The sequence below is a fragment of the Gossypium hirsutum genome, chromosome D05 (assembly GCF_007990345.1).
Source record: "Gossypium hirsutum isolate 1008001.06 chromosome D05, Gossypium_hirsutum_v2.1, whole genome shotgun sequence".
NCBI classification, from domain to species: Eukaryota; Viridiplantae; Streptophyta; class Magnoliopsida; order Malvales; family Malvaceae; genus Gossypium; species Gossypium hirsutum.
The window spans coordinates 16,158,635-16,230,723 of NC_053441.1; the positions used below are offsets into that span (position 1 = coordinate 16,158,635).

Below are 72,089 nucleotides of genomic sequence, written 5' to 3' on the forward strand. Positions count from 1 at the left end.
GGTTCAATTTTGGGGATTTGGAACTCGAATTTGGGTTTAGAAGGTCGAAAGGACCAGATTAGGGATTTTCTCTCTTTTTCGGCCACCGCAGACAGTGGTGCCGGCGCTAGAGATCGGCGGTCGACGCGGTGGCCGATGGTCGGATGACTGGGGAAGGGAGATTGGTTGGAGAGGTTTTTCTTTGTTTTTTTAAAAAGGGGAATGAAAATGAGATTTTTGAATAGATTTTTGGCTTAAATAGCCTAGTGAAACGACGTCGTTTCACCAGGCCTCCCCAAATGCCAAAACGACGTCGTTTTGTGGATGCCGACCCGAATCCAACCCGACCAGGCCTAGGATCCACGTGTTTTTGAGCGGAGGGGTAAATTACGCTTTTAGCCCCTCCGTACTTTTAATATTTTTACAATTAGGTTTCTCTTATTTTTAAAATTTATCCCTTCAATTTTTCTTTGATTTTAATTTAACCCTATTTGAAACGATGCCGTTTTGGAGGAGAAGGGATAATTTCCTTTCCAGCCCCTCTGAATTATTAGCGTGTTCAATAGGATCCCTCAGTCTTCAATTATTTACGAATTTACCCCGAAATTTTTATTTGTAGTTCAATTTAGTCTTTTTTTTATTTTTTTCTTAAAATTAATTAATTTTAATAATTTAATTATTATTATTTTATTTTTATATTTTTCATATGTAATTATTTTTTTAAGTCTATATATATATGTATATTTATTTTTTTATATGTACATATTTTTTTCAACTAATATTTTTCTCATATTTATATATATACATATATTTATTTTTTAATGTAGATATTATTTAATTATTTTTTAATATATTTTACATGTATACATATTTTTTTATTTACATATATATACGTACATATTTTTTTATATATTTTCGAAAATGTTTAAATACATATTTATATTTTTAACACATATATTTTAAAAATTTATATGTATATTTATATATTTTTCTTTATTTTCATGAATGCATTATATATTTATATAAATTTTACAATTCAAAATTTTTTATGTAAATCATGTATTTTATTCCTCATAATTTCAATGAATATATTATGTACCTTGTATTCTTTACGTGTTTTGTTTATTTCCTTCTTTTGTTTATCGTTTTATGTTTTCATTTATGTTTTAAAAGCATGCTTTTTTTTTTATTTTGCTCATTTATTTGATGCTTCGCATTAGGGGTGTGCATAATTCGGGTAAAACCGAAAAAATTCGGTTAACCGACCGAATTCGGTTAATCGGTCGGTTAACCGATTTTTTTCGGTCGGGGGTCGGTTAATTTTTTTATGATTTTTCGGTTAACGGTTAATTCGGTTCGAAACCGGTCGGTTAACCAAAAATTTTCGGTTAACCGAAAAAATTAATAAATAAAATTATCCAACCCAACCCAAACTCAATTACCCAACCCAATAAAACTAAAACTAAAGTTTACCCAATTACCCAATCCAATAAAACTAAAACTAAAAGACAACCCAATTTACTAAAGTCTAAAACCCAATTTACTTTAATAATTTATAAATTTTTTAAATTTTAAAAATAAAAATAAAAAAATTCGGGTATTTTTCAGTAATTCGGTTAATTCGGTTAATTCGGGTAATTCGGGTAATTCGGGTAATTCGAGTAATTTTTAACCAAAAATAAAAAATACATAATTTTCGGTTAATTCGGTTAACCGACCTTATTAACCGAAAAAATTTTGGTTCGGTTAAATTTTTTTAAAAAAAATCGGTTCGGTTAACGGTTAAAATTTTTGGAAGGTCGGTTAATTCGGTTATAGTAATTTCGGGTCGGTTAACCGGTCGGTTAACCGAATGAACACCCCTACTTCGCATGTCATTGATTTATTTTTATTTATTTTTTATTTTTTTATTTATGATATTTCTATACAATTGTCGTATTTATTATTGTTATTTATTGCGACATTTATACATGCATTCAATATAATATTACATCATTTTTTACTCAAGTTTAAAAATAGAAAATTTTCAAAATTGAGATAATACTCGTATTTAGGATTTTTAAGGAAATTGAGCCCTAACGTATTGGGTTCCGATTTTCTTCGTTAAATTTAACAATCGAGAATTGCTCATTAATCAAAAAAGAAAATGAAAAGCTTGTTGTTGGGAATTTAATAGGTTGTATCCTAACGTATTGGATGTGACGTATGGATTTCTCGAGACAAAGATTTTTAAAAAATAATAACAAAGGAAATATTCCAAGTTTAGGATTTTGAGAAATTGTACCCTAACGTATTTGGCCGCGATTTCTTTACAAATCTTGAACAAATGAATATATTTTTTAAATTTTTTCACACGAGTATTTTGGACTAATTCATTTTTTGAGGAATTATAATGTCGTGCCTTAACGCATTGGGTGTGACATTTTCTTTTTCTGAAATGATAAGAGTCTTAATAAGTAATGTTTTTTTTAAGTTTTTATTAAAGATCATATTTTTAAATTTTCGACATTAAGACACTAATTAATTAACTAGGTACCAATTTTGGGCGTTACGAGGATGCTAATCCTTCCTTGTACATAACCGACTCCCGGATCCAGTTTTCTAAAACTCGTAGACCAAAGCTATTTTTTAGGTGATCCAATCACACCTCAATAAAAGATTGGTGGCGACTCTCAATTTTTGTTTTTCTTAAAGTCGACAACTAATTTTTGTTTTTTTTCAAAATAAAAGTTGGTTTCGACACATACTATTTCATAACCTAATACAACATCAACATGTCACTTATAACTATATATAAAACCAACGAAACATACCTAAAACATAGTCATTAGTCACCATTTAGAGTCATACCTAAATAACCAATACACAATCAATATATATATTCATCATATAACGTATAGGAACATACACAATAAGTCAAAAAATATATACATCCATCATTTACCCCATTACTCAAACCAAATTATATGACCATCCACCACACAAGATATATCATATAACATACTTTCAAAATGAGCTAATTACATGGCCTAATATACACGAACATTAGCATCATTATCAAGCTATTTTAGCATGGCTATTGTAACACCCCTTACCCGTATTCGATACCGGAATAGGGTACGAGGTATTACCAGAACACATACACTTTTAACCATATTAAACCGAGTTGTAAAATTTCCTCTAAACTAAAACTTGCAAATTGTTATTCTTGATTCGCTAATTAGGGTTTACGTGGCCCAATATACTCACAATCTTTCACTTCCTCGTCGTATGAATTTATAAATTTCCACTTACTTGTTGAATTCATCACGAGTACCTGAATTGATCCGTATCATTACATATTCTCATGTCGTCACATTTTCCTATTTAACTATTGTAATATATCAATTACTTAATATCTCATAAGCTAAGTGTCACATATACATTATCCATTCATCTTCCATACAATTATCAATATTAGCCACAAAGATAGTACAATTTTTCTCTATTCGATGTTAAACCAAAACATGTTACTTCATTACCAACTAACCTTACCAAATATACACCTTATACTAGCCCAAGCGTTTAACCATTCACCCATGACATAAATATATTTTATATATTATTGCAGAATTTAGATGTGCTGCCCAAATCATAATTTACCTCACATAGTAACCGAGTTAATTTTTATCATTTGTCAAATAAATTACAAAACAAGTTATATAACAAAATACAGATACATTTTAAACCTCACCAATAAACAAATTCTCATGGCATTAAATAATCATCACGCATCAAAGACAAACGTACTTGACATTTCCATCACATAAACCGAATTAATCAGTGCAGCCTCAATGATGTAATCATCCTTTTAACTTACTTAACCAAGCCAAATTATACCATCATCTCACACATAGAATGACCCACCTATCAAACTTCTCAATTATGGCACTTAATAGACCAATTATACCCAACCTTTATCATCATTATCAATCCACAACCAAAATACATCCATATATCAAAATTACCACACACACACACACACACATATATACCATGACTAAATTTCTTAAACATTTGATCAATTCATTTTCAATACCACAATAATTCTTTCAATACCAATACGTACTTACCATTCAATTTAACATTGACCGATTATAACCGGGCATATAACCATTTATACACAATTCATTCATATATTTTATTGTCCTCCTCCTCCTCTCCATTTCACATCCCTAATGTATATAACACGCTTAATAACAATATACATAATTTCATTACTCACTTATATGTAAATTAAAGCTGCCCATTTGAGTCAGAGTCACTAAATTATTTTATTCCGGAGCTACGGAGCTCCAAATTAAAATCTGTTAATTTTCCCTGAAACTATATTCATATATTTTTTTACCATAAAAATTTCAGAATTTTTTACTTATCCAATAAGTACAGTTTATTCTTTAAAGTTTCCCCTGTTGCACTGCTCGACAGTTCTGACCTCTCTTCACTAAAAATTGATTAACTCATTGTATAGAATTCGGATGGTATTCCCGTTTACTTCTCATAAAAATAGACTTGTTCACGATTCTAAAAATATAAAGTTTAACCCATAATTAATTTTGTATAATTTTTAATGATTTTTTCAAAGTTAGAACAGGGGATTCCGAAATTATTCTAACTCTGTCTCACAAAATTTATTATATCTCATGATTTACAATTCCATTGCTTACACTGTTTCTTTTATGAGAAACTAGACTCAATAAGCTTTAATTTCATATTTTACTCATCTTCTAATTCGACCCTCATGATTTTTGGTGATGTTTCAAAGTTGGCACACTGCTGTTGCCCAAAACTGTTTTAGTGCAATATATTGATTACCATTTTCACCCGAAACTTTTAACACATGACAATTTCGTCCCTAGGCTCGGAAAATGAAATTCTTGAAATTTAATCCTTGATCCAAGCCTAATAATTCTCATACATATCAATAAAAGCCCAGGGATTCCATGAAATTTCAAAATTTTTCCACAATTTCAATACTTTTCAACTTAATCCCTAAAACATGTTTTCATCCAAAATTCTTTAATAAAACACCTTTAAACATCCATTAACATATCAATTTCATCATAAAATTACAAAAATCATACGAACTTATCAATGGTATCTTCCTAAACTTTCAACAAAATGAGAAACTAGTAGAATACTAAGTTGGACCTAATTGTAAAAGTCTAAAAATATAAAAATTTTAAGGAAAAAGTAAGAATTACACTTACTTGATGCTAAAATATGGAAAACCAGCTCTAAACCCTCTTCTTTGGCTGTTTCCCACCGAAATTTCAAGAAGAAATGATCTTGAAATCCTTAAAATAAATTTTGGCCACATAAACTTTATTATAATTCCAATTTTGCCTTTAAATACATAAAAATCTTTGGTTTTTTTAACGGCATGCCGTCTCTGCCACTTAAGTTGGTCCATTTACTCTTTTAGTCCTTTCTTATTTAATTGTTAAGCTATTTAATCACTTTAGAAAGTTCTGCTTCTTTTCAATTTAGTTCTTTTTAATTAATTGACTGCCGAAACGTTAAAATTTTTTGACGAAACTTTAACACTACCATATTGACACTTCGTAAACATTTATAAAAATATTTATGACTCAATTTATAACACTGAGGTCTCGATACCTCTTTTTCTCAATTTCTTGACTTAATAAATTTTTATAAAACACAAATTACTAATTCAAAAATCTCTTAAAAATCATATTTGACTCGTAATTATTAAATAATAAAATTTACGAGCTTATTTTATAAATTTGGTAGTCTCGTTCCACTGTTTTCAACATTTCTAAAAATTAGGCTATTACACCTATATATATATATACAGATCTAAATGAACCATATCGAAATTAGCCTATACATGCCATACGTCAAAGGTACAAACTCTTAAAGTACCGAAATAGCGATCGATAGTGTGACGATGTTCCTTGACGATCCCCGAACTCGAGCTAGCTTTATATATCTATAAAATAGAAATAAAAATGCACAAAGTAAGCTTTGAAAGCTTAGTAACTCATAAGCAAATAATTCATCACAAGAACATATATAATTCAATTTAGAATAGGCCAAATTTAACTAATCTCATACACATATACAGTCATTTTTTTCTCATATAATCCAAATTACCACATTAAGTAACTTCACTTACCTTGTTTTTTTTCAACGAACATATAAACCTTATACGTACCTGAATCATTTAGCTCAATTTCATATTCGGACTTGTTTTAACATTGCCCGTTGAACCACTCAAATCGTTAAGGATACTCGAAAACACATATATCACATACAATGCCATATCCCAAATATGGTCTTACATGTTATCACATATCGATGCCTGTATCCCAAACAGGGTCTTACACGAATCATATACGGTGCCAATGTCTCAGACATGGTCTTACACGTAATCTCATATCGATGCCAATGTCCTAGACATGGTCTTACACGAAATCACACCTCAAAAGTCCTAACGTCATTACATATGTATCCTATACTATTCCTATGGTTTATGCGGGGCTTTCAGACGTTGTAATTCAATCAATTCAAGCTTGAAATAGGTCATCACATGTAACACCCCTTACCCGTGTTCCTTGCAGGAACAGAGTATGAGGTATTACTAGAACTTAAACACTTATAATTTTTTTATAAAAATTTCAGCAGCATTTCTGCTTATTTTTACATAAAACCCCCTGCAAATTTTCGAAGACAATTTCAAACAACTTCAATATTTTCAACCAATTACAGTTATATGTTCAGACATAATTTATCCATTAATAAATACCAACATATTAAACCGAACAATACTGAATATATACATATTTATACCATATTACATAAAGTCATCTATACATGCCATGTTTCCAAAGTATTAATTGCAAAATACCCAAAAAGTTGAAGATAGTGTGGATGATTATCTGACGTCGTCCAAGTTCCGAGCTGATTGATGTCACTATAATCAAGGGAAAATAAAAACGAGTAAGCATATAGCTTAGTAAGTAAACATATGACCAATAAATCAATTCCTCACATGATTAGATAGTAACATAATTTTAATCACACATAAATTTCATTGTTTGTTCAATTTCCAGCAAGCTATTTTTCTGCATCACAGTCACTAATTTATTTTCATCTGGAGCTACAGGGCTCCAAATTAAGTTCCGTAAATTTTCTCCGAAACTAGATTCATATACCTTTCCACAATAAAATTTTCAGAATTTTTGGTTTGTCCAATTAGTACAGTTTATTCTATAAAGATTCCCCTGTTTCACTGCTCGACAGTTCTGACCTCTCCTTACTAAAATTTACTTAACTCCATGTACAGAATTCAAACAATGTTCTAGTTTGTTTATATTAAAAATATACTCATTAAGAAATCCAAAAATATAAATTTCAGGGCATAATTATTTTTTTACAATTTATGGTGATTTTTCAAATTTGGAACAGGGGATTTCGAAATCAATTCAACCCTGTCTCAATAAAATTCAAATATCCCCAAATATACAACTCTTTTGCTTGGTCTATTTCTTTCATATGAAAATAAACTCATCCAGTTTCAATTTCATATATTATTCAATCTCTAATTCATTTTCCACCATTTATGGTGATTTTTCAAAGTTGCCCAACTGTTATTATTCAAAACAGTTTTGTATTTAAATTGTTCTTTTGTATTTTTGATATTTCCTCCCATCTTACATATGGGTTGATTAAGTATCAAACCCAATATTCCTCCCATAAACTTGTCCACCATATATAAATATTCACCTTTCCAATTTCCTCGTTGAACACTCGGAATGTTTACCGTTATCAGTGGATTCAGCACTTAGCAACCACCAATGAGTAGGGGAATCAGCACTTAGCGACCTCTTTCACATTTAAGATACGGTGGGATCAGCACTTAGAAACCACCAATGATTCGGGGAATTAGAACTTAGCAACCCCTCGGGGGAATCAGCACTTAGCAACCCCCTTCACATTTAAGATACGGTGGAATCAGCACTTAGCAACCACCAATGAGTCGGGGAATCAACACTTAGCAACCCCTTTCACATTTAAGATACGGTGGAATCAGCACTTAGCAACCACCAACGAATCGGGGAATCAGCACTTAGCAACCCCCTTTATATTCAATGTAATCCGGCCTATTTCGAGTGTTCAACCGAAATCGTGTTTGTCAACACTTTACCACATTTCCCAACTTAACCACACTTTTAGAATCTTTGCCAAATATTTATTCTATGTTCAAATAAATCTCAACATATACCAAATAATATAAAAAATATGCATTATTTCACATGTTTACTTACCTCGGTGCAAAATATCGTAATTTTGCAATTTACTCCACTATCTTCTCTTTTCCCCGTTTGAGGTAGTCTTCTCGTCTTTCTTGATTTATAATAGCAAATTTAACTCATTTAATGCTCAAATTTAATAAAATAGTCCTCCACCCAAATTTTTGAAAAATTACAATTTTGCCCCCAAACTTTTGAATATTTACACTTTTGTCCCTAAGCTCGAAAATTAAATTTCATCTCTTATTTTCATGTTTTACAACATGCTGAACACTTTTCCCTTCTATGGCAACATCAAATTCTCACTCTAACACATACTTTTGAACATTAACTATTTTTACCGATTATGTCAATTTACTCTTTTTCGTTTAAAATCGCTTAGCAAAAGTTGTTTAGCATAATTTCTAGCTTCATATTCCACCATAAAATAGCAAAATAAACACTTTTCACCTATGGGTATTTTTCCAAATATAAACCCTAAGTTAAATTATTGCTAGAATAAGCTAAATTAAGCTACCAATACTCAAAAAACGTAAAAAAATATTAAAAACGGGGCTTGGAATCACTTACTATTGAGCTTGGAAGCTTAAAAACCCTAACTATGGTTCCCCCTTGCTGATTTCGTTCACCATGGAGAAGATGAGCACATTTTGCCATCTTTTTCCCTTTTTAATTCTTTTTATTACTAAATGACTAAAATGCCCCCATTTAAAAAAAATCTATTTCACTCATTTCTTATGTCTATTTTTTCCATCAATTAACTAATGGTCTAATTACCATATAAGGACCACCAATTTATAATTTCATAACAATTAGACACTTCTAACATGTAGAACTCAACTTTTGTACTTTTACAATTTAGTCCTTTTGACTAACTTGAGTGCCCAAACGTTGAAATTTTCGAACAAAATTTTTACAAAAATTTTTCCGTGAAATTGTAGATCATAAAAATATAATAATAATAATATTTTCCCTAGTCAGATTTGTGCTCCCGAAACCACTGTTCCGACTAGGCCCAGAATCGGGCTATTACATCCCATGCTCAGTTCAATTCGGATCAGAACATTTATTTACTTATGAACTTACCTCGTTCAGAAATGAACGGATCGGGACGATTATTCGACAACTTTCAACTTTCCCCGATCTAACTCTGATTTCTTTCTTGATCCAAATCAATTCAAATTTAACTTATTTAATCAAATATCCATTTAATTTCATCCAAAAACACATACATGGGCATTTTTTTACTTTAGCCCCTAAAATTTCACATTTTCTTAATTTAGTCCCTATTTCAAAACAACAAAAAATACACATAATTTCATTAAACCCATGCTTGGCCGAATCTTCCCTAGGTCCCTAGCAGCCCATTAATTCCATTTATTTCACATTTCAATCCCTCAATTTGCAAATTTCACAAATAAATCCCTAATTTGGATTTTCATCAAAAATCACTTTATAAAATATGAAAATCTAACATCAAATATTCATATTTCATCATTAAACATCAAAGACCGCATACTCCTCAATGGAAACTATCAAAATCTTTAACAATTTTGAAATTGAAGATATGGGCTAACTAGTTCTAACTGCAACGATCACAAAAACGTAGAAATAATTAAAAACGGAGTTAAAACCGTACCTATTTGAGCAAAAACACCATGGCTGAATGTCAAGCTCATCAATGGCTATTTTAAACCCTATTTTCGGTTGTAAATGGATGGAAGTAGAGGTGCTCATGGGCCGGGCCCATAAAAAAATTTCAGCCCGGGTCCTAGGCCCGGGCCTAGCCCGGCTCGGCCCATTTTTTTAATAAATACCAAAAATTTATTTTAAAAATTAAAAAAAATTAAAAAAAATAAATATATTTATTATATTGGGCCGGGCTGGGCTTGGGCAAAAAAAGTGGTGCCCGAGGCCTGGCCCATTTTCTAAACGGGCATTATTTTTTTGCCCAAACCCATATTTCGGGCCTATATTTTTACCCAAACCCTCCCATATTTAAGGCGGGCCGTCGGGCCGGCTGCCCGGCCCATGAGCACCTCTAGATGGAAGATGATGATATTTGGCTTTGTTTTATTTATTATTAACTTAATTACCTATTTACCCTATTACCCTTTAAAAACATTAATAATAACACCAATTGCCACTTCACTATCATCCACTATCTCATAAATGAGATATTAACTACATAAGGACATTCACTTTTAAGTTCTATAGCTATTTGATACCTTTAGCTTATAGAACACAACTTTTATGCTTTACACGATTTAGTCCTTTTTACCGAATTAAACACTTAAATGATAAAATTTCTTTACGAAAATTTCACACAACTCTAATATCATGTTGTAAATATTAAAATAATAATAAAATAAATTTTATGACCTCGAATTTGTAGTTCCAAAACCACTATTCTAATTTAGCTAAAACTGGGCTGTTACAAATAGGCCATTTCAAGGCCACATTTCTCACCCATTTTGGTATCAACCTAAACACAACATTTTAACACATTAATAAATGTAATAACTGTTTTCAGTGAAATCAAAATAGTGGTTTTGGGACCACAAATCCGAGGTCAGAAGAAAATTTATTTTAATATTATTTTGTGGTCTATGGTATAATAAGAATGTTGTAGAAAAATTTCGCTAAAAATTTTCACCAATTACATGTCTAATTTGTTAAAAAGGACTAGATTGAAAAAGATGCAAAAATTGTTAATTAAATGAAACAATGATTAGATAGTTCAAATGGTAAATAAGGAAGGACTTTAGGCATAAATATGCCTAAAGTATCTAGCTGGGGTGACATATGCTTAAAAAGAAACAAATGAAAATTAAAGAATTCTAGACATCTCTTCATCATTTTTAGTTATAAAAACAGACGTTGAAGAGGGTTTAAGCTGGTTTTTCAATTTTGCTTCATGTAAGTCAAATCCTCACTCGTTTCTTGAATTTTTTATGTTTTTATGATTGTTACAATTAGGTCTAAGTAACCTTTACCTTGGTTTTAGATTTTATTGAAAATTTTGGAAGTTACCATTGATGAGTTCATATGATTTTAGTTATTAGATGATGAATTTGAGGTGTTGATGGGTATTTAAAAGTGTTTTATTAAAGAATTTTGAAGTAAACATGATTTAGGGATTAAATTGAAAGGATGTTGAATTCATCGAAAATTCTAAATTTTATGGAATTCATGGGATTAGTAGATCCGGATAGACCTAGTACAGAATTGGATCGAGGAAAATAAAAAGTATCGGATTAATAGATCCTCGTATACGAACAAGTGTCGAGGTAAGTTCATGTAACTAAATTGTGTACATTTATATGTTTGAATTAAATGTTGTATATGTGAATTGCATAGTTTTCATGTATATGAAATTGATTGAATATTCGATAAAGTCCGATAAATGTCAAGTCCCGTTTGAACAAATGAAAATCGATGGATACAAGTTTCCGTATTGGTTATAGTCCTACATATGTTGCGAACACACCACAGCTCGAAAGAGTGTTCCGTTATATAGTTCTTACGAGCTTCCCTGTAATAGCTCTTCGGAGCATCCAGATCGGTTGTGATCCTGCATGTGTTGTGGACACACCGCAACTGTAACACCCCTTACCCGAGACCATGGTCGGAGTCGAGCATGAGGCGTTACTTGACTTAACTTAAAAGTTCGGGGCATAAAAATTTACTTTCAAATTTAATTTCATCATTCATAATAAAGCTGTCCTCCTGTACAGCAGTCACTAAAATAATTATAATTAAAGCTACAAAACTCGAAATTTAGATCCGTAAATTTTCCATAAAACTAGACTCATATATCTATTCATCATAAATTTTTCAGAATTTTTTCTTTAGCCAATTAGTACAGTTTATTAGTTGAAGTCTCCCCTGTTTCACTAATCGACTATCCTAACCACTCATCACTAAAATTTAATTATCTCTTATTAAAGGCTTCATATGGTGATTAAACTTATTTCTACTGAAAATAGACTCATTAAGGAGTCTATACATATAAATTATAACTCAAAATTCCTTCTGTACAATTTTTAATGAATTTCTAAAGTCAGAACAGGGGACTTCAAAAACATTCTTGCCCTGTTTCACTAAAATTCAAATATCTAAAAGTATATAATTCTTTTGCTTACTCCACTTCTTTTATATGAAAGTAGACTCTTTCAGCTTTAATTTCATATCTCACTCAACTTCTAATTATATTTCCACTATTTTTGGTGATTTTTAAAAGTTACATCAATGCTGCTGTCCAAGAACTGCTCCATTGCAATTTTTAAAAAAAATTCAATATAACCCCTTTATAATTGTCTAACCTTCCCTGCAAATTTCAAATCACAACCAATTCCAGTATTTCATCTACTTCATTTAAATACTAATGAAGTTCAACCAATCAACCATTTCAAACTAAAAACATGTATATATTTCGATATCTAACGCAACCATAACATTCAAATTTACTTTTTACTTCAATTCCCTATACATGCCATATAAATCCAAAAAGTTGCTTAACATAAACTACCGGAGTATATCTGGATAGTGTGATTCTTGATGTAGATCCGATCCTCCGAATGTATAAATACGTTAATCTACAAAAACAATAAACACACACATGTAAGCTTATAGAAAAGCTTAGTAAGTTCATAGGCATAAAACATAAATCTTACCAAACACTTGTACACTTATACAATATACACCATTACTAAATTTACCTGTCAACCACAATCTTTGGTGAGTTCCTTGGTATAAACTCACTACTACTTATTCTTTTACCATAATTCCTTTGGGCCCATTTGTCACTTACCATCCTTGATCAAAATTAAGGAACGGTTACGGAAAATTGAGTACTTCACTTTCACTTTGACATATGACCTCTTATCACTTGTCCTTGATCAGATAAGTGTAGCTAGGCTACCACTTATCACTTTGCCACTTGATCAGATAAGTGTAGCTGAAGCTACCACTTATCACTTTATCACTTGATCAGATAAGTGTAGCCACTTATCACTTTGTCTCTTGATCAGATAAGTGTAACCACTTATCACTTTGTTTCTTGATCAGATAAGTGTAACCACTTATCACTTTGTTTCTTGATCAGAAGTACTCAAATCCGGTGTTCCACTTAATTTGATCATTTATTCGATTTTCACATTTTTATTTTATTCTCATTTCAACAATAAATACATTTCATCATACATTGTATAATTCATGAAATTAACATTTAATCATTAAATTTCAGCCATATGAACTTACCTGGATCGATTTGCAGAATTTGTAAAAGTTCAGGGACTAATCGGCTACTTTTTCTTTTCCTCGACTTGTTTCAGGTTCTCGATCTAAAATGCAAATTTATTCATTCATCAGCATTTAATTCAATTCTAATTCATTTCACAATTTATGCCCTTTAATTTTCGAAGTTACACTTTTACCCCAAACTTTACAGTTTTTACAATTTGATCCCTACTCAATTAACCCCTCAATTGATCTAATTTTTCTCAATTAACACCTTTTTCCAACTATTTTAGACTACTACATAGCCTTTCATACTCAAAACCGCAACACCAAACCTTAATTCCCAACTTTTTCACAATTAGGTCCCTAAAATCAATTTCTATCAAAATTACTTAATAAAATCATCATATAACAAAATTAAAGCTTCAATTTCATGTTTATTCATCATAAAAATCCAACACTAATCAATGGTAACTTTCAAAATCAGCCATGGAATCAAAAACTAATGAAATAATTAGTTGGACCTAATTGTAAAAGTATCAAAATCACAAAAATTAGTAGAAATAATCAAGAATTAAACTTACATGATTCAAAAATATGAAAAACCAGCTTATTCCAGACCTCCTATGGCGTTTTTGCTGATAAATTGTGAAGAGATCTCTAGATTTTTCACTTTTGTCTTTGTTTTAAATGTTTAATTTGTTAAGTTTCCAATTTTGCCCCTGTTTCTCCTTACATTCTGCTGATTTTTCTTACCCAACCGTCCAGCCCATATAATTTGGGTCTAATATCCTTTTAAATCCCTCCACTTTAGTCACTTAAGCTATTTAATCACAATTTAACAAATTTTACACTATTCCCAATTTAGTCCTTTTTAGTTAATTAACTATCCAAACGTTAAAATTTTCTAACGAAACTTTAATACCAACTCAATGACACTCTATAAATATTTCTAAAAATATTTATGGCTCGGTTTAAAATCTTCGAGGTCTCGATACCTCGTTTTTTTTATTTTAATTATTTTAATATTTATTACTAGTACACTATTCACTATTTCAAAAATTTTCCTAACTTCACATTTAACTTATACTTACTAAATTTATAATATTTTCTACTCGTTTGTCAGATTTAGTGATCTCGAATCACCATTCCGACACCACTAAAAATTCAGGCTATTACAGCAACTCTTATGAGCGTCCCGTTATATGGCTCTTCGTGAGCTTCCCGATTAAAGGCTCTTTGTGAGCTTCCTGATTAATGGCTTTCCGGAGCTTCTCGATATGGCTCGCTTGAACTTCCCAATATTAAGCTATCCAGAGCTTCCTATGAATGGCTTTTCAGAGCTACCTGATATTAGCTCGCATGAGCTTCTCGTTAAACAAAAAACCCGAATAAGTTTCCCGTTACATGGCTTACATGAGCTTCTTGTTATATGGCTCGAGAGAGTGCTTCCCATTTAAATGTTCTTATGAACACTCCTAAATATGAATTGATGAATTATAGATTCGTACACTTCATGTGTACTACCCGATGTCCATCGATATTTCATAAGGTTCAATGGGCAAAGTTCCGATATAAGTTAAGATAAGGTCTGAATGAATCAGTAATTGTATCTACCTGAAAATGCATGGAAATGTTTATACGATGAGCTCATCTCTGTTACTTGAAGTGCACTTGAAATACATGACTAACTTACTTGAGAATGTATATGTGTTAGGTTATTGATTAAATTGATTTGGATGTACTTTGTATGTTTACTTTAAATGAACATGAATGGTAAGTTAATTTCCCGTTGTACGAACTTACTAAGCATTAAATGCTTACTCTGTTTTATTTCTTCTGTTTTATAGTACTCGGAAGCTCATAAAGGTTGGAAGCGGGTCGGAGCAAGATCACACTATCTTTCAGCTCACTTTGGTATAATAAGTAAAATTATTTTTGGTATAATGGCATGTATAGGCTAAGTTAGACCAAAAGATGAAATGTTTTGGATGTAATTAGCCATTGGAATGGCTAGTGATGATATGTTTGATGTATATATATGCATGAGATTGTATTATATTTGGTATGTGAATGTGCTTGGATTGGTATTTTAGGTATAAACATGCTTAAGCAAGTATATGATAAATTGAGTAAGTTGGATGTTTGAATAAATGTCATGATATATCATGTATAAAACTTGGTTTTGGCTTGATTTAAGGGTTATGAAATGGCTTGTGAATGTGCTTGGATGATGTTGTAGGTGGAAAGCGAATTGGGTGAGAAAAGTGGCCTTAAAAATGACCTATTTTTCGTCCACACAGGTGGAGACACGGACGTGTGTCTCAGCCGTGTGTGACACACAGCCTAACACACGGGTGTGTGTCTTGGCCGTGTGTCCCATGCACCTAATTTTTGAAAATTAAATTGTTCACACGGCCTAGCACACGAGTGTCTGGCTTAGCCGTGTGACCTAAGTTTGAGAGTAACACGAGTATGGACATGGGCTGGGACAGGACCGTGTGCCTCACATCGAATGCCCACACAGCCTAGTCACACAAGCGTGTGTCCCTTGCACCTAAGAAAAATTTTAAAATTTCGCTAAAAATTCTCTAAGTTCCCGGTTTACTCCCGAATTGTTTCTAACGCGTATTTTGGGCCTCGAGGGCCCGTTTAAGGGACAGCATGATTGAATATGTTTGAATTTGAATACGAACAGTAAATGATATGAATTAACTGTATTTAATCTATGAATTCCGATAATACTCCGTAACCCTATTCCGGCGATAAATATGGGTGAGAGTGTTACAATAAACCCCAACCAAGCAATCAAAACAAGTCAAAATCATGTTCTAAACATAACATATCATCACATATGCCCAAATATCCAAACTCACCAATTTAATCCATCTAACAATCCTACAAAAGTTCACCACAAATTAAATACATACAAACATTTATCACTTATACTAAATATCACAAATGTGTCTCATTTTCAAACCAATATATATATGTTAATTATATAAACAAAATATAATTCACAACATTTACACAAGCCAATCTTTGATTAAATCCACACAAACCCTATACATGCCATACAAACCATATTGTACGTTTAAAAAAAAACTACCGGAATAAGTTGGATAGTGTGACTTGAGTGTTTACCGATCTTCCAACCTATCGAAAATCTACAAAGACATTAAACAACACAAGTAAACTTAATGAAGCTTATTAAGTTCAACGGGTTAACATAAATCTTACCGAACCTACTGTAACAATTTAATTAAATAAAATCAATCATGTAAACCCCCTATCAAACAGAACTTAAATCGATAAATACACTTGTTTCCAGTTAATACCAAAAATAAATAATATGTCTTTCGATTTCAATATATAAATCACCTTACCAAATCTTTCCCAGATCGAAGAACAACTTACGGATAAGAGTACATCATTTTCAGAAGCCCGAAAGCTGAACATAAGCTCATAAGAGCTAAACAGAAACCCATAAGGGTTGAACAGAAGCTTATAAGAGCTGAATAGAAACCCATAAGAGCTGAACAGAAACCATAAGGGTTGAATAGAAGCTCGAAAGAGTTGAACAGAAACTCATATGAGTTAAATAGAAACTCGTAAGAGCTAAACAGAAAGTAAAACATAAGAGTTCGCAACAAATGCTGAACCCTGGTTTACTTGGGTAATTTGCCTTCATTTTCCTCCAATGTCGTCATGCGCCACATAACGAATGTACTCAAATCCCGTGTTTTATTTAATCCAAATATTCAATTTATAACTTCAACAATAATTCATTTTCAACAATAGAATTATTACATAATACCATTCATCAAATCAATATAATAATTAAAGTTTAACTGTATGAACTTACCTGGATTGAATTGTAATATTTGTAGAAGTTCAGGGACAATTCCGCTAATTTTCCTTTTTCACGAGTACTTACGGAATCTTAATCTAAAATATAAAATTACTCATTCATTACCATATATTTCAGTTCCAATTCATTTCACAATTAATACCCTTCAAATTTTCAAATTTACACAATTACCCCAAACTTTTACAACTTTGCAATTTAGTCCCTTAACTAGTTAATCTATCAAATTAATTAAATTTTCTCAATTAATAATTTATCTAAATATTCTAGGTCATCATACAGCCCTTAATAAAATAGAAATTTTATACCAAACCCTAATATTTTAACCTTTTCACAATTTGATCCTAAAGTCAATATTTAACAAAATCACTTTATAAAATCATCATACAACAAAATTAAAGCTCTAAACCCATGTTATTCATCAAAAAAATATTATATTCTTCAATGTAAACTTCCAAAATTCTAAATAAAATAAAAAACTAAGATAATACTTAGTTGGACTTAATTGTAATAATCTCAAAAATATAAAAATTACAAGAAAATGGCAATAATTGAACTCCCTTGAAGCAAAAATATGAAAAACCAGCTTAAAGGCTCTCCTATGGCGTTTTTGGATAGACAATTGTAGGTGAAATGTCTAGAAATCTTTAAAATCTAATTTGTTTATTTTAATTTCACTTTATTTACAATTTTGCCATTAATGACTTTATTTTATTATTATTTTCTTTTTTATGCCGCCTCAGCTATCCTATTTAGGTCTATTTATTCTTTAAGTCCTCCCTTTTTTACTAAATAAGCCATTTAATCACTTGTTTCTTATAATTAGCAAGTTTGACACATTTTTCAATTTAGTTCTTTTTAACTAATTAACTATCAAAACGTTAAAATTTTTGAATGAAACTTTAATAATACCTTAATGGCACTCCATAAATATTTATAAAAATATTTACGGCTCGGTTTATAGAAACGAGGTCCCGATACCTCATTTTCCAAAACCACTTAAACCTAATAATTCATTATAAAACATAAATTTCCTATTCAAAAATCTTTCTAAAACCACATTTGACTTGTAAATACTAAATAATAAAATTTATGAGCTTACTTATCGAATTTGGTTGCCTCGAACCACTATTTCTGACACTACTAAAAATCGGGTTGTTACATCTCGGCTTTCAACCAATCGATCTTCTTCGTCATCTTCAAATCTTGATTTGCTTTGAGTGTCGGCTCAAAGCCTCAAACAAATCTAATCAATGCACAGAATGAAAACTTTGTTTAACTTTTCGTAAAAAAGTTAATTCTCTTTATGAACCGAAACCTATGAGTATTAATGCGAAAATAAATTTTATTCTTAAAATAAATTGCCATTGTTTTTCAACAAAATATGATGGTCAAAAGTGTATATTGTGTATGAATAGGTTAACTTATAGTTCTTATCTATAGAGAAACGATATAAAAGTTCTATTTGAATAAAGTTTAATTAAATAATAATTTTTACAAAAATACAATATTCTAGTAGAACTGGAACACAAGGGACATTGACATCCAATGGCGAAACTAGGGGGTTAGTAGGGGACCTAGCCCCCCTCAAATGAATTTATTTTCATATGGTCCCTTTAAAAATTTTAAAATTTTAAATTAGTAAAGATAAAATTGCACTTTCAACCCCCTAAAAATATAAAAATTTGATCTAATCATTTAAAAATTATAAAGATATAGTCTATTAAAATGGTGAAATTACATTTTTTCTATCGTAAAAATTACAATTTAATTTTGGTTCCTCTAAAAAGATTTCCTGGTTTTGCCCCTGTTGACATCCTTAGTAAATACCAGGGTTTGCTACCCCTATCAAGTAACCATACCATATTGGCATTTCATGTATTGAGCTCAATTATATGTGTTATCTAGACTTTTATCCAACAATTATAATTTATCCAACCTAATAACTATTTTATTATTTAAAATATTATTTATTTAACTTAACTAAAATATTTTTCTCAACCCAATTCTAATATTGTTAAAGTAATGACAATTTTACTGTATTAGTATACATGAGTAAATTAATTTAATTTCCTTATTCAACAAATCTTTGATAACAAATTAATTTAATTCTCACTTTGAACTTCAAATATTTAATTACAATAAATTAGATAATATTTCAAAGAATTTAAATTTATTTCTAAGTCATCTTTGGTACTTAGCGAGAAAACACATTTACTATGGATAGTGATGCATGCGGTTCATTTCTTTTACTTATTGTTTTCATTCATTCATTCCACAATCTATCAGTTCTACATGCAATTCGTTTTGGGTTATCTTAAGCTAGAGGAGGGACTAGTTTGACATATATAATTAGGACTTAAATAATTTGTAATTAAATTTCGGCTCTGTACCTATTAATTATAACTTATTTAATCATGGAGTCATTCCACTACAATACTATGACTGAACTCTCCCTTGTTATCTATCATTACGAAACCTATCTTGTTAAGTGCTCGTTCAATGACCTTGTCATAAGTGTGTTACCTTCACGAGATATCCTTAATCTTTTTGAGATAAAATTCATTCTCTCGATATGCTCTTATTTTATTTCATGATTTTCATTTTACATATTTCAGTATGAAAAAGTCAATTACTAATACATAGCGATTAAATCATTTGTTTTATGACAAATGACTTGTGACTACGTTCCTTTGGCATGAATCATGTAATGCCAATGAGAAAACACCATTTACCCTTTATTGGGCTATGAATTCCATTATGGTGGAATGATGTTACATAATGCAGAAGTCTTATACTCAACGCACTAACTTTCAACTCATTAACTATTTGAGCTCAGGTTTGCACCAACTTTCAACTCATTAACTATTTGAGCTCAAGTTTTGTAACACCCCTTACCCGAGACCATGGCCGGAGTCGAGCATGAGGCGTTACTTGACTTAACTTAAAAGTTCGGGGCATAAAAATTTACTTTCAAATTTAATTTCATCATTCATAATAAAGCTGTCCTCCTGTACAGCAGTCACTAAAATAATTATAATTCAAGCTACAAAACTCGAAATTTAGATTCGTAAATTTTATATAAAACTAGACTCATATATCTATTCATCATAAATTTTTCAGAATTTTTTCTTTAGCCAATTAGTACAGTTTATTAGTTGAAGTCTCCCCTGTTTCACTAATCGACTATCCTAACCACTCATCACTAAAATTTAATTATCTCTTATTAAAGGCTTCATATGGTGATTAAAATTATTTCTACTGAAAATAGACTCATTAATGAGTCTATACATATAAATTATAACTCAAAATTCCTTCTGTACAATTTTTAATGAATTTCTAAAGTCAGAACAGGGGACTTCAAAAACATTCTTGCCCTGTTTCACTAAAATTCAAATATCTAAAAGTATATAATTCTTTTGCTTACTCCACTTCTTTTATATGAAAGTAGACTCTTTCAGCTTTAATTTCATATCTCACTCAACTTCTAATTCTATTTCCACTATTTTTGGTGATTTTTAAAAGTTACATCAATGCTGCTGTCCAAGAACTGCTCCATTGCAATTTTTAAAAAAAAATTCAATATAACCCCTTTATAATTGTCTAACCTTCCCTGCAAATTTCAAATCACAACCAATTCCAGTATTTCATCTACTTCATTTAAATACTAATGAAGTTCAACCAATCAACCATTTCAAACTAAAAACATGTATATATTTCGATATCTAACGCAACCATAACATTCAAATTTACTTTTTACTTCAATTCCCTATACATGCCATATAAATCCAAAAAGTTGCTTAACATAAACTACCGGAGTATATCTGGATAGTGTGATTCTTGATGTAGATCCGATCCTCCGAATGTATAAATACGTTAATCTACAAAAACAATAAACACACACATGTAAGCTTATAGAAAAGCTTAGTAAGTTCATAGGCATAAAACATAAATCTTACCAAACACTTGTACACTTATACAATATACACCATTACTAAATTTACCTGTCAACCACAATCTTTGGTGAGTTCCTTGGTATAAACTCACTACTACTTATTCTTTTACCATAATTCCTTTGGCCCATTTGTCACTTACCATCCTTGATCAAAATTAAGGAACGGTTACGGAAAATTGAGTACTTCACTTTCACTTTGACATATGACCTCTTATCACTTGTCCTTGATCAGATAAGTGTAGCTAGGCTACCACTTATCACTTTGCCACTTGATCAGATAAGTGTAGCTGAAGCTACCACTTATCACTTTATCACTTGATCAGATAAGTGTAGCCACTTATCACTTTGTCTCTTGATCAGATAAGTGTAACCACTTATCACTTTGTTTCTTGATCAGATAAGTGTAACCACTTATCACTTTGTTTCTTGATCAGATAAGTGTAGCCACTTATCACTTTGTTTATTGATCAGAAGTACTCAAATCCGGTGTTCCACTTAATTTGATCATTTATTCGATTTTCACATTTTTATTTTATTCTCATTTCAACAATAAATACATTTCATCATACATTGTATAATTCATGAAATTAACATTTAATCATTAAATTTCAGCCATATGAACTTACCTGGATCAATTTGCAGAATTTGTAAAAGTTCAGGGACTAATCGGCTACTTTTTCTTTTCCTCGACTTGTTTCAGGTTCTCGATCTAAAATGCAAATTTATTCATTCATCAGCATTTAATTCAATTCTAATTCATTTCACAATTTATGCCCTTTAATTTTCGAAGTTACACTTTCACCCCAAACTTTACAGTTTTTACAATTTGATCCCTACTCAATTAACCCCTCAATTGATCTAATTTTTCTCAACTAACACCTTTTTCCAACTATTTTAGACTACTACATAGCCTTTCATACTCAAAACCGCAACACCAAACCTTAATTCCCAACTTTTTCACAATTAGGTCCCTAAAATCAATTTCTATCAAAATTACTTAATAAAATCATCATATAACAAAATTAAAGCTTCAATTTCATGTTTATTCATCATAAAAATCCAACACTAATCAATGGTAACTTTCAAAATCAGCCATGGAATCAAAAACTAATGAAATAATTAGTTGGACCTAATTGTAAAAGTATCAAAATCACAAAAATTAGAAGAAATAATCAAGAATTAAACTTACATGATTCAAAAATATGAAAAACCAGCTTATTCCAGACCTCCTATGGCGTTTTTTCTGATAATTTGTGAAGAGATCTCTAGATTTTTCACTTTTGTCTTTGTTTTAAATGTTTAATTTGTTAAGTTTCCAATTTTGCCCCTGTTTCTCCTTACATTCTGCTGATTTTTCTTACCCAACCGTCCAGCCCATATAATTTGGGTCTAATAGCCTTTTAAATCCCTCCACTTTAGTCACTTAAGCTATTTAATCACAATTTAACAAATTTTACACTATTCCCAATTTAGTCCTTTTTAGTTAATTAACTATCCAAACGTTAAAATTTTCTAACGAAACTTTAATACCAACTCAATGACACTCTATAAATATTTCTAAAAATATTTATGGCTCGGTTTAAAATCTTCGAGGTCTCGATACCTCGTTTTTTTTTTAATTATTTTAATATTTATTCCTAGTACACTATTCACTATTTCAAAAATTTTCCTAACTTCACATTTAACTTATACTTACTAAATTTATAATATTTTCTACTCGTTTGTCAGATTTAGTGATCTCGAATCACCATTCCGACACCACTAAAAATTCAGGCTATTACAAGTTTCCATTTACATCAAAATATATAAGTCACACATACAAAACCCATCATCAAGTCACACATACAAAACCCATCATCAATGTAGGTATGTCGCACTATGAACGTGATAAGTGACTAAATCCATAAACAGATCTAGGATAAATTCAACTTTGGTCTTGTTCGATGAATTGTTAGTTAAGACATTGAAATTTATGTCTTTATTTTTTGGGAGTCATTCGTTCTGATGTTTAAGACAAAACATTTGCTAATTGGACTTGATAGAGAGATAATAGTTTTTCAATCGATTTGCTCAATTTTGATTAGACTACAAACTGTTTAGATTATCTACTAATATAAGTTGTCTTCTCGCATTATGGTCCAATCACATAATGCAACTTAATATTAGTTAAACATTAGATAATCAATGGGCCAATATTTCATTACATTTTGTTTTGCATGTAGAAACCTTTGAGGACATATACAAATGATATTAATGTATAATGAAAATTTATTTAAATCAAATTGTTCGAAATATTACAAATATAAATTGACGAATATACTACATTTACTCGATCCTGACATGAGATGTGTTGATATTATGCTTAAGCCCAACACAAATTCAATTTGGTCCTACTTATGAACATCTCTAGTGGGTTCGTTATCATTCTTAAGTAATGGTTAGTTTACCATTAAAGTTGAAAAATGTAATAAAAGTTTATTTTAAAGAGTGTTTTCCAAAGTTTGGCACTATTTATTGTTGCCGTAAAAAAGTGTTTTTGTGTATATAAAATATCGTGAAGTAGAATATTTAATTGAAGGAAAAAGATAATTTCATTCAATAGAGTAAAAAAAGTTAAAAATATTTACTTGTAAACTTGGGTTAAAAATTCAAGATTAATTTAGTTTGTTTATAATCTATTTTATTTATTTGAAACCATTACTATTCAATCTAAATAGTTTTGTCTAAGCTTTCAAACTTGAATATAAATAAAACAAAGGAGAAAGACGTGGTGACAAATCGAAAATGTTATGGAGTTCTAGACGGTCAAACTAAGAGTAAGTTACAGCTTTCGTTGACTTTTACTACTCCAAGGCAAGATATTCATATTTTTTTTAGTTGTAAACCGCAATGAGAAAACTTGAAAAGAAAGACATGTTTTTTCGTAATTAAGGGGATACTAACAAGATCACATTGATTAGAAGCAGTAAAATAAATATGAAAAAATGGAGTGCAAAAGGATTTTGTCAGCTAAAATGACATAATTGGACTGTAAGAATAAATTTCAGTTATATGGCTCCAAAACTTTCAGCTTTAAAATGATTTTAGTTTAATGTTAACAGAAATGGCATTTACAGCTTCTGCTGTATTTATTGATAAAAATAGAATGAAATGACATTGGGACGGACGCAATATTCAATCATCTGCCTCGTTTCATAAAAATAAATTGGTTAATTTTTCTTTTCTTCAAAAATGAAGGTTTACTTTTTACCGGTCTAAACCCAAATACAGCATGCAAACATGGCTTTCAAAAACGCTAGAAAATATACAGACGAATGCCGATGTTTAACGGTATTATTATTTAAGAGTCGCTGTAGTGTGATAATCAATCATGTTGTAGAGCATCCATAGTCAATAAACTTTGCAACATCCAAGACCTCTTGTGGCAGTAGAACAGAGATACAGCCACAGAGCATGTCCAGCATAATCTCGTGAATGGCGGTATGGCCAATTAAAATAGAGAAATAATTTTCCCCGCATTATTGGTTTTGATAAGAAAGCGTATTATTGGTAGAAGATATGCAATTATGCATTTCATCCGTGAATAAAGGGTAATTGGACGATTAATCTGCTGAGAAGTTGAGAACCTAAAAAAAAAAAAGATTTTTTCGTTAGTGTTTATAATAATTAATATTATTGGAAGATTCTTAAGCCTCCATCATCCATATAATCTTCTTGTACCGCGTGAAACATTGATAGCTTAGCGCTGCATAATCTTCTTCGTTTTCCAGCGATTACAACCCTCACGCGTTTCCAAGGGCAGATTTGCATCTCTGATTGGAGATGCAAGTAGAGGGGCGTGGTCCTGTTATATTTAATGGTGACAGCTAAAGCCCTTCTAACTTTGTTTTTGTATAATTTAGTTAGTTGGGAACAGGGGAACTGAGAGCAGCTCTGGCATATGCCTAGGGATGGCTTAGCCCTCATGCCCTGTCCGTACCTTTTTATCCTTTATTTTATTTTTTTCATCAGTGAGAAATTCAGCTTTAATTTCATTTAGTAGTGATGTAATTCCTGGCCTACTTTAATTAAATTTCCAAGTAACTATGATAAAATTCAAGAGTTAAGTTCATTTTAATGATGGCTGTTTTGCATAAAATACTTGAAGAAGAAACAACTAAGCTTCATCTTCTTGCATTATATCAGGTTAAATGAGCTTGTTGGATTGATTGGAGGAAGAATTGGGTAGTAGGTGAAGTTTTATAACAGTACTAATGTATGGCTTCATGATTTAGAGCCACTATGAGACAATGAGCTGGCTAGCTATATAATGAAGACCAGGAACTTTGAATAACAAACAAGCCTCTCCTGTCGTATCAGTCATTGGATTGACAGGATATTGGTTTTGGGTCAAACCACCGAATTTTAAAGAAATTAAGTTATTACAAGTTTGAGTTTTGTTGTTTATGAGAGAAATTATTAGGGTTTTAAGTAATTTCAATTTTTTTTCATATTAAAATTTAAATGATTTTAGGTTCTTAAGATGAAATTTGAGTTAAATTAAATACAGGGATGATAAAATGATATTAGATTTGATAAATTATTTTAGGAACTTACTTTATTGAGTATTGAGCAGAGTTGCCAGAGTGTCAAAACCACGTGGTGTCTTGTCTCAACTCAGCTATAATCGCCTTGGTTTGCAACTCAAAACCCACATGATATGACTGATTATTTACTTTAGCGGCTCTAATCTAACAATAACAGCTAATATAATTATTCGCGGATCCAGTGCCCTCGGCCCCGATCCTCACCCTGCCCCTCGTGCGTGCGCCTTAGTTGTCCTCCCTTTATATACTACTTATCCATCTCCATTTTTTTCTCAATTTCTCTTATCAAGAGCACACAACTCGGAGGGGACCCAATTAAAACACCAAATCCAAAAAAATGGTAGGCGTTTTCAGGCGCTCCCTCTCTTTTCCAAACAAAACCCTTACCCGTCCACCTAAACCACAATTTTCTCACCACATCAGGTCCATCTCTCTCCCATGCAGATCACATCCCTTGATTACTCAAATCAAAGATGAAATCACCGACCTCAAAACCTGGTCCCGCAGTCCCGAGAAGCCAACCTCAGCTTGGCTTTGTGACGGTTTGCGCCGTCTAAAGGACCTTCAAGATTCCCTCCACGACATTCTTCAGCTCCCCCAGACCCAGCAGTTGTTAAGCCATAAGCGTGAATGGGTCGAGAAGCTCCTCGAATATTTTCTCCGTTTCGTCGATATTTACGGCATCTTCCAAACCTCTTTTCTCTCCCTCAAAGAAGAGCAACTCGCGGCGCGGGTGGCTCTAAGGAGAAAAGACGACTCCAGGATTGCCGTGTACCTGAAAGGTCGCAAGAAGATGGCTAAAGAGATAGCAAAACTCGTACCGTCTATCCGATGCATTGGGCGATACTCATTTCCTGCATCGGCTTTCGTTTCCATTTTAGACACGGAGCTGACCGGTGTTATTAGCGACATTATCGAAGTGACCGTTTCAGTATCGGTGGCGCTTTTCAACGGGATTTCCATGGCCTTTACTTCAAGCAAATCGTCATGGATTAGGTTGGCGTTGACCAAGAAATCCAACAAGGTTAAGATAGAGGGAAGCATCAAAGAATTTGAAGAAATGGGTGAAGCCAACGTGTGGAGCCTGAGAAGGAAGGGAGACGAGGAAGTGAGGATGGTTTTGGAGAGAATGCAAGACTTGGAAAGGTGCATTGCTGGTATCGAAAGTGGAAGCGACAAAGCCTTTAGGAGTCTGATAAACACTAGGGTTTCGCTGCTCAATACTCTCACCATGTAGCCGTAGGAAGGAAATTTGAAAAAGTTATTTCACGTAATTATCGTCTCACAAACAAAATAGCGACGTAATTTACCCTTTTTATTTCTGTGAACTCTCTCTCTTTATTTTTATCTATTCTTGTGTTCTTTTCCCTAGTAGAAAGAAGTGAAAAATTAGTGTCCGAAAGTGCATGCAAGTCGAGAGGTTTTCAATGGTGTATAGTCGTCATATTCTTTAACATTTTGGTCTTCAAAACATTAATTTGTTAGTATCATTTGTCTTTGGCAACAATATATACAATTTTGAGAGGCATTTAAAAAAAAAAAACCCAAAGGTGTTATCTTTATAATCTGAGTTAGCTTCATTCATGGTTCTTAGATCTGCCCGACAATTGCTCTATATACCAATTTCGACGGCAGTGCTCATCCAAAAAACCGACTGCAACTGTGGGGTATTTCACTTTAATTGTTTTGTTCATGGATCAGATCTAGAAAAATACGTGCCAATAAACTTGAAATAATTATTAACTGATTAAATTTTAAAGTGTAACACTTTTACATTTTCGTTGAATTTAACCTTTATTTTTTAAAATTAAATTAAATTATTAGTATTTTAAAAATAGTCAAATTGCCTTTCTTTAACAAAATATTTACTAAAACATTATTTTTTTAAAAATATACTGGTATGTTAGACCACATGCACTTCATATTGAGATGACACTATTTATTTTATATTACCACGTCAACAAGTAATTTAAAAATTAAAAAATATTCAAAATTTTAAAACTATAAAAAGTTCAAAATAACTAGCATGTGTATAAAAATTTAACATTTTAGACGGTATTTCTGTAAAAAAAACACCAGTTAAACTCTTATTCAAAAAATAGATTATCAAATTAGACTTTATTTAAAAGGTTAATGTCGAATTTAACTTAAAAAAAAGAACCAAGGGAACAAAACATGTAAGCCTTAAGAGATGTAAAATTTTAAAAATATATAATTTTTTTAACAAATGTATTAAATATAAATCATCCTGTTGGGATGGAATAGCATTAATTCCCCATAAATTAATTTCCTTTTTATATTTAAATAAATGGCCAAAAGCATCAAAAGCTATATTAATTACCCTCTTGTGTTGCTCATTAGCTTAATAAGAAACAAAAAGCTTTTTCCGTTGCACGTTGCCGGCAGTGGAAACATATATACTACGTGACAACTACAGCTCTTATATGCCTTAACGGCAATTAAAAGAATACAAAGAAAAGCAACCAATCGACAAGAGAAAAGCTGAATATTATGAAAATAAAATAGGTAGGGCAAGGAATTAAAGAAAACAGCACATGGTTTTGTCAGATAATGTTGAATTTGATCAGGTGGTTTTATTTCAAGGAAAACGAAAGAAAAGAGTTGTCGTGCCAATCATTCCTTCATCGTTAGTCTTGCTGAAGAAAATGTTACATCGTAAAGGAAATTATAAGTGATGAGTAGTGCAAATAGTTGGGACTGCTTCAATTCCCTTCAACTTGCGATCAGAAATTATGGATTCTGCACCGGCAATGACAGATGATTGTTTGTGGAGAGAGGTTAGCATTCCCGGTAAAAGGGAAGCATCAAGATAGCCAAGACCTAATCGGGTGGTCCCTTTAGTTAGTTGGTCTCAATTATATATATATATGTGGATCTCGTAGATAATGCAAGAAAATGTGAAATTATTTTATCAAAAAAAGAAAATGTTATCTCATTCATCTATTCTATCCTTTTGAATAATTGGGAATTTTGATTTGTCTTGTGTTCTATGGCCATAAATAAATGATGTTTTAAGGGAACCCATCATTTCATGTTTTCCAGGAATAAAGTTGTAATATTTATCATTCAAGGGTTGAAAAATACAGTAATTTCCTATGAAGTCCTTTGAAATTTTTCTTTTTGGTTTAAAATCTTTTAATGTTCTCAAACTAAATTAAAAGTTGAATCTCATAAACTTTTCTCACATTATCCTTTTCATCCATAAGATTTAAAATAAAGCCTTATTTAAGGTTTATTAAATCAGTAAAGGTGATATTGGTTCCGTCGATTTTTTGGATTTTTAGATTTATTTTAAAAAAATAAATTTTATTTAATGGTTTTCAATATCATTTGACTAAAATTTTAAGCTATTTTAAAAAAATCTAAATAAAAAAATTTAATTATTTTCATAATTTTAGATATAAAATGTTTATTTTTATATCATAAAAAATAAAATAAAATATATATTAAATAAAAATCAGTAATTGAATCTAGATCCTTGTTTTGATTTTTTAAAAAATGCAATTGTTAGATATTAAAGTAGAATAAAATATATTTTAAATGCAATTGAATCTAGTCCTAAGGCTAGGATCAGGGATTGGCCCTATTAGACTAGCAATAGGCAATAGTGACAAGGAAGAACCGTAGTTGAACCTATATAAACTTCACTTGGTGATCAAAGGTGGACCTTTCCCACCCAAATAAACCAAGCTTTGGGCTACATATCTGTCCTTTTGCCGAGCAGGTAGGCCTCTTAACTTATTTTAAGCATCTTTTTTCAAAAGCTTTTCACTCTCACAACACCCAATTTCCTTTAATGGGATTTAAAGCCCTTTTGTGGCATAAATGATTTCTAAGTTGAATCGAAATAAAGTGAAAATAATTGAAGCGCTTTAATTCTTTTTAGACCATATAAAGTATAAAGACGGAAAATGGATTAAAAATTGGGGGTGGGGTGGAAAGGACCCCTACATAATGCACCTACCATCGTACAGAGTAGGACAGGCAGCTCCCATGCACAGTGACATTGCCCTTATTTCCATTTTCCAAGCTTAAAAAACTTCATGGATTGGCATATTTCCACTTGAGCATTTCATTTGTTGCCATGATTACAATGTCTACTTTTGTAAATAATTTCCCAAACGAGACGAACTATGATACCAACGGGAATGGTGGCCAATGACCCCTTACAGCAGTACAAGAAATTAACATGGTGGTTCAAGTTAGGGGTGTGTTAAAAAGATGTCTTGTTGATTAGTTAATCTTCTATTTTAAATCTTCCATTAAAGTAAACTCAAAAAACAGAAAGCATGAAAAGGCTAAAACATCTTTGTTATATATTATGAGGGACAAAAGCACTTTCCCTTCCCCTGATTCGTGCACTTAGGTTTCGAAAATGAGTGGCACCTGCAATTGTTGCTTAGTAAATAATATTCAAAGTAGCGCAAGGATTTGGGTAGAGGTAGAAGTAGCCCTACAGCTACAGACATGTGATGGCATGCAATGACACATCAAAATATATATTTTATAAGGGCACTAATAAAAGGTAGGCTTTCATAGGAATTGGGATCATGTAAAAAGCTTGGGATGAAAATGAGGGCCATGCCTTCTCCTCATCCACACATTTCCCCACCTTAAGAACAAAAGAAAGACCAGATAATAAGACAAAGATTTTGTTGAGTTGGAATTCCTCCACACTATCCATTGGAGTTCAAATATGTAAGTTCCATATTGATGTAAGGATTATTGGATTAAGTCCATGGAAAGATATTGTTTGTTTTACAAGTTTGAAAACAGGCATTGTAATTTTATCCTTAGCAAAAGGTTGCTGACAATGACTTTTGCTTTATAAGATCTTGTAATTGTGCAATGTGCAGAGGTATATTCACTTTTGGTTCAACCAATGATAAAAGTAGATAGCAAAATTGTGTTTAGTAAGTAAAGCAAAATAAGTTTGGCAAGATTTGATGCGTAGCAATGAAAAACAAGAAAAAGTTAAGGTGACGCCAAGATTCGCCCTGCTAATTCAAACAAGTAGCATGGGTTTAGGATTGAAGAAATTTCCCAAACATAATTAGCAAAAGGAGGAGATTTTGAGCACATGAAACAACAAAAGAATCGGTAGTAGTTGTATTACCCCAAAGATGATCAATAACAATCCAAACAATATTACCTATCACAGCCTCATAATTGCCCATAAACTTTTCATTAAAATTAAACATTATTCATCCCTGGCTTTTAGAGTAGATGAACTTAGGCCTTAGCAAGCAAGATTTTCCCCAAAATTTTGTCTAAAAATGGCACCTAACTTTGGGGTAGGAATTAAAAGAGTAAAGCTGCCATAAAAGTAGCATAGAGTGTGGAATGCCATGTTATCTTAAGAAAAACGGTATCAAATTTATCACGAAATGTCATATTATTTAAGGAAAAATGGTATCAAAATTATCGCTTGATCCATGTTTGATTTATGGTTTATGTTTGAAGTTTGCAATTGTTCTTCTTCGTAAAGTTGTTTCTAAAATATGAACTTGCATTATTTTTAAAAAAATATAATGTATGTCATCATTTCATCTAATATTTATTCGTTTTTAACATTAACCCCAGAAATGCATTTTTCTTATTCCATAAAAATAAGAATATATTATATAGGCAATTCTTTTATCTATATATAGGCAAAGTTTTAAAATATATATACTGCTATAGTAGTAGTATATGATAAGAAGAAGAAAAGAGGACAAGTGTAAAAATGCAAAAATTAAAAGGAGGACCACCAGGGCAAGAATAGGAAAATATCAAAGAGACGTTATGCGTATCCCGCCACCCTTTCCCATTTGTATAAATGCCACTCCACTACTTACCACTCTTTACTCCATTTTGTTTTCTTCTTTCGAATTTCACCCCTTCTTTTGCTTCCTATTAAATGCGCCACAAAATTAAAGCTAATTTGGTAACGGCACCCTCACCCTCCATTAATCCTCCTTTTCAATTCTGTTTTCCAAGAGCCGTTGCCGTTACTTAAAACATAGTCTTTATTAGGGAAAATAAAATTCAGAACCCTTCAAAATATTGCCTTAGTTGATGATTTTCAGCGTTCTTTTGCGTTTTTTTTCATGGGCTGCGTAACTTCAAAACTCGACCAGTTGCCGGCGGTCACTTTGTGCGGCGACCGCTGCAATTTCCTCCAGGACGCTCTCCTGCAAAGCTACGCCTTCGCCGATGCACACGTGGCGTACATGCAGTCGCTCACGACTCTCGGGCCCGCTCTCCACCGTTTCTTCGATCAATGTCTTAAATCTTCGTCCGGCGATGAACCAGCCGTATCTGACGAGAAACCGCCGAAGCGACGTTCGCCGCTGTCCTCGCCCGGTCATTCTTTTTCGAGTTCAAACTCAGATTCGCACATTCAATTCGATACTGATTTGGAAGGCGAAGAGACGGGCGAAGATTTTAGTAAATATATTAACGAAATCCATCTAAATTATCTTAATCAGGGGATCCTAACATCGTATCCTTTGCCTAATCATGATTACCATTCTAATACGAATCAAAGCAGAGAAATCAGTGGCTCAGGCTGGAAAACACCTCCACCTCCGGCTCCGAGGAGTGCGGCTTGGGATTACTTGAACTTTTTTGATGAAATTTATGAGAGATACGAGTTGCCTTATTTTTCGAGCAAAGAAGTGAAAGACAAAGGAGGAGTTCATGAACATCTTGAAGCACAAGCAGTAAAGCAAGTTCATGGAGATGAGAAATCTAGTGCAAATTGTACTAAAGAAAAAAGAGAAAATCCGAGGGGAATAGCTGTTCCAGTTAAGAACGGTGATGCAGAGAATGGGAAGAAAGCAGATTCATCGCATATTGACAAGATTCAAAAGAAGGCTGACATAAATGAACCCAAAAATCGAAGCGGTAAACAAAGTGCTTCTGAGGTAATCAAAGAATTGCAGGTCCTATTTGAGAAAGTTTCGGAGTCCGGAAATGGAGTTTTAAATATGCTTGACACTGGAAAATTTCGCTATCATCACAAAAAATCTGTTTATCAAGGTATAGTTTTAAACATTCCCTTAGCTGACCATAGGTTTGAAATTTCGATTACATTTTTTTATGGTTTCCGCAATTCTTTCAGGTACTACGAAGGTATTTCATATGATTACTACAAATTCATGGGAAACAGAGCCCTTACTGTCAGAAGGTAAGTTTAGTTCTATGGATAATGATGAGATTGTGAGTTCACAGAACCTGTCTTCTACTCTGAGGAAACTGTGTATGTGGGAAAAGAAGCTCTATGATGAAGTCAAGGTATGGTTCAAGAATCAATATGCTTTTAGATTTTACTTTACTTTTTCACCTTTTTCTTTTAGTTCATGTTTTTGTGTCGAAGAGATGAATGACTCGGTAAATTTTGAAATACTTTATCAGAGTTTAGTTTCTTTGAAAACTTTAACCGTAGTTTTTTAGGCAGCATTAAAATGTTTTATGGCTTATATATTTCTCAAATGATTACAAGATGAGAGTGATATCTAAACTGCTCTCTTGTCATGTAATCTATGAAATTGATATGTTTTCAACCAAATCAGGTGTTATATATTTGGACAAGAACATGTCTATTGGAACAAAACCATAGCCATATGTTTGAATTGTTTGAGATCAACTCAGTAAGGGGATTGTGGAAATTTTAGAACTCAAGGGTACGAACATCACTTACTTTGATTTAATAGATATGGTTCCTCGAAGTACAATGTTTCACAATGATTTAAGCAGCGCCTGTAGGATGGTCAAGAATATAAATTTAAAGCATTATCTTTTTGTCATGCAGTTCTTTTCAACCCAGTTTTGGAATTCTTCACTAAAATTTAGGCTGGATAGAAACATGATATTGTGATGTGCATGTAGGATTATTGTTCAATATATTTAAATTTTCTTGACCATGTTATGAATTTAAAGATGGTGAGCCTTGTGTACTTATTTTTTGAAGGCTGAGGAAAAGCTGCGCATGATTCATTCAAAGAAGCGTAGCCAGATGAGGATTTTGGATCACAGGGGTGCTGATGCTCACCGAGTTGACTCCACACGAACTTCAATTAGGGCCTTATCTACTAAAATGAGAGTTGCAGTTCAAGTTATTGACAACATAGCAATTACTATAAATAAGGTGATGGATGAAGAGTTGTGGCCACAGATCAATGAACTAATTCACAGGTAAATTGTAGCTCTAGTGAAATTAATCTGTGTCACATTGTGCAACTCTCAAGAACATAACAAGAAGACTTAAAGAGTACATCAGTACTCAACTTGTCAATACACTAAATTTATATAGGAAAGAGAAAATAACTAGGTTTGGATTGAGTTGAATTTACTAGGAGACTTTTGCAACTAGCCATATTTTCTCCAGTTATACTTTTAACTGATTCATTTATCATAATAATTGTATTCTAAACTAATAAAATGATTTGAGCTCTCGGTAGTTCCTAAGTACGTGCTAGATTTAGATATTCACTGTAGAGACTGCAGATTCTGGTTAGTATCTCAGGAATAACCGTCCAATCAATTGTAACCAAAAGAAAATAGACTGTAGAGTTTGAAGAGAAGCCTTAGATTCTCTGGAGTTTCACATGGTCCTCAGTTACTGTTGATAGTCAGGATTAGGGAATTCAATCTCTGAGGGAACTAGACTGGGATGGGTGAAAATCAAGCACATTATGGTGATTAGATGATTCTCGCTCATTCATTCATTTTCTTTTCCTTTTTCATTTCTAAAGTGACAATGATTTGCACGATTTTCTGAAGTTGGTTGATAAAATGTGGCTGATTGCAATTTACTTGTTTTTAGATTGTTTGGAATGTGGAAGGTAATGCTAGATTGCCATAGCTGTCAGTGCCAAAAGGTTATGGAAGCCAAATGTTTGGATGTCATTACGCTGAATGAAAACCTTAATGACACTCATCTTGAAGTGGCAATGAAACTAAAGCTTGAACTTCAAAACTTCGTTCTTAGCTTATCTAATTGGATTGAAGCCCAGAGAGGCTATGTCAAAGCTTTGAATGGTTGGTTACATAGATGTCTCCTATATGAACCCGAGGAAATAGCAGCAGATGGTGTTTCATCTCTCTCTTCCGGTGGATCCGGAGTACCCCCAGTGTTTGTGATTCTTAACCAGTGGTCTGAAGTCATGGATAGACTTTTGGAGAAAGAAGTAGTTGAAGCAGTGAATACGTTTTTCATTAGCATCAACCAAGTTCTGGAACAGCAGCATAATTCAACTCTGCGGCAAAGGATTATTGCTGATAAGGACATGGAAAGGAAAGTAAAACTCTTGGAAAAAGAGGAGCAAAAGATGCAGAAAATGGTGCAAGCTCGAGTGAAAAAGATGACGGAGTGGGCAAGGGAAGAAAGTGCCGTTCTTGAACCAAGAGATACCAGTACCACGGATGGCAGTAACATTAGGGAGGCTGCTAGTTTACAGCATGGGTTAAAGCAGATTTTCATGGCAATGGAAAAGCTTGCTATCCATTTCAGGCAAGCTTATGGGGAGCTCCACCAATGCACTGAAAAGTGCAAGGCCACTCAAGATAACCCCTAATGTCCTTATCAATCCAATTCCATGGTTAGGTACAGGGACGGCTTCTAATTTACTTAGCTCTACAGCTTTAATTATTATTAGTTGAAAGAATTATTCATTTCATTTGTGGTTTTGCTAGGGGGGATATTTATCCAATAAACCCCCATATGATAACATCTCATATGTCTAATTAAGAATGGTTTGTTTGAAACCTGTTTTGCACAGTTGAGTTCTGATTGTTGGCTGATTGATTGCCTTCCCATTACTGAAAGTCAACAAACTGGATTGTAAAGTCATGGTCAGTAGGCATCCTCCCCTCATTTTGTCTTTGTCGTTTTGGTTAAGATACTGAAATTTTGGGTTGAACGTGCAAGATTTGATAGGAGAAAAAAAGGGGCATCCTTATCGTTACAAGCTTCAAGTTTATCCGTTAAATGAAAGCTGCTGAAAAAAGCTTTTAAGTGTGTATGTAGGTATATATTAGGGTGTTACTTCCTTGTATTCTTCTTAATTGTCTTTTGTAGTGATTTTTTACCTAATTATTTTTTCTCAGTATTTTATTGATTTGTTGATCTTTACTGGATTTGAGGCCTCACATATAAATATTTGTTTAAATAAGCCCAAGCCTGTTCTGTAATTAGATGAGTAGATGATGGACTGTCGTGTGGTTGTTGGTAGTTGGTACAGTTAATCGGAGTCAAAATTCCACTCATAGCACCGAAAAAATTTCCATTATGTCCGGAACTCGTAAGGTTTCAACAAGTTTTCAGACCACTGAATTGAATTATATATTATATAACAATCTATTATATAAATAATTCCTCAGTTGGGTAGCCCTGGCTATAATTGGAGAGCTGTAAGAGGGAAAGGAAAAAGCTTGAGAATTGGGGGGCAGGCGTTTCGAATCCACGCACGCGGTTTGTGATTATGCATCTACTAATTGGAATCGGAAAAATGCTAATTCAAATTAAAATTAGTGTTAAATTAGTCTTCTATGTTATTTTTTTATTCGACCTTGTTTATTTTTTTAAAATTTAAGAAATAGGTTGTGATTTTCAAATAGGCGATTTTAGTCTTATATGTGTCTAGCTGAATTTACTTTCACATTCACTCTTTAAAAATAACTTATTTTTTAAAATTTAAAAAAATCCCTAAAAAAATAAATAAAAAAATCGGTAATTTAGCATAAAAATAGTTTTAAAAATATTTGGAAATTATTTTTTTATTATAAACGTGACATAATCGAAAGTCGTGGTTAGTGAAAGTGAAAGTAGCCATTAAGTTTAAACATGGATTTTTGATGGAACAACGTAGAGGGAGATGTGGGATGATTTAGCATTGTCGATAGATTTAGGATTAAAATAAATATATAGTTAGAATTTTAAAAAAGAGACGTTAAGGACAAAAAGACACCTCCCCACCCCTTCAAGCACGTAAAAAGGACCATTCGAATAGTAGTAGTAGAAAAAACAAAACACGGAGAGAGGGACAAAGGTGTTTTATTTTTCAGTGCAGAAAGGGGCAGTAGAAACTAAGAAAGAAAGGAAATAAGAAAGCTGCGGCAGCTTCTCTGTATTTAGATCTCTGTTTTAACCCAGCTCACACCCTCCTTTTCCTTCATATCTCCCAAAAACCCTGAGCTTCCTCTTCTTCTCTCTCCCCTCTTCATTATATTTCTTAAAGAACAAAGAAGAAGAAGGAGAAGAAGAGGAATCCTTATGGTTCTTTATTAATCGTTCGAGTCAACTCCGCTCTCACCCACCCCGAGTTATGGGCTGCTGCGAGTCTTCCTTTCTTAGAGGACACGACTCAGACCACAAAATCAATCACAACGGCAACAACAACAACAACAACAGCAGCAGCCGTCTACCTCAGGCAAGTAACGGTCCTGCTCAACCCTCCTACGGAACAGATTCACTTGGCGCTGCCGCCGGTGGCGTCCCTTATTTCTCGGAGTTCTCTCTAGCTGAGCTTAAGGCTGCCACCAACAACTTTAGCTCCGATTTCATCGTTTCCGAAAGTGGCGAAAAGGCTCCCAATGTGGTCTACAAAGGCCGCCTCCAAAACGATACTAATCGCCGTTGGATCGCCATAAAAAAGTTCGCCAAATTAGCCTGGCCCAATCCCAAACAATTCGCCGTACGTTCCCCCTGCCCCCTTCTTTTTCACCAACTCATTGAATTATTTCCAATTGTAGGGATTCATTTCTTCATTTTTTTTTCTGGGTCTTTCCTTAAAGGATGAAGCTTGGGGTGTTGGAAAGCTGAGACATAAGAGATTGGCGAATTTGATTGGCTATTGCTGTGACGGTGACGAGAGATTGCTTGTTGCTGAATACATGCCAAATGATACCCTCGCAAAGCATTTATTTCACTGTATGTTCCAACTGTAGTTACCATTTTTTTTCCTGAAAAAGAAGAGAACAAATTAAAGTTTATTCAATTTAAGTGCCCATCATTCCTCTTCTGATCTGTTTTGTTGGGTGTTTATTGATTGTTTTCATTAAATTTGTTTCCACCTAATTAAATCTCAATCAGTTAGATCCTGCATAATATTATCGTAACTCCTTTTTTTTTCAAGTAAAGCAAATGACGTCATATTTTTGGCCATATATTATTGTCCAATGTAGACATAATTCTTGGTCTACTCTTTCCTTTTTTTGATGCTTTCATTTTTTGGCTTGGGGATAATTTCAGTTATTTAATTGTTTGACAGGGGAGAACCAGACTATCGAGTGGGCCATGCGGTTGCGAGTTGCTTTATTTATAGCTGAAGCATTAGATTATTGTAGCAGTGAAGGTCGTCCATTGTACCATGATTTGAATGCATATAGGGTTCTCTTTGATGAGGTGTTGCAACAAATATCTTTGTTTTTTTCTTCTTTTTTTAGGTATGGGTATTTTTATTATCTTTAATAGAGTGAATCAGTAATCTTGATATTGGTTTTGGCAGAATGGTGATCCTCGACTTTCGTGTTTTGGCTTGATGAAGAACAGTAGGGATGGAAAAAGCTATAGTACCAATCTTGCATATACGCCTCCTGAGTATCTAAGAAATGGTAACTGCTTTAACTCTTTTGTTATTATTTATTTTCTCTGCTCTCACTGTAAAAAATGAAAACATTCTTCCATTGCATTGTATAAGTCTAAACTTTAGTCGTTTAGTCAATGTTTTAAAATGTTTAGATTTGTGTTATCATTCATTACAGAAATAGACTTTCTGCAAATACCTGTTGTAATTGAGTGATCTCTGTCATAATTCTTGCTATCACTTCCTTTTTAGCAAATATGGGGGATTGGTGGGGAGTGTGTGATGCTGGAGTTGTTAGACCACTAATGGACCTCCTCTTCTTTTACTTTACTAAGCTAGCTTTGACACTACTGGTTAATAGCAAGCTTGAAGGACAGTAAAAGTTCTCTCCATCTCCAATATATATAGATAATCATATTGCATTGAGCATCTGTAATTCTTAGCTGTGAAATTAGTAGAATTTTTGAAAGAGAAAGTGAACCAAGTCTCTCATAAAAATTGAATATTTAAAGTCTGAAGTTTCTAGTACTGATAATTTCACCATGATTAGTTGTCTGGGAGTCATTCCTGGTTCGAATGATTGATTCTGATTTGATTGACTAACTAATGTCTGTGTTGTAGGAAGGGTCACTCCTGAAAGTGTAATATTCAGCTTTGGAACGGTCCTTTTGGATCTTCTCAGTGGAAAGCACATTCCCCCAAGTCATGTAAGTAATTGTCCTTTTAGTATTCCTTCTTAGCTTGGAGAGATACAATGAACATGCATAATGAAGTGATTCCATCATCACAGCTGCATACTGTTGTGGTGGCTAACCTAGGGCGGAATAGCCAAGAGAAAAATTGAATAGTCATCTAGAACATGGTTCTTATTTGAAAGTGTTGGATGTTTGGGTCCGAACGAATTTTGGTTCTCATGGATGGTAAGATTAAAGCTATAGGCACATTTGGCTTTGTTTTGAGATAATACATCATTCTACTCTTGGATCTAATGTCTTTCACCTGATTTGTATATAAAGATTCTTCAGGAAAAATAAGGGTGAAAATATTAGTTCTGTTGCCTCTTGATTTTTTCCCGTCGTTACTTCTACCTCCTTATTGATCCAAAGTTGTAATTTTAGGAGTATACTTTATAAAATTTTAATTTTTCATATTTTGTTTGTATGCATGCAGGCCCTTGATATGATTCGGGGAAAAAACATTCTTCTTTTGATGGATTCTCATCTAGAGGGAAACTTTTCAACTGAAGAGGCAACAGTGGTCTTTGATCTTGCCTCACGATGTTTGCAATATGAACCAAGGGAGCGGCCAAATACGAAAGATCTTGTGGCTACACTTGCCCCACTGCAAAATAAATCTGATGTGAGCTGTCTTTCATACTCTTTTCACCCTTTCTCTAAAGTGCCTCATTTTCCTTTTTGGGATGTGCCCATGCAAGGAAATCTTGTTTGCATTTGCAGTTATGTTCTTATGAAAGAGAGAATTTGGATTTTGCCAGACTCTGAAGATCTTGAGTCTTCATTTGCAGGTTCCATCTTATGTGATGTTGGGAATTCCCAAACATGAAGAAGGGCCTCCTACTCCTCAGCACCCTCTGTCTCCAATGGGTGATGCCTGTTCGAGGATGGATCTGACTGCTATCCATCAAATTTTGGTAATGACACATTACAAAGATGATGAAGGAACAAATGAGGTAATTGGGTTGTGAAATATTGATTTGTGGATGCCTATCTATCATGTGGTGCTAAATCCCATTTGATATGGACTGGTTTCAGCTATCCTTTCAAGAGTGGACCCAACAAATGAGAGATATGTTGGAGGCAAGAAAGCGTGGAGATGTAGCATTTCGTGACAAAGATTTTAAAACTGCTATAGAGTGTTATTCTCAGGTACACATTCCATCTCGCGCTTGGAATGAATAGATGAAATTTATGCACAGCAATTATATGGTCCCAAAAGAACTTTAGACCTTACCGATCTAATTCATTAACTTAATATTGATTCTGGTATCGTATCAGTTGTACCCTGTATATTTTGGCTCAATAGATGAATGAGGGTTTTGATACTGAGCCAAGCAATGAAATATAGTAAGCAAATTGGAAATTTTGAGACCCTTAGTGCTTCCTATGCTTCATGGATAAGCTATATGGATAGCATTCTGCATATAGATAATTAACCGATGGAGTAAACAAGCGTTTTTATGCAATAATGGCTGGTTAACTTGATCCCATTTTGTTTGCAGTTCATAGATGTTGGAACCATGGTTTCTCCAACTGTGTATGCACGGAGAAGTCTATGTCATCTTCTGTGTGATCAACCAGATGCTGCACTCCGAGATGCAATGCAAGCACAATGTGTCTACCCAGACTGGTCGACAGCATTTTATATGCAGGCTGTTGCCCTTGCCAAGCTAGACATGCACAAGGATGCTGCTGATATGTTGAATGAAGCTGCTGCTCTAGAAGAGAAAAAGCAACGGGGTGGGAAAGGATCTTGAGAGTTCAAGTTTGTGGCTCTGTAATATTCTTTTGTAAGGGTGCTGAGATCAACTATTATGGTGGTGGTTGGAACCAAACATGTGAGATTCATGTATAGTGGAGAGTTGGAATTGTGGTTTTCGTCCAAATATGGCATGTTCTATTTATCCACGGAGGGAGGTAGGGGAGGCAATTGTTTTTGGCACTGGAACTTTTATTAGGCACCGATATCACCTCTTCTTTTTTTCCTTTGCTGTTATCTTAATGAAATAATTGATTTTGCTTGCTCATGGAAGTCTCATTTTCATCCCATAGAAATGTTGCCTAGAAAAACAAATTAAAAACAAGCGAACTGAAGTGCAAATTAACCCTCTCAAGGGTGCAATTATTCCATTCTGATTCCTGTCAAGTGTCATTGTTATTAATATGAACCCAGTCATTGTCTTTTACTTTCATATTGTTCACTAAATTCAATAATAGATACATTGTGTGTAACTACTGCAGCCAGCCTCATCGATTTTGTTTAATTACAGAAGAAAAAGGTATGGGATTTGAATTGATACTAGTACTAGCACAAAAGACTCAATAGAGACTTAAGCCAAAAATGTGCAATCTTTAATCTAAGAAACATATAGCTCAGCTTTTCCATCAATGAAGAGGCTCATAAACTCTTCTCCATCAACAGTTTCCTTCACCATTAGAAGTTGAGCAAGCTTGTGGAGAATGTCAATGTGGGTTGTGATTTATCTGCTTTGCCCTTGAATACGCTGTCTCTACTAGATCCCTTACCTCAACATCCACCACGTCAGCAGTTGCCATTGAGTAGTCTTTTTGAGAAGACATCTACAATGGGATTTTGCAAGTCAGATTATGTATTAAGAAAAGAAAAAGAAGCAGCGATAACAGGAGGTTGTTCCAGACTTCCAGGTATCAGAACAATATTGCTAGTACTAAAAGAGCATCACCTGTTGTCCTAAGAAAGGATTTCCACCAGGTCCACCAATGGCAACTCGTCCAATCTTTTTGCTGAACCCAAATCTTTCAACCATATGCCTTGCCACTCGTGAGACTTGCATAAAGTCATTTGATGCTCCTGTTGTCACATTTTCCTCACCAAAAATTACCTCTTCCGCAATCCTGCGCAAGTAACAAGACCAAAGTTCCTTGAATAAGGTTTGGTGGCAGACATTAAAACTAAAATTCTTGTCCTTATATTCAAATGAATTTTATCTGATGATCCTTTCTAATCCAGCAGCTAACAAGGATTAAGATGGTTGGGCATACTCCTCGCACCAATTGTTCATGAGTACTAAGATAAAACTTGAGAAACTAACCTTCCACCGAGTGCAACTGCCATCTGGTTCTCTAGGTAACTTCGGCTGTAGAGACCAGATTCAAGCCTCTCCTCACTTGGAGCAAAAAAGGTAAGGCCACCAGCTTGACCACGAGGAATGATAGAAATCTTTGCCACAGGATCATATTCAGGAATGAGTGCACCAACTAAAGCATGGCCAGCCTCTGTGAATTTGAGTGCATACAAAAAGTCAAATACCTAGGATCAGACTACAGACAAGGCAAAACCCAGGGAGCAAATGCATACCATGATAGGCAACCAATTTCTTCTTCTCACGGAGACCACAACATTTTTCTTCTCTGGTCCAGCAATGATCCTCTCTAGGGCATCTGATATTTCATCTTTGCTTATTTCCTTGAGGTCACGCCTGGCTGCAAGAATGGCCGCTTCATTCATCAGGTTCTGCAAATCAGCTCCAGTGAAACCCGGGGTTCTCCTTGCAATCTTTTCAAAATCCACGTCCTTTGCAAGTGCCTTTCCTCTAGAATGCACCTACAAAAAGAGTCAACAAAAGGATCTAAGGTGAGCAACTCAACAAAGAAGTCAAGGACAACAGCTTGATGTTGGACAGATTCAATGCATTTGCAAGATACTGACAAATATTTACTATAAAATTCTGATGCATGATAACATAGATTTTGAATGATGAGCAATTCATGGAGACTCTTGCAAAATTAGAAGTGGGACTCCATTAAGATAAACAGAATAGCGCATTCATTCACTCAAATTGGCTATGCCAACTACATATCTACACTGAAAATATGGAAGCAAATGAGTTTCTGAAGGACTCACCTGAAGAATCTTCACTCTCCCAGCAACATCAGGCCTATCAACTGTAACCTGACGGTCAAACCTACCGGGCCTCAATAAAGCCGCATCAAGAACATCGGGCCTGTTAGTTGCTGCCAAAACAATGACACCGGAATTCCCCGAAAATCCATCCATCTCAGTCAGCAACTGATTGATTGTCTGCTCTCTTTCATCATTTCCTCCTCCAAGCCCAGCTCCTCTCTGTCTCCCAACAGCATCGATCTCATCTATGAATACAATCCAAGGCGCTTTGGATTTTGCCTTTTCAAACAAATCCCTTACCCTGGACGTGCCTACTCCAACGAACAACTCCACAAACTCCGAAGCTGCGCATGAGAAAAAGGGCACCCCGGCTTCCCCTGCCACGGATCTCGCCAATGGAGTTTTTCCGGTACCAGGAGGGCCAACTAATAAACAACCTTTCGGGATTTTAGCTCCTAAAGCCGTGTACTTGTCTGGGTTCTTCAAGAAATCGACAACTTCTTGGAGTTCCAACTTTGCCTGGCCAGCTCCAGCAACGTCAGCAAAGGTAACTCCAGTCTCTGGCACTTCTTGGAACTTGGATTTGGAGCGTCCAAAATCCATGGGTCCGCCGAGCCCACCGGGGCCACCTGGCCCACCTTGAGCCCGACGGAAGAGAAAGAACAATCCGGCAAATGCAAGGAAAGGGAAAAGCAAATTCCCAATAAAGTTGAAAAGCACATTACCAGATTCACCCTTGCACACCGAAATATCGACACCATTCATGGCTAAAATGTCGATGAGATCGGGGTCATTGGGGACAATCACATGTTAGAATTGTGTTACCCAAATTCTAAGAGATTGCTTGCAAGTCAAGTTAAACAAAAATATATTTTTTTTCTAGAAGATTTAGTATTTATTAGTATAATATATTTAGCATTTATTAGTATAGTTTATTTGACTTACTAATTTAGCCTATAAATAGGCTCCTTTACAATCTTAGAATTAAGAGACACCCATTAGATTAGAATTCATAACACATTCAGAGAATTTTGTGTTTACGTTTGAGGGTTCTTTGTTTTTCGGGTTTTCGGGGTTTAGTTTTTATCTCCATCTTTTGTACTCTTCATTCTTTTGCCATTATAGTAAAATTATTTTTGCCCGTGGTTTTTTATCCTCTTTTGAGGGGTTTTTCCACGTTAAATTTGTGTGTTCATCTTCTCAATTTCTTCTACTATTTTTACTTGTTCGTTGCTTAATCGGGACGATCCTAACATCACAGAGGCTCGACGACCATCAACGGCGGAGAGTTGGAGGACGGAACCGTCTTTGCTGAACCTGACTCTCTCCACTTTCCCCTTCTTGACTGCGTTCAAGAACTCAATGTACCTCCATTGGCTGCCTTCGGGAAGGTCAGAGGATTGAGATTGAGGCTTGGGAGCAATTAAGAGCAGGTCTTGAGAGAAGTGTGACTGGTTCGAAGGGCTTGAATTGGTTGGCTGGGCTTCGATCACAGGCGGTGGAGTATGGGCGGAGCGTTATCTACCGCTAGTGCTTGCGGGGTCACGGAAGAGAAGAATAAGGCAGCTAAAGTGGCATGAGATCGGAGGGCTCTAAAGGTATGGTTTGAGTTGGGTTTGTTGTTGAGGATGGACCGAGTTACTTGCAACTTTCTTGTAGTTTTTGGAGTTGGAGGAGAGAGTGGGAGTTGGGTTCCGAAAAAGTTCGATGAAAGCAATAAGTTAGCCATTGATGCCTTTGGGCAAGGGTGGAGAACTGAGTCTGAACCGTGAGTTATATGTACTATAGTTGCCGAGGTTGTTGGTTCATTGGGGTTTTGATTTTGATGTTGCAGGTTTTGTGCCACGTGTTCATCCTATTATCCACCAAATATATGTTTGGTCATGGGTTGCGCATGTGAGCACGCAATCATCACAAACTTGTGCGATCCATCGTATTTGAGGGAGGTCATTTGGCCCAACCAAATTGGCCCATTGTCTGAAGAGATTAAAAGCCCATCTCAAGAGCCTGGTAAATATGGAAACTGATCCAAGAAGATATGATTATGTAATTTTAGAGTTCTAATTGTATACAACTTTTAATTGTGTAATCTTAGAGTTCTAATTGTATACAACTTTTAATTGTGTAATCTTAGAGTTTTAATTGTATACAGGAGGCTCAACTATAAATAGAGGCCTCTCTACTCATTGTAATTCATTCAGTTGTAAATAAGAATTTTGAGAGTATTCACTCAAACTTTTCTCTCAAGTGTTCTTTATTTTTTGTGGCTTTTGTTCATCTTTCAAAGTTCGTTCTTACTTCGTTCTTCTGCTGTTCTTCGTGGGTGCTTTGAGAGAATTTTATTGAATCTTTTATCGTTGCGAGATTAGGCTGATTTAGGTGTTTTTATTGTTGAATCCTTTATCATTGCAAGTTAGGCTGATTTAGGCACTTTTAAATAAAGAAACTACCTAATACCCCACGGACCGCGTGGAAAAACTCTAAGTCCGTAACATGTGTGTCTGCTTCATTTTGGAGCTCATAAAACCAATTCAAATCTTAGGGAGAAATTAAGACTTCGTGCTAAACGAAGAACCACTGAATTAAAGTACTCCAGACCCAAAACAGTTCTAATTCTATGGGCTTTACGAAAATAGCCCAATTAATAAATCATTTCTGGTCCAAAATGAGTAATGAAATTTACGTGTTCCTGGGCTTAACAAATCAATTAAGTTGGCCCAATGTCACCTCATTTCATGGGCAGAAAATAAACGCACAATTAAAAACAAAATCCTTTATTTTTGGATTTCACAATTTCACCGTAATCTCGTGATAAACCCAATAACTTGAAAAACCCCCGAATATGGAGCCTCCCCAAGATACCTCCGAGAACCCTAACGATGTCCTTTCCGACGATGACTCTTCACCGGAAAACACCAATCCCGACGATCAAGAAATCCCCAGTACGACACTCGACCCACCTATTTCCGATACCCAAGATGAATCCTCCGATCCCGTCCCCGACGAGCAACCCCAAAACACTAATTCGAACCCCGCGGAGCCTGGTCCACCTGCACGCAAGCGCCGCCGCAGAAAGCGTTTCTTTACTGAACTTATCGCCAATCCATCCTTCTCCAAGAACCGTCGCCCTAGAATATCGGGCCTAGCTAGAGAAATGGACACCGAAGCTTTAATCGCGATTTCTGTTGGTTTCCCTGTTGATTCTCTTACCGAAGAAGAAATCGAAGCCAACGTGGTGTCCAGAATCGGAGGCCAAGAGCAAGCCAACTACATCGTTGTAAGAAATCACATTCTGGCTCGCTGGAGATCCAATGTATCCGTCTGGCTGACGCGCGAGCACGCCCTCGAATCAATCCGAGCTGAGCACAAGAACCTAGTGAACGCAGCATACAATTTCCTTCTCGAACACGGTTACATTAATTTCGGTTTAGCCCCGGCTGTTAAAGAAGCGAAATTGAAGTCTTTTGATGGTGTAGAAAGAGCCAATGTGGTGATTGTGGGTGCGGGTCTTTCCGGTTTGGTCGCGGCGAGGCAATTAGTTTCCATGGGGTTTAAAGTTGTCATCTTAGAAGGTAGGACGCGCCCTGGAGGGCGCGTGAAGACAAGGAAGATGAAAGGTGATGGGGTGGTGGCTGCAGCGGATCTTGGTGGGAGTGTTCTTACGGGAATAAATGGAAATCCACTTGGGGTTCTTGCAAGGCAAATGGGATTACCGCTTCATAAGGTGCGAGATATTTGTCCTTTGTATTTGCCAGATGGAAAGGCCGTAGATGCTGATGTTGATTCTAGGATAGAAGTTTCATTTAATAAGCTATTGGATAGGGTTTGTAAGCTTAGGCATTCTATGATTGAGGAAGTTAAATCAGTTGATGTTCCATTAGGGACAGCATTAGAAGCCTTTAGGAGTGTTTACAAGGTTGCTGAGGATTCACAGGAGAGCATGTTGTTGAATTGGCATCTTGCTAATCTTGAATATGCTAATGCTTCCTTGATGGCTAATTTGTCTATGGCCTATTGGGATCAAGATGATCCATATGAGATGGGCGGCGATCATTGTTTCATACCTGGTGGCAATGAGAGGTTTGTTCGAGCACTTGCGGAGGACCTTCCCATTTTCTATGGGAGGACTGTGCAGAGTATCAGGTATGGTATTGATGGTGTTAGGGTTTACGCCGGTGGGCAGGAGTTTTGTGGGGATATGGCTCTTTGCACTGTTCCATTAGGAGTTCTCAAGAAGGGATCGATAGAATTTGTTCCTGAGCTTCCGCAAAGAAAGAAGGATGCCATTCAGAGACTGGGATTTGGGTTGCTGAATAAGGTTGCTATGTTGTTTTCATACAATTTTTGGGGCGGAGAGATTGATACTTTTGGCCACCTGACAGAAGACCCAAGTATGAGAGGCGAGTTCTTTTTGTTTTATAGCTATTCTTCTGTGTCAGGTGGTCCACTCCTTGTTGCTCTAGTTGCCGGAGATGCAGCAATCAAGTTTGAACTGATGTCTCCTGTTGAGTCTGTGAAAAGGGTTTTAAACATATTGCGAGGCATTTTTCATCCAAAAGGGATTGTTGTTCCTGATCCTGTCCAGGCTGTTTGTACCCGGTGGGGAAAGGATCGCTTCACGTATGGATCCTACTCTCATGTTGCTATTGGTTCATCCGGGGATGATTATGATATTCTAGCTGAGAGTGTTGGAGATGGGAGAGTCTTCTTTGCTGGTGAGGCAACTAATAAGCAGTATCCTGCCACAATGCATGGAGCCTTTTTAAGTGGCATGAGAGAGGCCGCTAACATGCTTAGAGTGGCCAGGAGGAGGTCATTGGTTCTATCTGACAAAGTTAATAACGACTTGGAGAAATGTGATACTTTGGATAAGTTGTTTGAGAACCCTGACCTGACATTCGGGAGCTTCTCAGCTTTGTTTGATCCCCATTCTAATGATGTTGGATCGCATGCATTAATAAGGGTCAAATTTCATGGGGATAAATTAACCTCGAGTCACTTGTGTCTTTATGGCTTGATAACGAAGAAGCAAGCCATTCAGTTAAGTGAAATGAATGGAGATGGGAACAGGATGAATTCGTTGTATCGTGACTTTGGGGTGAAGTTGGTTGGTGGTAAAGGGTTATCAAATGTTGCGGAGTTGCTGATATCACGCATCAAAGCAGCTAAACCAACCTAAATGCAAGCGACAAAGGCTAATACTAGGTTACCTCACCAGCAATTCAAGCAATACGAAGATGCTGTTGAGTGGTGGACATGTCTTGTTTTCCTTGGATTGATTGAAATAGTTGTGGACATTCATAGGAATATCGAAATGACTCATTTAATTGCCTTCTCACATCAATGTGCAGCTATTCTTGTTCTTGAATTATTTATTGAATGAAATTCTTGTTTGTTTCCAGTATTATGGGAGGAAAGTGGGACCCTATTGCCATTTAATCTTGTGTACCCTGTTGGGAAATCATTCAAATGTTGTGTGTGGCAGTGGCGCCATACCACTCTAGGATCTGAATTTTGGAGACAACATACCAGTTAAAATGTATCTTCAGGCTAACTGCTAATTTTTGCTTTTGGTTACAACATTTGAAGAGCAATTTAAGCATCACTAAGGACATATGACTTTTCAAACAATGCTGGGCCCAACATCAGGAAAGCCCTGGATAACACTTAATACATGGTTTTAGAGTTGAATTTTGATAGTGGTGAAATTACTTAGTAATATTATAGAGGTGAGATGAGATATATGTTTGAATTCAATTGTAGTGGTGATGGTGAGGTAAAAGTAAAAAAAAAAAAATCATTAAGGACATAATATTAAAAATGAGTATATAAAACATCAAAAAAATGTAAATATATAAAGAAGGTATCAAAATTATGTATTAAATAATATATATTTGATCTAAAGATAATATATTTACATTAAAATTATATAAATTATATACATATAATTAAAAAAGAGAATTTATTTTTTTAAAAACCCGAAAAACATTTAATTGGTTTTTTAACCAGTTTCAATAGTTTCCAGATAGTTAGCTTAAAAGTCAATTTAACTTTTTATCGAGACCGGTATACTAATTCTCAGTCCAACTAATTCTATTCGATTCCAACAACCATACCACTGGAAGCCTCAAGCCCCAATAAAAAGTTAAGTCGTGATGAGGCACATTCTCCCACTTGAGAGCGTGCCAACCAGGCTTGTTGAGTAATGTTTTCTCGTATTGTATTAGGGGAAATATAGGGGTTATTTATACATGTTCCTACTGATGCTATTACAGCTCACAATAGGGCTCATTGTTTTGTCTCGGCCTTTGGGCTGATGGTACTAACATTACCTGTCCCTGGTGTTGACATTCTTTGGGCATCCCTTGGCTTATTGGACGCGTGCCAACGGAACACGCGGTCCTTTCTGATCCTAGAGGATTGACTCCCCCGGCGGACCTCATACCTGCCAGTCACAAGCAAGGATCTTTTGCAGGGCTCGCGATCCTTTCTGCGAACATAGCTTGTGACCTTGTCCCTACGAGGCTTACCTGAGCTCTCCTCTCGTGACCTCATTCCTACGAGGCTTACACGAGCTCCCCTTGCGGGCTTCTCGCATGAGCTATCTTTGCGAACATCTAACATTCCCGTGAGGTCCTCAGCTGAATATGCCTGTAGACGAACATTCTTTTTTCGGGTCAGAGATCTAGATCCTATTGGTCACTTGGGTTGACGGTTCCCAAATCCTAACAAGACTATAGTGAAATAAAAAAACAAATTAAACTAAACATTTCAACGTATTAAAGAAAATACTAATCCAAAGAGAGTTTTAGTGATCCAAATCTATCCTTCTATTACAATTAAAAGATGATCTCAATGCCTTCACTTAAAATGAATTTATTTTTTGCCAAAAAATTATAGCCAACAAATCAAACAAAAACCTAGCATTGATGAGTAATCTCTTTTGAAAAATGAAATTTTACATACACAACACACAAACCTCCACCAATCACATTAAGACCCATATAGGAAGTTTATAGTATAACAACACATCATTCAATTAATTGCAAGCACACATGTTAAACCTTATTTATGACATAAAAAATAAATATCTATTAAATAGATAGATATACAATGAAGAACTCACCAAAAAACTAAAAATAACTTCATCAAACCTCTCATATGTAAACTCCATCAAAATATTTCTACCTATCAACAATCACCATATTACCTAAACCACTTCTCCAAAATTGTAGACATTGTGTGACCTACAGTCATTCCTCAAATTTAGTTTCAACAAGCAATGTAAACTGTAATTGTAACTGCCCGTTTTCAGTGAAATCGAAACAGTGATTTCGAGACCCCAAATCTGAGGTTAGAAGAAAATTTATTTTAATATTATTTTATAGTCTATGGTATGATAAGAATGTCATATAAAAATTTCGTTAAGAAATTTTATCGATTACATGTCTAATTTGTTAAAATAGACTAAATTAAAAAAAAAGTAAAAAACTTGTTAATTAAAAGAAATGGTGATTAAATAGCTTAACCAATAAATAATGAGGGATTTAAGGCATAAATATGCCAAAAGCATATGGCTGGGGCGGCAAAAAGATGACAAAATGGTGTAAACTAAGGGCAAAATTAGAAATTTTGCCAAATTAAATGAAATAAATGAAAAATTAAAGAATTCTACAGAAATCATCATCATTTTTAGTTCTAGAAATATAAATTGAAGAGGGTTTAAGCTGGTTTTTTAATTTTTTCTTCATGTAAGTCAAATCCTCACCCGTTTCTTTAAAATTTTAATGTTTTTATGATTGTTACAATTAGGTCCAAGTAACCTTTACCTTGGTTTTTTATTTTATTGAAGATTTTGGGAGTTACCATTGATGAGTTTATATGATTTCAGTTATTAGATGATGAATTTGAAGTGTTAACAGTTATTTAAAAGTGTTTTATTAAAGAGTTTTGAAGAAAACATGATTTATGGATTAAATTGAAAAGATGTTGAATTCATAGAAAATTCTAAATTTTATGGAAATTGCTATTATTATGTATGAAATTTAAAGGCTTGGAATTGGAGGTGTTCATGGGCCGGGCGGCCCGGCCCAGCCCGACGGCCCGCCCGAAATATGGGAGGGTTTGGGTAAAAATATAGGCCCGAAATATTGGCTTTGGTAAAAAAACGATGCCCATTTAGAAAACGGGCCGGGCCTCGGGCACAACTTTTTTGGCCCGAGCCCGGCCCGTCCCGGCCCGGCCTGATATAATAAATATATTTATTTTTAAATTTTTTTAATTTTAAAATACTTTTTTTAATTTTAAAATATTTTTAAAATATGTTTTTTAATTTTTTTAATTTTTAAAATAAATTTTTGGTATTTTATTAAAAAATAGGCCAGGCCCGGGCTTATATTTTTTTCTCGGGCCGGGCCAAAATTTTTTATGGACCCGGCCCGGCTCGGCCCATGAGCACCTCTACTTGGAATGAAGATTAAATATCATGAATTTCATCTTGCAAGTTTAGGGACGAAATTGGAATTAATTAAAAAATATAGGGGCAAAATTACAGGATGTAAATTGAATTGAATTGAATATGAAATGTATTAAATTGATGTTAAATTTACTCATATGTATCCTAATAGACCTAGTATGGAATTGGATCGAGGAAAACAAAAAGTATTGGATTAGTAGATTTTCGTACACGAGCTAGTGTCGAGGTAAGTTCGTGTAACTAGGTTTTGTATATTACATATTTGAAATAAATGTTGCATTTATGAATGTTGAATTGTGATATTGGTATGTTTATAAAATTAAACATAAAATTCGATAATGCCCGGTAAATATTAAATCCCGTTTGAATACATGAAAATCGATTGGATATAGGGCTGGGCTCCTGTATTGGTTGTGGTCTTGCATATATTGCGGACACACCATAGCTCGAAAGAGCATCCCGTTATTAGCTCTCATGAGCTTCCTGTTAAATGGTTATTGCAAGCTTTCTGTTATAGCTCTTCGGAGCATCCCGATAGGCTGTGATCCTACATGTGTTGTGGGCACACATTAGCTCTTTTGAGCTTCCTGATTAAAGGCTTTTTGTGAGCTTCCTGATTAATGGCTCTTTGTGAGCTTCCTGATTAATGGCTCTCCGGAGCTTCCCGATATGGCTCTCTGGAGCTTCCCGATATGGCTCGCTTGAACTTCCTGATATAGGGCTATCTGGAGCTCTCTGATGAATGACTCTTCGGAGCTTCCTGAATATTGCTCTTATGAGCTTCCTATTTTAGCTCGGATAAGCTTCCCGTTTATGTGTTTTTATAAGCACTCTTGGATATGAGTTGACGGATTTACTGTATTGTACACTTTGTGTGTATTGCCCAAGTATTCATCGATAATTTAAATAATTCAATGGGTAAAATTTCAAGTATGAGATAATATGAATTATAGATGAATGATTGTGAGAAATACTTGATATACAAAGATATGATATGTATATGTACATTGGAAATTTGAAGTAACAAATATATGTATATAGAAATGGAATATTGATGAGCTCATCCATTTTTTTTTGTATTTATATGAATTACAAAACTAACAAGCTTGTTGAGGATGATGTATGTTTAGGTTATTAATTACTTTGATTTGGGTGTGCTATGTATGCTTATTTTAAATGAACATGATTGGTAAGTTAAATTCCTGTTATACGAACTTACTAAGCATTAAATGCTTACTCGGTTTTCTTTTCTCTGTTTTATAGTACTTAGAAGCTCGTGAAGGTTGGACGTGGTTAGAGCAACATCATACTATCCTTCAGCTCGTTTTGGTACAAATAGCAAACTTGTTTTGGTATAATAGCATGTATATATTAAGTTGGCCAATGATGGCATATATATAGTTGGTTGTAACTAGCCATTGGAATGCCTAGTGATGGTATGTTTGATATATATGTAGGAGGTTATATCATGTTTAATATATATGTGTTTGGTATGGTAGATTGAATTTTGATAAACTTATATGATTATACAAATAGGTAAGTTTGAATACTTAAAATATATGTGATGATATATCATGCATAAAATTAGTTTTGAGCTTGGTTTTAATGTCTTGAATTGGTTGGTGAATGTATTCAAGTGTTGTTGTAGGTTGAAGGAAAATTTGGGTGAGGAAAGTGGCCTTGAAAATGGCCTATTTTCGTCCACACGGGTAGACACACGGGCGTGTGTCTCAACTGTGTGTGACACACGACCATGTGCACGGGCAGAGACACGGGTGTGTGTCTCAGCCGTGTGTGAAATACGGCCTAGCACACAGGCGTGTGACTTGGCCGTATGACCCTTGCACCTAATTTTTGAAAATTAAATTGTCCATATGTCCAAGCACACAATCCTGTGGATGACCCCGTGACCCAAGTCAGAGAGTTACACGGGCTAGGACACGACCGTGTGCCTCACATCGAATGCCCACACGGTTTGAGACATGGGCGTGTCACTTGGCCGTGTGAGCCACATGGCTTGGTCACACGAGCGTGTGTCCCTTGCACCAAAGAAAAATTTTAAAATTTCGCGAAAAATTTTCTAAGTACCCAATTTAGTCCCGATTTTATATAAGTGCATATTTTGGGCCTCGATGGCCCATTTAAGGGACAATATGATTGATTTTGGATATGAATAGTAAATTATATGAATTTTTCTGTAATTGATCTGTAAACTCCGGTAATACTCCGTGACCCTGTTCCAGCGACAGATAGGGATTAGAGATGTTACATTATAATTGTAACAGACCTTTTTTTCCCGGGCCCAAACCAGGCAAACAAATCAAACCAAATAAGAAAAAAAAAGTCCATCAAAACCAAATGAAAATAGGCCCTGTGGCCCAAAACACTTAAGACATTTTCAGTAAAATAAAAAAACAACCCTAACCCTAACACCCCATGTGCGCCGCACCCATCTGCTGCCACCTTCGATCGCGCCGCCCACACCTCGTCCCAAGGCCTGACACATTGCTGCTGTCATTTCACCAAAGAAGTAAGGAGCCACCTGCTCCCCTTCGTCAACGCCTGCAGAAACGAAGGCTTGAACAATAGCAAATAGTAGCAAAAAATATTGTAAACTGGCTATAAAAGCCACCACAACCAATTTGTAATTTTTGGACGGACGAATATCAATCGAAAACAGAAAAAAAAAATTTGAAGATTTTTTATTTCTACTTTCGTTTTAAGTTTTTGTTTTATTTTATTATACTTTTTTCGTTTCTTACATAAGAAAATAAAAAAGGGAAAAGGGAGAAGAAATTCACCTGGTGTTCGAGTTTTCAACACCATGAACGACTGAGGTAGCCATTTCTGGTGAAAAGTGGCCGAAAATTGAAGGGTTTTCCATCGTCGTTTTGAACCATGGAGTGTTTTTTCGAGATTGTTATCCTCAGATCCGTGTTTTACACACACAAAATGGAGTTCTAAAGGTTTTAGGGTAATTTTTCGGCCATCGTACATGGCGGCGCCGTCACTAGTGGGCGTTGGCCGGATTCTGGGGTACTCAGAGAGAAAATAAAGGATGAATTTTAGTTTTTTTTAAAGGCTATTCAAATGATTTTTTTTATTTTATTATTTATAATAGGGTCTATACGACGTCGTTTTGGGCCTAAGCTTCAGGCGTCAAAACAGCGTCATTCTAACATTAACCCTAGACCCGACCCGTTAGCACTAAAGATCCGTGTGTTTTTTAAACAAATGGTATATTTATGCGTGCGGCCCTTCCACCTTTGCGACGTGTTAAAATTTAGTCCTTTTCGTTCTTTTTCTTCCTTTTAATTTTGCCCGATAATTTTATATTTATTTCATTCTCGTCCCTTAAGAAACGACGCGCATAAGGACAAGGGATATTTTCTTGTTCGGTCCCTGTCGTTTTTAACGCGTTTTATTTTGATCCTTGTTAGTCCATTTTTATTATTTTTAATTTGTACCCCGAATTTCATTTCGATTTCAATTCAATCCTTAGTTTCTTTAACTTCAAATTTTTTATTTAAAAAACGGTTTTATTTAATATTTCATTTATTTATTTATTTTCAATTTTAATAAAACTTATATTAGTTTTTATTTATTTATTTACTTATTATTATTTTTGGCTTGTTTTATTTTTACTTTTGCCCTTATTATTGTTACTTATTCATTTATTACTTTGTATGTACTTTCAAAACTTAGATTATTATTATTACTATTATTATTGTTACTATCATTATTGTTATTTATATTATCGTTTTCATCATCATTATTATTGTTTATGCATATTAACATTATGATTTCTTAATATCAATGCCATTATTACTCCAAATTCATGTCGCACTATCATTATTCACTAGGTATGACCCTTTTTTTATGTTTTAACCGTCTTTATACGATAATCGAATAAACTAAACATATTGTTTTAATATTACATTAATTTTTAGTCAAATTCGTAGAAAAGGAAAATTTCGAAAATAAAGGCAATATTTCGTATTTGAAAATTCGAGAAGTCGTGCTCTAACTTACCGAGTTTCATTTTTCTCGCGTTGAACCTAAATAACCAAATATCCTTTTAAAATTAAAATAAATGATGTTTAAATAAAAAAATAAAAGGCAAGTTTATTCTCAAAAATACGAGGTGTCGTGTCTTAACTTACGGGATGTGACATTTTGTTACTTCGAGATAATGAGGCATTTTACACATTTTGATTTATTCGAGTAATTTTAATTAAAAATAATACAATACAAAGAGGGATCGCATTTTAAATTCTTTTCGAGCTTTTAATTTTCGACACTAAGACATTAAGTAATCAACTAGGTACCAATTTTGGGCGTATCGAGGGTGCTAATCCTTCCTCGTGCATAACCGACTTCCGAACTTGTTTTCTGGATTTTTGTAAACTGAAAAACAATGTTTTAATAAATCAAACTATTTATTTAAACGATCAAATCGCGAGGTGATCCGATCACACCTAATAAAAAGGATTTGTGGTGACTCCCATTTTCGTTTTCAAAATAAAAGTCTATCCCTTTTACAAAAAATGGTTTCGACAATAATAATTGATCTAATATATTCTCTCATTAACCTATAAAAGCTCTAATAACATTTAAATTAAATAACGAGCTTGTCATGTACTGATCAAACTATATAATACCCCCTTCAAATTTTTTTCCTTCTCAGTTATCATAAGTCAAAACGACCATACAAAAAGTTGAAGTACTGTTAGAGTTGTGTGACCTAAATTCTAAGAGATTGCTTGTAAGTGAAGTTAAACAAAATATATTTTCTTTCTAGAAGATTTAGTATTTATTAGTGTAATATATTCAACATTTATTAGCATAGTTTATTTTACCTACTAATTTAGCCTATAAATAGGTTCTTTTACAACATTAGAAAATACACTCATTAGAGATTAGAACTCATAACACATTTAGATAATTTTGTGTTTACATTTTGAGGGTTCTTTGTTTTCGGGTTTTTTGGGGTTTAGTTTTTTATCTCCATCTTTTGTACTCTTCATTCTTTTGCCATTATAGTACAATCATCTTTGCCCGTGGTTTTTTATCCTCTTTGGAGGGGTTTTTTCACGTTAAATTTGTTTGTTCAATTTCTCAATTTATTCTGCTATTTTTTGTTACTTGTTGCTTAATCGGGTCGATCCTAACAAGTGGTATCAGAGCTAGTTCAATTTTCATAGATCAACTCGTTCAGAGATGGCAGCAACAAGGTTTAAAATTGAGAAGTTCGATGGTAAAACAAATTTTAATCTGTGGCAAGTTCGGATGATGACAATTTTAGTTCAAACTGGATTAAAAAAGGTTGTTATCGGGAAAATGCCTGAGAATCTAATCAAACAGAATGAGAAGAGCTTGATGAAAAGGCCTTGTCTGCAATCTAGTTATGCCTCGCGAATACGGTATTGTAGGAGGTATTGATGGAGAAGACCTCATCTGCCTTGTGGAAAAGGTTAGAAATTCTTTATGTGACTAAGTCTCTAGCTAATCGTTTAGTGTTGAAACATCTATTTACGTTTAGCATGAACGAAGGTGAGTTTCTTAGACATTATATCAGTCAATTCATTACTCTTTTAAATGATTTGAAGAACGTTGAGGTTTATATTGACGACGAAGATCAAGCTATGCTATTATTGTGCTTTTTACCCCATTTCTTACAAGTCTTTCAGGGAAACATTGATTTATGGCAGAGACAAACTCTTGTTCGAAGATGTGAAGGGTCATTTGTTGAGTAGAGACAAACTCGACAAGGAGTTTGGTTTGAATAGCAAGGCAGATAGACAAATTTCTATTTTGGTAGCATCAAAGACACGAGACAAAATATGTTGCTATTGTAAAAAGTTAGGTCACGTCAAAGCAGATTGTTATAAACTACGAAGTAAAAGAGCTATTGAGAGTAACGAGAAAGATGTAGCTGGTGCTAATTTGGCCGATGAAAGCGGTGATAATTTCTTATTAGTGTCAAATGAGCGATAACTCCAAGCTCATGTCTGAGTAGATCCTAGATTTGGAATGTTCTTTCCACATGTGTCCCAATAGAGAATGATTCTCTACATACAGTTTGGTTGAAGGTGGAGTTTTTGTGGATGGGAAATGATTCATCTAGTAAGGTAATTGGTATTAGTACTGTTAAAATTAGGATACACGATGGGATGATTATGACACTCTCAGATGTTAGGTATGTACTTGATTTACGAGAGAATCTCATCTCCTTGAGTATTTTATACTTGAAATGATGTAGAATCAACATTGAGTCAAGCGACATTAAGCAATCTCATGGAGCTCTCGTTTTGTTAAAAGGTAAAAGAATCGACAGTCTTTATATTCTGGAAGGTTTTTACAGTGACCTGTGAAATCGGACGTCCCTCGTCCGTTACGGAGTTAAGTCAACTCGTTTGGAGCGGAGGCAACTTGGTCATAGGAAGGAAAAAAGGTATGACTGTTTCGTTGAAGAGAGGTTCTCTTTTGGATGCAGGTTTTCAAAAGTTAGGGCACTGTGTTCGTGAAAATCAGACTCGAATTAATTTTGATTTGGCAATGCATAAGTCCAAGGCTAGAAGTCTTCCAGCTTCTAAACACAGATTCGACTCAGTTAATTCCCTGCATAGTTTAAGATAGGTCCGTGGCGGGCTTTGGCAGAGATGACGTGTAAGAATTCGTGTCAAGGTGGAGATTGTTAGAGTTGTGTGACCCAAATTCTAAAAGATTGCTTGCAAGTCTAGTTAAACAAAATATATTTTCTTTCTAGAAGATTTAGTATTTATTAGTATAATATATTTAGCATTTATTAGCATAGTTTATTTTATCTACTAATTTAGCGTATAAATAGGTTCTTTTATAACCTTAGAAAATACACCCATTAGAGATTATGACTCATAACACATTTAGAGAATTTTGTATTTACGTTTTGAGGGTTCTTTATTTTCGGGTTTTTCGGGGTTTAGTTTTTTATTTCTATTTTTTGTACTCTTCGTTCTTTTGCCATTATAGTAAAATGATCTTTGCCCGTGGTATTTTATCCTCTTTTGAGGAGTTTTTCCACGTTAAATTTGTGTGTTCAATTTCTCAATTTATTTTGTTATTTTTTGTTACTTGTTGCTTAATCGGGTCGATCCTAACAAGTACAGTATCATATTTAGCTATTGGGCAGAAACTAGAGTTGGCTACTCACGTATCTTTGAGCCAGATAACTAAAAAGGTGATTTCTTATTAAGTCTAGTTTTGAATGGCATATTGGGTTATGTTGTAACTCTAAAGTCTTAACCTCTTAAATTGCAGTAGTCGTTATTACCATGTGAGTTGGTGGAAATCCTAATGATCTAACATTGGGCCCTATTGGACGCTCCAGGTAAAGCTTGTTCAAAGTTGGTAATGAGATTGTGATTTGAGACCAACCCTAAATTTCCTAGGAAAGAAGGGAGCATGCTCAATAATTGGCCTTTTTTTTACATAATGATTTCTTTTTTCCTCTAATTTTATAAAAAATATCATTTTAATCCTTCATTTAATGTTTCATCTATTTTAACCCTTGAACTTACACCTTTTATCAAATCACTCTCAACATAGATGAAAAAGTTAACATTTGTTAACTCTACTGATGTGGTATACACATGGATTAAATGGCACGTCGACATATTAATTAATTTTTTAAAAAATTTAAAAATATTAAAAAATTAATTAAATATTGATGTATCATCTAGTGTTAATCCAGTATATGCAACATCAAGAAAGTAAAAATTTTTAATTCTTCATTCATTTTTAGGTGATTTAACAAAAAAAAATTAAAAATATAAAATATCAAAAAAAATATTAACAGCTAAAATATTTAAAAAAAAAAAGTGGACTCAAATAAATTATTACGACTTTTGTTTTAATTTAATTGACATTCGCATCCATGGGCCATGACACATTGGTCGAATACTGAAATAGTTGTTAACAGTGACACGTCACCTAACGGAGGGAAATCCACTGGTTAACTTTTATCCTGCAGTTCTGCTTTGAATAATTGTTCCTCTCTTTGACTTCTTTTAGAACTAACTTACAGATGTCATTTCAAGTTTAATTTTTGATTTAAATAAACGTAATTGTGCGGTTTAATGATGTCAAATTTTTATTTAATTCAAAAAATAAACTAATTATTTGGTACCACTTTTTCAATAACAAGCTGTACTTGTAAAATTAAAATAATGAAATATTTGATAAAAATAGAGTTAAGTTGAAGTTTAAAAGTTTAGTAATGAACTCTTTATCTATAATTTTGGTTCGGGATTTGAATTTGGCCTTTTTAATATGATATTAGTTTTTTTGAAAATAGTATTACTATTTTATGAAATTTATACATTTTAATAATGATGTTAATTTCTTAATATTTAATTTGAATTTTGAGGTTGATTTAATAAAAATTAATTGTATTTTTATATTTTATTAATAACATAAATTTAATGTTAATTGAAAAAATATTTAATATTGTGTTTAATTTGTTACCACATAAGACTACTGTGATTTTAGGGTATTAATTAATTATAATTTTTTATTAAATTAATATTAATATAAGTAACATAGAAATAATTAAGCAGGGCTGTAAAACTTAAAAAGTCAAATCGAAATACAAAATAATGTAGTAAACCTTTGATTAAACAATTGCTTATTCAAACTTGAAAAAGTAACAAGGACAGAGACGATTGTGAGAAAGCTTGAAGCATTTCATCAATGCATAATTATGGCGTAGAATTGAAGGGTGGGTACTGGACACCCGGCGCCAGCCTTGGCTTTCTTTTCTTGTCCCTTCATTTCAGTACGTTACGGCTTACGAGTTACGACGGAGTGTAGATAAATAGCGAAACGGCATTAATTACGAGGGTAGGGGCTCAAGCAGCTACTACTACTAGCAACTGGACTGGGTCTGGGTCCATATGGACCACCGCCTCATTAAAGAATCCAAAAAACTTTGCTCAACTCTCCCCAGTCTCAACTCCGAAAGCAGCCCCCACACAGCCTAACCATGCAATGCAAATATCACTTTCAAAGGGGGAAAAAATCGAGTTGGGTTATTTTCATTGGGACCGGGGGAAGAAGGGTGGTGTGGAGGACAAGTAATGATGTGGTGTTTGACGGAGACGTCTTTTCTTGCAACATTCCCTTTGTGTCGACTCCTTTGGCATTTATCCCATTTATACTTTTTCTCAATGTAAAAGACATATTGAATCTGGAGTTCCCTAGTGCATACATTTATTGACCTGGAGTATGGGGTGGAGAGGTCCCCGTATATGAAATTTAAAGGTTGATGATGATGAGTCAGGCTTATCAGGTGGGGATCCATTGAGCCTATTGAACATGGATCCCCCATCATTAGCTGGATCCCCCCAAACACATCCCACTAGACATTCCTTTATGCGAACAATGAATCTCTGTCGTACGCTTTTGTAGGAAGTGCTTCTTCTTTTGTATGTGCTAAAATTGCCATAATACTGTTTGTTAATCAACAAATAAGATAAATCACATCAATTGATTAAATCATACGGAAAATCCAAAAATGGAAGGCAATTTGGGGGTGGAAGAAGAAAGCAGGAAGAGGTTGAAAAAGACTGATGCAAACAAATAACTGACATGCAATTAAAAAGGTTTACGCGTAAAAGAAGGGGACTGGTGGTGAGTGAGACGAGATAGAAACAAATATCAATGAATTCTATTGCAGGTCTCGCTATTTTAATAATGACAAATTTATTGTTTTTTTAATCTATGCAAGTGATTTAAGTTTATTTTATCAATATTTTAATTGGCTTAATTTTATTGTTATACTTTTCTGACATTATATTTAATGAAAAAAGAGACCATAACAAAATATCAAAGGAAGTTGAAAAATTCTTTTCCCCAAATTTATTTTTGAACTGTAAAACTTTCTACTGGATTTAAAGTATTATAAATTATTAAGTTTTAAAATTTAAAACGAAATCATATATCTACTCCAAGTGAAAAATTGTTAACTAATTTCAACTATCTATGTAAATAGAATAATAAATTATATATGTCCACGATTTATAAATATAGAAATTTTAAATATCAAATATTTAAGATTAAGATTTATCATATACAAATGATACGTGTCCGAATCCACCTAGCCATCCAAAAGAGATAAATGAATATTGATTCCATATTGTAATTATTTTAATTCTTTGTTTCATGATTAAATGTATTTTAATTTCACTTATAAATTTTAAATAATAATAAATGATTAATCGAATATTTGGCACCGTTTGCGAGGTAAAGAGAAAAACAAAAGAAAATTCAATATAACAGACTGGATTGAAAGCCATAGAAATTCTAAGGAGAAAAAAGAAAAGAAATATTGGAAACAGGAAATTCTAGCCTTCATTTCTAATAATATACTGTTTCTTAAGGATAAAAAATTGTGCATTTTCAACTAAAACCATCAAGCTTAGTATTATAAAATATTTAAATAAATCTTATTAATGTTATATAGTCACATGATGCCGTAACACAATGGGGTTTATTCAACTTGCCGTTTGGCGGTTCGTTAAGCCGCCAAGCCTTAATTTAGTTAGATAATAATTTTGGGGCCAGTCATCATTGTCTGTCAGTATTCCGCCTGTCTCCAATCAAATTAAAGATATCCATCTGTCGCTGATAGGAAATTTAAGGAAAAATAAATGCATGTAACAGTGGCTTTGCCAAGCTTTCATTTGTTTCCCCCTACAGTTCCCGTCTTCTGGTAGACTGGAACATCTACAACTCCTTAGCTCTATTATTCACTGTTATAACGAGCTGAAATTTTCTTTCTGGGTCCATTAATTTTTGAAGCAGTGCACAATAAAACAAATAAATTAAGAAAAAAAGGCTCCATAATGAAATCATTACATCCAAACGAGATGGGTTATCTGCAACAGCAGTAGAACAGAAGCAGCAGGCATGCAAAAGAGAATAAAAAAGCTGTTTTTCAATAATTCAATTATTTTTTGGTTTTTCCTTGGTGTTCATTTCCTGGCAACTTTTACAAAGGAAGCAGCATATGGCAATGAATGAAAATTACCAATAGCCATGGACCAGCGCAAGGAATTTTGATTAATTTATTATTCATCCCATGGATTTTTCTCCTTTCTATCCCTGAGAGTAATACAGTAGAAGCAAAATTTGAAAGGATATAAACCCTACCTAAATGCTTACTTACATTTGCAGATTCACTAAATCGTAAATAATAATTAAAACAAAATTTGAAAGAGAGACCTTTGTCGTCCTTTAATTAACGAGCAATTTCAGTTTGCAAAGATGAGTTGAGCTCCAATTGTTCAGCCTCCCACCTTGCCTTAGAAACAACTCCATCATGAATTGGCACGTACTCCTATATATATTCAAACAAAACACTATCCTAACTTTTAGGAACAGATACATATACACACAATAATTAAATAAATAAAAAAGTATTTATCACTTTCTAGTAAAATGGACCCAATAATTGAATAATTGACTTGTGATATATATACGTTATATGAAACGTTGAAAATAGACCCACCTCAAGTTTTTGGACAAGTTCTCTTGCAGTTGGAGCAGAGACAATGATACTACGTTGGGTGGGCTTAATGAAGCCATCATCCACGGCTTTGTCTAAGAAGCTGAGCAGATAATTATAGTAGCCATCCACGTTAACCAAGCCAACCTGTTGTCACCACATGAAACAAAACCAGTTTTTCTTTTAACGTTGGTAATAGTTTCCAGTTTCAACCATTAGGTTGATTCATGATGATGATGAGACTTAAAATGGCTTTACAGGCTTGTCGTGGATTCCCAGCTGGGCCCATGTTATGACTTCTAGTAACTCTTCAAGAGTTCCATATCCACCTGATTGATTAATTTAATTGGAAATAAACAGTAATTAAGTTACTCACAAGTCACAATGGCATACTTCATGAACCGTGACTAGCATAATTAATGCTTAATGAGAGAGAGAGAATTAAAAGTTGAAAGAGACCTGGTAAGGCGATAAAACAGTCAGAATGGCGTGCCATCTCAGCTTTCCTTTGGTGCATATCCGCAACAGCTTTGACCTCTCCTACTGTTTCCCCTGTTATCTGCTTAACCAAAAACAAATAGCATGGTTTGGAAACGGACTTTACACTAAGAAAGACGAAAAAACAAATGGGCTGTATCACAGATAGTACAGACCTCTTTGTTCATCAGAGTTTTGGGGATAATACTGCGATAAAAGAAAGAGGATCAACAAACAGTATATATGTAGAAAGTAAATGATGAATAAAATCAAATCCCAACCAGGTACATATATATATTATATGTATGTATTGGTACCCTAAAACATGTCCTCCACCACGGTGGACCTCCTGAGAGACCAAACCCATCAACCCAACGCTTCCTCCGCCATAAACAAGATCCAACTTCCGGGACACCTTGAACATGAAAACAAAACCACGAGAATATTGAGAGCTTAGTCAAAAGTTGTTAGCGAAGAAGGCATATGAGAGAAGAGTGGAGTAGAATACCAGCTCCTTTCCCAGTTCTAGGGCAGCATCACTGTAGCAGTTTCGCTTGCCGGAGCTGCTTCCGCAAAAGACGCAAACCCTTTTGAACCTGCTGGAATTCAATGCTTTATTCTCATCCATATCTCTCTTTTTGTTCTCTGCTTTTCGGTGAGTGTGTTTATTTTCTTTTTACTGCTCTTTCTATTTGATTGATTTAACCTAAAGCAACGACAGGCAGATCCTTTGGGCAACAGAAGGAGCCACAATACCCAAAGAGGAATGTGGGAATACACTATATATAGGATCCCCCCCTATTTCTATTGCAGTGCTGATAATTTCGTTACACGTGGAATCATGTGGTGCCTCAAAACCCCGAAATTTTTTGCTTTACCAAATTCGCCGACAGGATTTTCCTTAGTATTATTATTATTCTCTCGCTCTTACACTGTCGTCCATTGATTTTATTCCACGTTGCACGACATTTTCCTCTCCGTTTCCAGAGGATATCATATAGAAATTTGCAAAACCATGATGCCATTTTTTCTTTCCCTGCAAGACGAGTTAAATAATTGGAGTATTCGGAGTGATGCCAAATACGTACTTAAGAGAAAAAAAAAATCAAATTTCAGCGTAAACCTATTCAATAACCAAAGTAATTGAAAGACAGTCTAACTGCAATTTGAAATTTGTTCACGTGTATGACAAGTTATATTACAGTATTTATTCCATGATTAATCCCCTAAAAATACACTTCCATACATATTTTTGAATGAAATCTTGGAAACTTAGTTGATTGTCCTTGTGTATATCCTTGAGGCTACCCGTCATTGGCAAATGGCAATATTACACTGCAATTTAAATTTCATTGGTAAGAGTTCCCCTGTTCCCAGCACAGCATGTCATTTAAAACCAATGATTGGATCACTTGTGTGCGCAATGGCCATTATTTAAGCAACAAATCGACATCCCCTAGTATTATTTTTGTCTTCTTCTTAGCTGCATAATGAAGCCCCTACGCCTGCATGCATATGCACAAAACTATAGCCCGCAAATTTAACTATACCTATGTCTTTCCTTCTTCGGCCCATAATAATGAAGTCATAGACCTATAGATTTGGTTCCTCTTCTTTTCTTCATCCTTAATTTTGACTAGGAATGTAAGAATAAACATTGAGATCTATCCCACCAAAATCTAGGCAAGAAAAACTACCTAAAACAACCTTAGAAAGAAAAAGAAAGCAAAATTAAGCCTTAGATTTTCTTGGAGCGAAGAACATGCATTGGACTATTAGGCTCAAAGGGTCCACGAAAAAGATAGGAGGGCAGGTCGCTATGAGGAGAGTACGTGGCACATTGGAGGAGGCCCGTTTGTTTCTATCGTTCAAATTTGACCTCAACCTATTTTTAATGCTCGTGAGGCCCATCTTTCAACTTTTGAGCGTCAACTAGTTCCGTACTATGATCGAATATGATTGCCACACGTGTCAAAGATAAGATTCTCTTGGTTATCCTTTCCCAACTTTACAACCGACAAGCTTAGGCTTACAAGGTAAAATTCTAGTACGCTTCAATTCAGAATTGGTGAATTTTTTCTTTTCCTTTTGAGAATGTAGGTATGTATATAAAATTATTATTTTATTATGTCATATATATACAATTATTAAAAAATAAAATAAAATAATATGTTATAGAAAATTCATATATTTCTTGTTTAAATTTTTTATTAAATATTTACTTGAATTAAAAAACTAAAAATATTAATAATAAATAGTAAAATAATTAAAATGTAGCAGGGTAGAATGAAGTGTGATGGGGACGGATGCAAAGAGATAATGAAATAGAATATGCAACTATGTACCATGTAACAATAATAGATTTAGCAGCATATGATCAGTGCAATTACAAGTTATGATACTCTTTGGTTTCTTTGTTTTCAAAAAAAATATTTGTTAATTCTAATTTCCAATCAACTCTGAAAATTTTGGAAGGTAATAAATGAGTTTTAAGCCTTCGGCTAGGGAGAAACATGAATAAGATTCGGTAGTGTTGAAGCAGTGTTAATATTGTACAAGGAAAGCATTTTTATTGGAAAAAGGAATTGCATCTGCATGCATGTACTTGTCATTTTCTGCAAAGAGAAAAAAAGGATTTGCTAAGTTGAATTTATAGTTCAAGAATTTAATATGAGATGACAAGTCTTATCCTGGAGATGATTTTCTAACTTTCTGAGCCAATCCGTCAATAGTAGGGAAGCCTCCTCTGCTTCAAACTTCAGCAGCAAGGGGCTCCACCCTAACAACCAACACTATCGGATCCAAGGGAATAATATTAATTCATTAACTCCACCAAATTGTACAATAATTTTAGATAAGTGTTTTCATTCATCACGTCTTGTCGTTGCAAAGCAATAACAAGAGGTTTTTTGGTTTTTAGTAACCACTGATATTCGTCTAAATATAATCACAACATCACTTTGACTTAATTATGTGATATATAATACTCCGTCGTTCTATATCCATCCATATAGTGACCAAGTATATATGCCTCTTACGTGCACATCTAGTTTTCTTGATCTTTCTTCAGAATTTCTGAAAACTTAATTTTTGGTATTACGTGTACAACTTTTCCAGGGTTTTCATTTATGGGATTCCATGTCCCATTACAAGCAAACAAAGTAGCGAGTAAAGGGAGAACCTTTTGCAGGGGCCTTTCAGACTGACTCTTGGAGAAAAGTTGTTAAAATTAAGCTTTTTGGTCGGTAATGAAATGATGGTTTATAGTAAGTGAGTGAATGACAAGTCATGGGCAAAGAAAGATAAATAAGTAATGCAAGTCTGTGTTTGATATATTGCGGCAGTGCCAGTGCAGGCAACGTCTGGTGTTGCCACATACAACGCTCTATCCGGGTTTTTTACCTAATTAGGATAGAAAAAAAAATTACTGAAATAGTATGTCAGAAAAAAAATTATCAAAATGGGTTATTTTTCATTGGAGCTTATTTCGTAGGTGCCAATGAATAAAATAATAATAATTTTTTTTAATAAAATATAAATTATATTTTTCCAGGTTAGTATATAACCCGTATAATACATAGTATTGGCGCCTATTTGGAAGGCGCCTATTTGGGAGGTGCTAATGGTGGTGCCTATGTAGTAGGCGCCAATGGTGGTGCCATATTAGAAGGCGCCAATGCTGTGATTTTTCTCTATAAATACCCCCAACACAGACATAAATTTGACTACAAAAACGGAAGAAAGAAGAAGGAAGGAAGCAGAAGAAAAGAAGGAAAAGAAGAAAAAAAGTAGGTATTTTGGTTTTTTTTAAATAGAATGTAGAGTTTTGTTAGTAATTTTATTATTCGAAAGTTATTTTGCCATGTTATTAATTTTGTTAGTTTCTGAATGAAAAATTTTGCATTAAAATTTTTATGTATTTTGTTTACATTTTGAAACTGTTTTAAGAAATTTGAAATTATTTTTTTACAGATCTAGTATTGAAAATGGAGAATCAGTTTTTGTATGCGTTTATTTCGATGGAGAAATTTTAACAACAACTGTGGGATGTATATTTGAATGTCGCAAACAAGTAGCAATGAGATTTGATAGAAATATCTTGTTTGATGATATGAAAGAAAAATTAGTGAAAAAATTTATAGACGTTGTGGGAGAAGGATATCAAAAGTTTTCTACAAGTTTCCAGTATCAACAGATCCAATAAAATTTACCGAAATGGAACTTGTAGACGATGAAGACGTGGAAACAATGGTCGCTCTTTATTGTGGGACTTCGAGTAACAAAAATGCACCGATTCAGTTATTTGCTGAGTTAGCCAGTGTGGAGGCAACTGAAGATCCCACTCCATTAGGTGAAGAAGATGGAGTTGAAGCGCCGTGTATGGTGGTTCCGGTATCGTATGTTGATAGTCAATCACCTATACATGGGATAAATATTGATCTTAATGCTGCAGCCGAGACTGATGTGGTTGGTGATGATGTATACTATAGTAGTGATCCTGTTGATTACGAAGTGGATAGTGAGAGTGATCCCGACGCAGACGAGATCCCGGATGATATTGACGATGAAGGGGTGAATGAGGATGGAAATGTTAATGCGTCTTCAGTCGGAAACCGGATTCGTCGTATTGTGATACACAATAATCCTGGGGCACACATGTCTCGGATAGACCCCGATGCGGCACGGGCAGCTGAGTTTCCGGAGTACCCTGAAATACCACATGGTTACCGAATGGGCGTATATTCTGATCCAGATGAGTTGCGCGTGGGCCAGAGATTTGAAAGTAAGGAAGAATGTATGTTTGCAATTAAGCGGTATAGTATGAATATATCAGTAGATTACAAAGTCATCGAGTCTAAACCAACATTATATATTGGAGAGTGTTGGAGGTCGGCAGAAGGCTGCAATTGGCGGGTACGAGCTGCATTTATGCAGAAGTCGCAGATGTGGGAAATACGAAAATTTGTGGAGCCCTACACATGCACTTCAACACGTATGACAGAAGATCATCGAAAACTTGACTCCAAAACTATCTGTACATGCATCATGCCAATGGTGAAAGACATGCCGACCATTAAAGTTTCGGTACTGATTGCAGAAATACAAGCACGATTCCAGTATCGAGTATCATACCGGAAGGCATGGATAGCTAAACAGATGACAAAGGAGCAATTGTACGGAGATTTTGATGCATCGTACAATGAATTACAGGGATGGATAGCCGCCATGAGGGAACACGTGCCGGGGACTGTAATTGAGTTGCAGACACGATCTTATGACGGTCCAAATGACCAACTACAATCGAGAAAAAGAATTTTCCATCGGATGTTCTGGACTTTTGATCAATGTGTACGCGCATTTCCCCACTGCAAACCATTTGTGCAAGTAGATGGAACCTGGCTATATGGAAAATACACACAGATCTTACTTCTTGCGGTTGCTCAAGACGGCAACAGGAACTTACTCCCGATAGCATTTGCCATCGTCGATAAGGAGAACATGGAATCGTGAGAGTTCTTTCTTACCAACCTGCGGAGGTATGTGATTAGCAATGATAATATTTGCATCATTTCCGATAGAGGAAAAGGATTAATTGCAGCCATTAGGCGTTCTGGTGTACCATGGCGATCTGTTTACTGCATCCGGCACATCGCGGCTAACTTCCAGCGAGATTATAAGAATGCATACTGGAAGAGACAAGTTGTGAGAATGGGTAAAGAATTACCTTATCTTTTAAATATAAGTTTTAATGTTTTAGAGCAATACTGTAACTTAAAATTTTTTTAATACATATGCAGTGTACGAGCTAGAGCCACACATTTTTCGCCAAAAAATGGCCCGGCTTGAGAGTGACATGGAGGGTCAAACCAACACATCTTTTCGGCAGTGGCTGGGGACCATGGAGCCGTGGCAATAGGCTCAAAGTTTTGACGAGGGCTTTCGTTATGGTCAAATGACTACAAACTTAGTGGAGGGGATCAACGCTGTGTTATTAAAATAATTTCTGTTAAATAAATACAAAATCAAATAAAATTTATTTATATAGAAGTTACATTATATAAAAATTAAATGAGTTAACAACAACTATATGATTAAAAAAGTCAGTTATAATTAAACTTTTAATAAAATGATTTTTAATTTATTTATAATTAAACTTTTAATGAAATGATTTTTAATTTTTTTATAAACTTTATATGTTAAACTCACCAAATACTAAACTAAACACAACAACTTATAGCTTAATCCTAAATTACTAATAAATTAAATTTAAAATAATTACAAACACAAAATATTGTGAATTTTTCCCAAATTACTAACAAATTAATTATAAAATAATTACAATATTCATACAAAAAATTACAATATTACAATATATCCCCACATTACAATATTCATACAATATTACAATATTACAATATTCATACAAAAAAATTGCAATATTCATGCAAAATTATAATATTACAATATTCATACAACATTACAATATTCATAAAAAAATTATAATATTCATACAAAATTACAATATTACAATATTCATACAAAAAAATTGCAATATTCATACAAAATTATAATATTACAATATTCATACAAAAAAATAATATTCATACAAAATTACAAAATTACAATATTCATACAAAACTATAATATTATTACAATATTCATACAAAAAATTTATAATATTCATACAAAATTACAATATTCATACAAAAAATTACTAATCCAAAACTATAAATACAAATTTAATTATAAAATAATTACAATATTCATACAACATTACAATATTCATAAAAAAATTATAATATTCATACAAAAAATTTAAAAATTCATACAAAATTCTAATCTAAACTATAAACACTAAATATAGATAATTTATAATTAATAATTAATAAAAAAAATTCACAATATTTTCTAAAATATATCCTAAAAATTTCGCAAACTATAAACCTTTTAAATTATAAACAAAATTATTTATTAAAAAAAATACATTACCTTTTTTTTTTCTTTCTTCTTCTCCTTCTCTTCTTCTCCTTCTCCTTTCTCTCTTTTTTTTTCTCTACCGTGTGGACTGATTTTGGGACCATTTGCTATTACTTATAGCAAAAATAAAAGCTTATGAAGGGACAATTCACTAGCACCAGCAGTAGCATGAAGGGGGGCTGACACCCATTGGCGCCTCTCCATCAGGCTCCTTCATTGGCGCCTACTTGAGAGGCGCCACCCGACTCGACCCGTATTTTTGACCCGTATTTTTTTCAAAAAAATATTAAAAAAATATAAAATTATATTTTATTAAAAAAATTATTATTATTTTATTCATTGGCGCCTACGAAATAGGCTCCAATGAAAAAGTAACCCATTTTGGTAATTTTTTTTTTCTGACATACTATTTCAGTAAATTTTTTTTCTATCCTAATTGGGTAAAAAACCCGCTCTATCCTCATAATTGGGACTTTTAAAGTTAAAATATTTTTATATTCATTTTTATATACATTGAGATTTTAATATTTATTAGAAGTAGAGTTTTTTTTATTAAGTATATTTTTTGTCTATAAAAATGGAAAGCATTATAAACATTCTATTGATCGATAAAATTCATATGCTCTCATTTGTTTTTTTAATTTTTTATTCTTTACTCTATTTTATTTTTATTTTATAACACGTTATCAGTATAATTTTCTTCTAATTTTTTTCTTAAATAATTTCTCGTAACTCAAACAAAATTATGAAAATAAAAAATCAAAACACACCATTAAATCCCTGTGTGACTAAAAGGAATCATAGCCAAATCCTTAGATTTCAACTCTACCTCAACTGTTCAGCCAAATAAAGAGTTTATACAAGTGATAACTACCGGAGAGAAGAAAAGAAGTTTAAAATTATTCGCAGCAAGAATTTCGCCACGAAATTTATAAAAATCTTTTCATGTATTTGAGTAGATTTATTCAATCGAGGATTGAATATTAAATTTATTCTTCATGATTATAGGCAGTAAGTGCAAAAGTTTTTAATTTAGAATTTTTTTATTTAATACTTTATATTTGATTTATTGTTTAATTAGTTAATTCATGAACAATTATAATTATGTTGATTAATTTATTTTATCTTTATGTTCTTAAGGACGTTGAAGGATATGACATCATTGTCTTCTTAAATTTTCTTGAGAAAAGATTGTAGAAAAAGAAGAATTTTGGGCAAAGAAAATAAAAGGGTCAATAAAAGCCAAGTTATTAATTTTTAAATCTATTATCAAGTGTCACGGGGTTAAAACTTTCGTCTCACAATCCATGAGTTCTTAGGCGATTTCTTTTATTTAAATTCGCCTAAATCAACTTAACTCTCGATAAATAAGAATTCTCGTAAAAATTTTCTAAGACACCGAAAATTAAAGCGAAGCAACTCAAAATAATAAAAAAACAACAACAAAAGAACAGAAAAT

The 72,089-nt window shown here is 33.9% G+C and overlaps 5 protein-coding genes and 1 pseudogene across 11 annotated transcripts; 4 read left to right on the forward strand and 2 right to left on the reverse strand.

Moving 5' to 3' along the window:
- The first annotated feature begins 26,160 nt into the window (after positions 1–26,160).
- LOC107905655 (uncharacterized) lies at positions 26,161–27,428 on the forward strand. Its single transcript, XM_016832355.2, has one exon. The coding sequence runs from the start codon at positions 26,282–26,284 to the stop codon at positions 27,179–27,181; it is 900 nt and encodes a 299-aa protein (XP_016687844.1). The 5' UTR covers positions 26,161–26,281; the 3' UTR covers positions 27,182–27,428.
- A 4,381-nt stretch (positions 27,429–31,809) lies between these two features.
- On the forward strand, positions 31,810–36,059 carry LOC107905656 (protein ALTERED PHOSPHATE STARVATION RESPONSE 1). Of its 6 annotated transcripts, none has more exons than XR_001686572.2 (6): positions 31,811–32,988; positions 33,071–33,243; positions 33,920–34,143; positions 34,775–35,554; positions 35,730–35,802; positions 35,879–36,059. XR_001686572.2 is itself a non-coding variant. In XM_016832356.2 (5 exons), the coding sequence occupies exons 1-4, from the start codon at positions 32,055–32,057 to the stop codon at positions 35,523–35,525; spliced, it is 2,082 nt and encodes a 693-aa protein (XP_016687845.1). In that variant the 5' UTR covers positions 31,811–32,054; the 3' UTR covers positions 35,526–35,554; positions 35,730–35,803. The 6 variants fall into 6 exon arrangements, 2 of the variants coding, with proteins under 2 accessions (XP_040949953.1, XP_016687845.1); XR_001686573.2 differs by having other exon boundaries at positions 35,888–36,059; XR_005913970.1 differs by having other exon boundaries at positions 31,810–32,988; positions 34,775–35,802.
- A 1,134-nt stretch (positions 36,060–37,193) lies between these two features.
- LOC121202849 (serine/threonine-protein kinase BSK1) lies at positions 37,194–41,296 on the forward strand. The gene is made up of 9 exons (XM_041094020.1): positions 37,194–37,643; positions 37,744–37,879; positions 38,220–38,353; positions 38,457–38,562; positions 39,156–39,241; positions 39,705–39,893; positions 40,060–40,224; positions 40,307–40,420; positions 40,774–41,296. The coding sequence occupies exons 1-9, from the start codon at positions 37,275–37,277 to the stop codon at positions 41,026–41,028; spliced, it is 1,554 nt and encodes a 517-aa protein (XP_040949954.1). The 5' UTR covers positions 37,194–37,274; the 3' UTR covers positions 41,029–41,296.
- A 78-nt stretch (positions 41,297–41,374) lies between these two features.
- On the reverse strand, positions 41,375–44,910 carry LOC121203514 (ATP-dependent zinc metalloprotease FTSH, chloroplastic-like; annotated as a pseudogene).
- Positions 44,911–45,704: 794 nt separating this feature from the next.
- Positions 45,705–48,555, forward strand: LOC121217772 (lysine-specific histone demethylase 1 homolog 1). The gene has a single exon (XM_041094021.1). It carries the CDS (start codon positions 45,997–45,999, stop codon positions 48,331–48,333), a length of 2,337 nt encoding a protein of 778 aa, XP_040949955.1. The 5' UTR covers positions 45,705–45,996; the 3' UTR covers positions 48,334–48,555.
- A 14,035-nt stretch (positions 48,556–62,590) lies between these two features.
- LOC107905661 (cytokinin riboside 5'-monophosphate phosphoribohydrolase LOG5) lies at positions 62,591–64,670 on the reverse strand. Of its 2 annotated transcripts, none has more exons than XM_016832360.2 (7): positions 64,161–64,670; positions 63,970–64,067; positions 63,829–63,859; positions 63,635–63,734; positions 63,434–63,504; positions 63,179–63,322; positions 62,591–63,007 (listed from the first exon to the last, which is right to left on the reverse strand). In XM_016832360.2, the coding sequence occupies exons 1-7, from the start codon at positions 64,278–64,280 to the stop codon at positions 62,909–62,911; spliced, it is 663 nt and encodes a 220-aa protein (XP_016687849.1). In that variant the 5' UTR covers positions 64,281–64,670; the 3' UTR covers positions 62,591–62,908. The 2 variants fall into 2 exon arrangements, with proteins under 2 accessions (XP_016687849.1, XP_016687850.1); XM_016832361.2 differs by having other exon boundaries at positions 62,591–63,029; positions 64,161–64,524.
- Positions 64,671–72,089: the final 7,419 nt, after the last annotated feature.

Excerpts from the sequence above, each read along its gene's own strand:
- LOC121217772 (XM_041094021.1), top strand. The coding sequence starts at position 45,997 with ATGGAGCCTCCCCAAGATACCTCCGAGAACCCTAACGATGTCCTTTCC.
- LOC107905656 (XM_041094019.1), top strand. The coding sequence starts at position 32,055 with ATGGGCTGCGTAACTTCAAAACTCGACCAGTTGCCGGCGGTCACTTTG. Across the intron at positions 32,989-33,070 it reads CAAAAAATCTGTTTATCAAG|GTACTACGAAGGTATTTCAT; the intron begins GTATAGTTTTAA and ends CAATTCTTTCAG. Across the intron at positions 33,244-33,919 it reads AGCTCTATGATGAAGTCAAG|GCTGAGGAAAAGCTGCGCAT; the intron begins GTATGGTTCAAG and ends TATTTTTTGAAG.
- LOC107905661 (XM_016832360.2), bottom strand. The coding sequence starts at position 64,280 with ATGGATGAGAATAAAGCATTGAATTCCAGCAGGTTCAAAAGGGTTTGC. Across the intron at positions 64,068-64,160 it reads TAGAACTGGGAAAGGAGCTG|GTGTCCCGGAAGTTGGATCT; the intron begins GTATTCTACTCC and ends TTCATGTTCAAG. Across the intron at positions 63,505-63,634 it reads CTGTTTTATCGCCTTACCAG|GTGGATATGGAACTCTTGAA; the intron begins GTCTCTTTCAAC and ends TTAATCAATCAG.
- LOC107905655 (XM_016832355.2), top strand. The coding sequence starts at position 26,282 with ATGGTAGGCGTTTTCAGGCGCTCCCTCTCTTTTCCAAACAAAACCCTT.
- LOC121202849 (XM_041094020.1), top strand. The coding sequence starts at position 37,275 with ATGGGCTGCTGCGAGTCTTCCTTTCTTAGAGGACACGACTCAGACCAC. Across the intron at positions 38,354-38,456 it reads ATAGGGTTCTCTTTGATGAG|AATGGTGATCCTCGACTTTC; the intron begins GTGTTGCAACAA and ends TGGTTTTGGCAG. Across the intron at positions 38,563-39,155 it reads TCCTGAGTATCTAAGAAATG|GAAGGGTCACTCCTGAAAGT; the intron begins GTAACTGCTTTA and ends TCTGTGTTGTAG.